The sequence below is a fragment of the Quercus suber genome, unplaced genomic scaffold, assembly GCF_002906115.3.
Source record: "Quercus suber isolate HL8 unplaced genomic scaffold, Cork oak 2.0 scaffold_210, whole genome shotgun sequence".
Classification (NCBI taxonomy): Eukaryota; Viridiplantae; Streptophyta; class Magnoliopsida; order Fagales; family Fagaceae; genus Quercus; species Quercus suber.
The window spans coordinates 1-72089 of record NW_027069668.1 but is presented as its reverse complement, the minus strand read 5'-3'; the positions used below and the strand labels follow the sequence as shown (position 1 = coordinate 72089).

General features: G+C 33.5%; 5 protein-coding genes and 1 pseudogene across 7 annotated transcripts in view; 3 read left to right on the top strand and 3 right to left on the bottom strand.

Moving 5' to 3' along the window:
• The window catches only part of LOC112003160 (UDP-galactose transporter 1), an 8456-nt gene extending 3094 nt beyond the window's left edge, over positions 1-5362 (bottom strand). Inside the window, exons 1-3 of the mRNA XM_024035340.2 lie at positions 4894-5362; positions 1525-1774; positions 1211-1418 (exon numbers count right to left, since the gene is read on the bottom strand). Coding sequence (XP_023891108.1) covers positions 1211-1418; positions 1525-1774; positions 4894-5007 — 572 coding nt within the window. The 5' untranslated portion in view covers positions 5008-5362. The remainder of the gene's footprint in view (positions 1-1210; positions 1419-1524; positions 1775-4893) is intronic.
• Positions 5363-31430: 26068 nt separating this feature from the next.
• Positions 31431-32282, bottom strand: LOC112003156 (uncharacterized). The gene has a single exon (XM_024035337.2). It carries the CDS (start codon positions 32280-32282, stop codon positions 31431-31433), a length of 852 nt encoding a protein of 283 aa, XP_023891105.1.
• A 102-nt stretch (positions 32283-32384) lies between these two features.
• LOC112003158 (uncharacterized) lies at positions 32385-33047 on the bottom strand. Its single transcript, XM_024035338.1, has one exon. The coding sequence runs from the start codon at positions 33045-33047 to the stop codon at positions 32385-32387; it is 663 nt and encodes a 220-aa protein (XP_023891106.1).
• Positions 33048-47292: 14245 nt separating this feature from the next.
• On the top strand, positions 47293-47997 carry LOC136061034 (rab escort protein 1-like; annotated as a pseudogene).
• LOC112029933 (rab escort protein 1) lies at positions 47972-52584 on the top strand. 3 transcript variants are annotated; one of them, XM_065779498.1, is made up of 9 exons: positions 47972-48086; positions 48364-48486; positions 48818-48917; positions 49858-49896; positions 50003-50249; positions 50353-50428; positions 51104-51299; positions 51791-51871; positions 52210-52584. In XM_065779498.1, exons 2-9 carry the CDS (start codon positions 48386-48388, stop codon positions 52303-52305), a joined length of 936 nt encoding a protein of 311 aa, XP_065635570.1. In that variant the 5' UTR covers positions 47972-48086; positions 48364-48385; the 3' UTR covers positions 52306-52584. The 3 variants fall into 3 exon arrangements, with proteins under 3 accessions (XP_065635570.1, XP_065635571.1, XP_065635569.1); XM_065779499.1 differs by having other exon boundaries at positions 52180-52584; XM_065779497.1 differs by having other exon boundaries at positions 52109-52584.
• A 16926-nt stretch (positions 52585-69510) lies between these two features.
• LOC136070104 (anthocyanidin 3-O-glucosyltransferase 5-like) lies at positions 69511-71633 on the top strand. The gene has a single exon (XM_065779494.1). It carries the CDS (start codon positions 69857-69859, stop codon positions 71300-71302), a length of 1446 nt encoding a protein of 481 aa, XP_065635566.1. The 5' UTR covers positions 69511-69856; the 3' UTR covers positions 71303-71633.
• The last annotated feature ends 456 nt before the right edge of the window (positions 71634-72089 follow it).

Here is a 72089-nt window from a genome sequence, read left to right as displayed (position 1 = left end):
TTTATGATAAATGTGTGACGAAAAGCTAAAAACTAGTTTTGTTAAATTTCAAAAAAAAAAAAAAAGAACTGAGACAAAAAGCTAAAAGCTATTTAGCTTTTGCCAAACAGACACTTATCATCTACCATAATTTTCTGTTTTAATAATAAATGTTGGGTCTTTGATGATGTGTATGCAAAATAATTAACTTCTGTTCTTTTATTTTGATTGTATAGTCATTCTTCAGTTTCAATTATATTATTGAACTATTTTCTTTGGTTTACATGTTAATCAATGCATCGCAAGGACATGGTTCTAATTACAATTAACACAATGAATGATGCACATGGATTGTTGTGTTATAGCATTTGAATGCACAACATTTCCATCACGGAAGAGCGAAGATTGATCAAATGACAGAAATGCTGCCATGGAGTAACACCCACTCCCCCCCACTTCCAACTCCTTAAAAAAAAAAATTGTTGGACAGTATTGAGATGCACAAGTTCCTATGCTAGAAAGAAACAAAAGGCCAGGCCATCATAATTCATAAGCAACATGAAACAAAATTCATGCAATGGTGAATCCAAAAGGCTTCATGTTCAGATAGACATGCCCATCTTCATCATCAGTCCCAGTGCATATAAGGTATTAAATAGACTGCCTAGGCAGTTAGGACACCACTGGCAAGGGAGAGTCTAGGCCACTAATCATACTTCTAGCTAAAATATCACATATTCATATAGATATACCGAAAAAGTATCAACAAAGCAAACTCTACATATTATTTTCTACAGTAATATTCAATTTTATTGCCAGGACTGCCCGAACTTCTCTAACACCTACAAGAATCTTCTTTAGGCTATTATTGCCCAACTAGGAGGCTGTCAAAAGTTGTGTACCACTACCACATGCGGCCAATGTTCTGTGTTTTGAACACAAAGACACTGAAAAGACTCCACATACTTGGCTGTGGATCCATATGGAAGCACTGACATCAATGGTATCATTCTAAAGCATACAACTTCATAGTGCAATGACATGACGAATCATACATCACATCTCATGCATATTACAGTAAAAAAATCTAAAGAAACATTGATGAAAACTTATCAAAAAGTTGACGTGTCTTGCCTAGGAACAAAGACAAAAGGCAAGAAGGAAAGAAACAAAATAATGACATGAGAATAACGACAAAAAAAAAGAAGGGAAACAAGAATACAGACACTACCTGTCAAACTTGTATCCATGCAACAGAGATTCTGCAAGGATAGTTTTTGTGGAAGTAGCAAGACAGCCAAATAAGGCAGCACAGAATCCTAACATATTAAAACTAAGCTCTGTAACCGATGTGAGAAGAATTCCTCCAACAATGGGTACCAAAGAAGCCCAAATTCGCCAGTCAAAGTATTTTCTCCAAACAAGCCACTGCAAAACAACTGTTCAAAATCCTCTTTATCAGATGCAGTTAGGATGCAATTTAAGAATCATTATAAAAAGCAAGGATGAAAATAATGATAGATGTTACACATGTTTGAAACTGACCTGTGGTAGCAGGAGTGAATGACTTTATTGTTTGCATAAACGAAACTGGGATGTAACGTAGGCTCACATTCCCCAACACGATGTTGATACAAAACACAAATGACATGGGAAATATTCTTCTCCAGCGATCTTCAGGGTCAACCGTTATAAGTGGTTTAACTTTAAACACTTTGATCATGAGGTATGCTCCAATGGCCGAGCAAATGAAATGAATACATGATACTGAGAGAGGAAACTTAAAATCCAGTTTCTGAAAGAAGAAATTAGTTTAGATTTACATCAGCTGTGGTGATCACCACAAACTCACAAATATAGCAAGGATCAAGCCAACCTTTTTCTCCAAATATTGTTGGTAGTAATGATTAGGAAAAAAATTAACTAATCAAAATATAAATGAGGAGGGAATAAGTTATAATTGATAAGTTGGCATGCAATTGTAAGAAACTACTAACAACAATGAATATAATGGTAACACCATAGAAAGCATTATAAGTTCCATCAATTGATATTACTAGATATGTGCTAGAATATATCATATTTGTAAAATAGAAAGATAGACAAATTCATATGCATGCAGGAAGTATATGGATTAGTCAATCAAAACTGAATTAACTGTCAAGTCATACAAAAATGTTTAGTCAAAACAAAAGTTTATTTGTATTGCTTCTTGTTGTGGTGCATGTCTCATTTATTGCTTTTTATTCAAATAAAGCTCTCATGGTTTGACATCATTTTGGATTTTATATAAAATATTAAAGAAAAGGAATAATAAAGTAGTCTAGATCCAGAATGAAGCAATTTGAAATAGAGAATTTATGGGTAATACACAGTAAATCTCTTCCATTGATCAGATGTTGGCCTTAATACATGCAAAGGTATGTAGTAAGATCATTAGAACATTATGGCCAATACAAAATCAATCTTTCATGTAAATTTGAAAAAGAACATTTCATTATCAGGTTTAGAGCCACAAAATAAAACAACATATGGTTAGAGAGATTTTTTATGACATGGAACTGCACCAAGCCAAAGCCCTTTAAACCCACTCCTGAAGATAAACCACGGACACATGACCCCACCCTCTAGAACCACATATCAAGTAATCCAAGAGAACTCCTAATAGGGATCAAACCCAAGATGTCTAGGTCTATAGCTCATCTAAAGCTTCCAACTACTAGGATGCACCCTAACGGGTCATATGGATAGGGAGAAAATAAGCATCCAAAATCTATAAACAATTAAAATGACTAAATCCAACGGATACCCAAGTCAAACTTGGATCTGAATATCTTATTAGGCAGCAGTAAACAAAGCCCATTAACAAACCTCATCCCCTGAAGTTTGTGATACTGAACTTGGGTTAATTAAAAATATTTAACTATGGTTTTGACCGACGTAGAAAGGAAAAGCAGGCACTGCCTGCCATTGAGAATATTCACCTGAGCTTGAGGAGCTCAAATTGGGTTATTATAACTCATACAAGGTTCTCCCCATCAACAAGTAATTCAGCACCTCTGCACAATTTATAGAGATATACTGGAAAGATAAAATTAGACAAGGTCTCAGAGGAGCCCAACAATGGAATAAAATTTGAAGCCATAAAACATTGTATAAAACCCACCATGTCCAACAATCTTAGATTAAGATTATTATAGAGTTTTTTTTTTTCCTTCCCCGTATTGGTAAGTTACACATGGTGCTGATGAGTTTTGAAACCACAGTCTCATCCTCCCCCTTGCTCTTACAAGAAGAGAAAGTGTCATTTGAGGTAAAGCTCATTGGCAGATCATTATCATGTTCTACTGCAATGGCATGAACCAACTACTGGTCTGAGCACCAAACATCTCTTTAGTATCAAGGTTTTTTAAAATCAAAATTGTAGAATTAGAAGGAGAGTCTTCTGGATTAAATCATAGGATCGGATCAAGAATCATAAGATTTCACTTTTCTTTAGAATAAAAAAAGTGAAAAATCACTAGTATTAATAATGTGTTCAAGAAGCATCAACATCACATAGGCGATAAAATTTTCTTTATAGAAAATAAGAATGATAATCTACAATAAATCAAATAAATTTTAAAGAGATAAAAATATATATCACGAACAGAAATAAGTTTTTTTAACTACAAACATTATAACAATAGCATCAACAAGGGTTTCAATTTTGAAAGCATGAGTTCAACTAAATAAAAGTTGATAAATCATTACATTATATTGCCTTCATTTCTCTTATGTGCTTTTGATATGCTAAATCGATAGAGAGGAGAGTTTTTCATCTTGGTGATTGATTCAATAGACAACGACAATTAGAGTTAATAGAAAATTCTTATGTATAAGTTATCAATAAGAGCAAAGGGTTTATCTTGGAGAAGTGATCGATTTGTTACAAAAGGTCTTAAAATTTTTTTCCCCTATTTCTAGTTGATCTCGAGTGTCCAAACAATGGCTATAAATATGTCAAAATTTATGATCCGGCGAGAACGTGGTAGGTTCACGATCCTACCAATTTCACGATTTGGATCTAGATCCTACCCCAATCCTACAAATTAAAGCTCCTAGTATGAACCGGGTGGGTCATTTAACAAACAACAATTCTATTTCTGGGACAATAGGAACTTTCTAATCTCACCATTTCATCTCATCCTTAAAAGAAAAAAGGCAAAGAGTGAATAGGCAAAGAATACATTACCCCCTCTTCCCTGGGACCAGCATAAAAGAATAGGCAGACTATGAGACTTATTCAACAAAATTTTGAAGTTTGAAGGGCCCATAATACCAACCCATCTTCACATGACATGTGAGTAATGGGAGTCAAAGTCAAGACTTGTCAAAAGTGTTAGAAATTTCAAAATATTCAATTAAGAGAGAGAAATCAAAAGTGGTAGACTGATTCCTTAACCAAGCAAATCAACTAATCTCTCTAGGACCTTGGTACATTTCAACATAATCAATAATTAATTCCACTAAATTTTACATCCGTAGATCTGATCTGTTCATATATCTTTTCTTATTCATAGATCCGATTTACACACAAATTCATAGCCTCGCCATAGCTTAGCTCGTCTTGTTCACCAAAATCAAAGAAGAAATGTCCAAAATTTCTCAATAGTAAATTGTCATTTTTCAAATTAAATTCTCCAATCAATCCAGCAAATTTAAGAAACAGTGTATTGGCAAGTGAAGTGTCTGTCTTTGAAACACTAAATCCATAACACAGAGACTATCCAAATTGAAAAATTAAAACACACACTAAGTGTAAAAATCAAACAAACACATTAAAATAAAAAATTAAAGAAAAGGCAATAGAAATTGAAAGAAAAAGCGGAATCTAAGAAACAGTAATTGGCAGGAAGAGAAATGAAGAAGGACCTGGAAGATCCACTTGTTCATGATGATAACGGTGACGTTGAAAGCCCACCATTGAAGAATAGCGAGAAGAGATCTAATCACGCTCCACTGTAACAACTTAGTTTCCTCCATCATTCTCTCTCTCTCTCTCTCTCTCTCTGGAGACACGCAGATCACCAGAGATAAATTCCCAAAATCACAAGCACTCAGACCCAGCACAGACCGAGCACACAAAGAGAGAGAGAGAGAGAGCTGTGAAGTGCTGCTAAACCTAAAAAAACAAAGCGAGAGAGAGAGAGAGAGAGAGAGAATTGGGAAAAATGTAAGGGAGGGTCGGAACGGTGGAGGAGGTACCTATTCAATTTGTAATTGGAGTGAGATTTGTTTTCTTTCTTCGTTTTGTTGAAAATTCTATTCTAAACGTTTCTTTCTCTTTTTTGTTCTCTCCTCTCACTCACGCCACGGGATTGGGAATTATGTCCGAATGTGTTGTGTACATTGTGCTTTTTGTAGCTAAAAAAAACAGTCCCTTTATTATTATTATTATTATTATTATTTTTCTCTAGTAGGAGTAGGAGTAGGAGTATTTCTTAGTTGGGGGATGTGGGACCCATTACCCACGGTTTTTAGGGGTAGCCTAGCCTGGGGGTGAGAGCCAGAAAATCGCAGCCATTCAATGGATATACTAAAGAGAAGGTTGAGATTTTGACTTTAATTTTCAACGTTTTTGATGGCTCCGCTCCAGAGAATATGGGAAAATTTCTCAAATTTTAATTTTTTTTAATTTTTGTGATTCATCAATCATCGTGTGTGGGACGCTACTACTCCTGCTACAGTGTTTCTCTCAATGGATTCTTACTGGTTCGTATTTCCGCGGTTATGGTTTATTGAATATTTATGCACAATGGAGGTTTATTAATCTCAAGGAAAGTCTCGTTAAGGAGAATTTACATTGACTGAAATGGTGATAATCATCGTTATATTATCTTTTGTTACCCATTTAATTTCGGCGTAACCTTAGGTGATTGAAATTTATGAGAAATGCACATTTCACAATATTTTTATAATAAATTTTAAATCCAAGGTTATAATTAGTTGTTATGGGTGAGTAAAAAATATAATTTAGTGTGCGTTTGGGAACCGATTAAAAATTAAAATTATTTTACCATTTAGCTTATTTTTGTTATTATTTATGAGTCTTATTGTATTATTTTAACTAACTTTTACTTTTATCTACAATACTTTCAACAATAAGTTTTCAGTTTTAGTAAAATAAGTGGTATCCAAAAACACCTTTAAAGTTATGGATTCAAATTAGAATCAATAACAACTTACTACCTATTATTTTTGCTACTTTTTATGGGTCTCACTGTTATTTTAACTAGCTTTTACTTTTATCTACAGTACTTTCAGTAATAAGTTTTCAGTTTCAGCAAAATAAGCAGTATCCAAACACAACTTTAAAGTTATGGATTCAAATTTGAATTAACAACAACTTACTACTTATAATTTGTTGTAAAAATATTGTAAACATAATACTTCTCGAAATTTATATCAAGGTAAAAAAAAAAGAGAAATTAATTTGAGAGGTGTTCGGTACATTTTTTTTTTCCTTTTTCTTGTTTTACCAAAGTGATAGATTAATAATATTTGTCTTATAATTACAAATTTTCACTTATAAGAGCACATTTGATAGACTGTAACGATAATTACATAAGAATAGGAATATGTGTTATAAGGAATAAAAAATTATGTAATGTAATATTTATTATTATTCATTTGTTTGGTGACAACACAATAATAGAACTCTGAAGACAAGGAAATGAAAGTACTTTAAATCAAACTTAAAATATATTTTAGGAAATATCTTACTTATATAATTATATTTCCTAAAAAATAATATTTTTTAAATTTGAAAGAGATATTAGTTATTTTTTATGATTTTTTTTTCATAATTGTTATGTGTATACAGAAAGTTTGTTTATATAGAAATATAGTAATTTTAGAAATTAATACGTCTATTAAGGAATAGCTATTTCCTAAAAGTGAATAGTTATTTCTCATTTTTGTTCTTTAAAAAAAAAAGTTGTTCATCGTTTTAAATAATGACTATTCTCTGTAATATAAACATAATTAAACTAATGAATAACTAAACCATATGAATAACTGTTACATTATAGCGTTTATTACAATTTACCAAACGTGCCTTAACACATTGAATTGTAAACCCCCCATCACCTTACTATTATTAATGTTTCTTTTTTTTTCCCCTTCAACTACTAGTAGTAGTTAAGACAAAATTTATTAGCTGGAAGTTAAATAAGCTAGATATTAATTATAAAAAATAATAATAAGTTATAAACATCAACTCTCCCTCAACGTAGCTGATAAAAAAACGTATAGTCACCTTCTAATATTAGGTGTACTAATTATTATGCATTCTTGACATGATGATCATTCTATAAATATAAGTTCTTGTGGAGGTAAGAAGAGGGGCCAACGGTTGGGAGTATAAAGTCTCCAAGATGGAGTTTCATACACTTATACACTTAGATTATGTTATAATAAAATTTCTATCTCGAATAATAAAAAGATTATTAATCATCTTATTATTATTATTATTATTATTATTATTTTCTATTGAAATAGGGGAATTCATTGCAATGAATTTTAATGATTAATAAATTTTAATGATTTCATATATATGGTAAATTACACCCCATTCTTTCCCAAAAAAATAAAAATAAAAATTTGAGTTCTATGCATGGAGTCTATCTTTACCTGAGATAACGCACCAGTTATATACTTATATTGAATAATAATTTCATTGTGTACATATCAATTTTATAATTTGTGTGTTCTGAGCATGAAAACTTATTGGGGTTGTGCAGCGCGCATGGGCCCTGTGCGACACCTTTTGATTTATTATTCTCTTCGTGTGCTTGGGTGCTATGTGTTTAGTCTCTAATAGCAACGGTACTTTGAGGAAAGGATAGAACAATTGACATATATAATAGTCCAATTGCCCCCCCAAAAAAAATGTTCATGTTTCGAAAACTATCAGCCATCCGAAATGAAATGGTTTAGGAAGACATTGACAAGTAATTTTGTTTTGGATGTAAGCATTTGTTCAAAAGTTAAACGGTCATATTTGGATCGTCCAGCTCCAATCTACAGTCCAAACCAAGGATAGCACAAAAAAATATGCCGAAAAGATCCTTTTGCATTAGGTCCATCTTCCGTCCTTTCCTCTAGCCACCATGTCTTCATTTCTTTCATTCCCAAATACGCTCTCATTTACATATCATGTGCATCTACCTTTTTAAGTAAAAATTTATAAGTTGTGTAATTTTAAATAATGTTACATCACTTTATATTTTTTTTTATTAGTTTAATATTTATAGTTGAATTACATGTTCTTAATATACATACTAAATGCATACCAAAATTTATATAAATTAAATGTTATTTATTATTTAATCTATAAACTAACTTTTTTGTATATAATTTTAAAATATAAAAATTTGATATTTAAATATTTTATAGATGGTATATATATATATATATATATTTTTTTTTTTAATACAAGATAGAATTTCTACTCTAGCCTAATTTAAGTATATATGTGTGTGAAACTCTATCCTGAAGACTTGAACCCTGACCCTTGCCCCTCATACTCCACAAGCATTTATACTTGGAGAGTGACTATCACACCAAGGTTGCGCAGTGGTGATATAGTTGTTAATCTATGATCATTTTGAAATTTTGCAAAAATTGGGAGATTAATTTGAAGCAAATGTAATTCAACAGTAAATTTGTTAAAATTCAAATCCACTAATAAATAACCACTTTTGTTGGTAAACTAAAAAACATTTTATGTTATTAATGGAAAAACAAACTCAATAGAACAACAAACATTTTTAGGAACATTACGGGTCTATTTGAGATCCGCTTATTTTGCTGAAACTGAAAACTTTTTGCTAAAAATATTGTAGATAAAGGTAAAAATTAGTTGAAATAGTACAGTGAGACCCATGAATAGTACCAAAAAATGTAATGGGACCCATAAATAGTACAAAAAATAAGCTAAATAGTAAAATAAATGGATTTTTAAAGTTGGAGCTGAGCACACACTATGTGCTTAATTGTCTACCACAAATACACTTCACATCACAAAAATACCCTCACAATGGAGCATCCACAGCCCAAAGTCTCATTCTATTCTACTTTACCATCCCAAAAAGCTATCTTATCAATTTATACAATATCAGTTTACAATACTCCAACATCCCAACTTTTATTTTTCAATACAACACATTAAAATAATATAAATTATACAATAAAAAAATAATATCAAATTATCTCCCTCTTTCCTTTATCCCTAATTTCGGTCACTTTTCCTCACTACCTCTCTCTCCCTCTCAGCCACACCACCATCAACAACAGGCACCACCACACCAAAACCCATTATTTAACCACCAACAACCCAGACCAGATTTTTCTCAAAAGAAAAGGAAAAAAAGGAAAAAAAGGGGGGGGGGGGGAAACCAGCTAAGAACAAAGTAGCAAATCCACCAAATCTCCCAGACCAGATTTTTCTCAAAAGAAAAGGAAAAAAAGGAAAAAAAGGGGGGGGGGGGGAAACCAGCTAAGAACAAAGTAGCAAATCCACCAAATCACCCAAAAATAATCATTGCCACTTCCATCAATCCAAACATAAACACTGCTTAGTGGGTCTGGCCATGGGTGGCTTTGGTGATGGTGTAAATGTGCATGGGTTTTGGGTTTGAAGAAAATGGGTTCTTTGAAAATGGGTTTGAAGAAAATGGGTTCTGTGTTCTACCCATGGCCTTTGCATGCTTAAAACAAACCTAAACATTTTGTGGATCTCGAAGATCTGGCCATGGAGGATGTGGAGCTCGAAGCTTTAGCCATGGAGCTTCGACTCAATGAGTTGGGCGAGATCAAAAGAGAGAGGGGAGAGTTGGGTTTTAGTTCAGAGGGAGGGATCATCATGATGAAGCTGAGAAAATTGATCCAGTTGACCCTTAGGGTGAGAAAGAGTGCTTGGCAGAGGTATGGGAGACCGACAATGCCGAACTCGAAAACCCACCACCGCCAATCTCGCCGATCTAGAAACCCACCACGCCGATCTCTAACTCAACCGTGCCACTATGTCGATCAGAGAGACAAAGAGGATGATGACTGCTTGCGTTGCGTTTCCATTGGGTTGATGAGAGTTTAGCGTAGAGTGAAGGTAATGAAATAATGAGAGAAAAGGAAGAGAGAGCAGAAAGAAAGAGAGAAAAGGAAGAGAGAGAAGAATCCGAGATAATATAATAATTTTTAATTATACAATCTTGCTACAGTACAATCCTAGAAATAGGATGGTACTATAGCAGTATTGTAAAATTTTTTACAAATGGCACATTTTGCAAGTCAGGCTGGAGTAACATTTGAAGGCTGTGATGGTAAAATATATCAATATATACAATGTACCATTTGGGCTATGGATGCTCTTAATGGTAACATCTATATCTTCAACTCTCTCTCTCTCTCTCTCTCTCTAAATTGACCATTAATCCTTATTGACTAGTTGATGACATCATTGACTCTTTTCCAAATGATCATTTTTGTTTAAAACATTCGCTTTTTCACTTAATATTTTTTTTATGTACATTTCAAATCTAGAGCATGTGTTTTCCACTTGATATTAATAGATGGCCCAAAAAATGCAAAATATTTTTATATTTAGCGATTTTTTAAATGAAATTTCTTTATTTTTTTAAATTATTTAGAAGTATAAAACAATTAATGATTGGCGTGAACCAAATTACATCAAATGTTTTTTTTTGGGGCTCGCGTTAGGTTCACAACCAAACATATGGAAAAAGAGTTATTAAATTTAAAAAAAAAAAAAAAAAAACAAAGTGCAATGACTTGAAGGGCAATTTCCTTGTCATCTCGTTCTCGTTGCCGCCGCCTTGTAGCTAGTCCCCTCCACCTCTCGATCTCATCTCTACCGCCCTCTAGATTGACCCACCCCTTGACTTGATCTCTATCTCTTTCTCGATCAACCTCTCTCTTCCCCTTAGTCTCTCACTCTTTCTTCCTCCCTCTCGTAGTTTGACTGAGTTTGAGAGTATGAATGGTTTTATTTTGTTTTTTGTTTCTTTAAGGTTTTATATTGAAATTTTCTACTATAAAATTTGTTTAGAAGCTGAGAAAATGTGAGGAACTAGTAGAAAATTAGCTTTTTTAGAATGCAACCAAACACCTGAAAATATTTTCTAATACAATTTTCAAAATGCAACCAAACACTTGAAAATATTTTCCTTTCCCAAAAATGTTTTCACCTGAAAATATTTTACACAGAAAATGCACACGTGGCAAACGGCAGAATTAAAAAATATTAAAAATATTTTATTTTAAAAAAGTTTTAGTTATCAATAATTTTAAAATAAAAATATTAAAAATTTTAGTTAAAAATATTTGTTCTTCATGTTCATGTTCTTCCTCAGAAACATAATTGCCCAGAATTTCAAGATTTTATTCTCTTTCATTTCATTTTCTTAGCATCCAAATAAGCAAAAGCATATTAAAAACCATCATCAAACCCAAATACTCTAACATAATCAACTAACAAAACCCAAAACACTTAAGCAGTCTCACCTATTATTCTCGACCCAGAGTTAGCGAAACGAGGACGTCGGTGAAGACGTTGAGACAGACATTGGTGAAGACGTTGACAGAGGACTTATCGTCGTCCTGATCGGCGGTGGTGATTCCGAGCACGTAGATCGAGTTCACGAGACAGTACACAACGCGGTACCGGTTTTCCACTCCTACGATGAGCTGGCCGCTCGAGGCGGTGAGAGGATCGTCGCCGAGAGAGGCGATGGAGTTGGCGTCAGCATTGGATCCGTTAGCAGGTTTGGGTTTGGATCCGTGTAAGGGTTTTTGATCGATTCGGATCCGTGTAGGGTTTAGGTTTGGATCTAAGTGAAAATGAGAGGAATTGGGTGGGGATTTTTGAAGGAAATGAGATTGAGATGGTTTTAGTGTTTCATTTTGATAGATGATTCTTCTATTTCCTGTTTGGTGTAGAGATATGAAATCATTTCAATTTTTTTAGTTGGGAAGAGAGGAGAGAGAGTCGGTTTTTGAGTTTGGTGGGTGGGTGATATAGAAGGAGGCTTGTGTCATTCAAATGAATTGGGCTTCTGGAATTTTTTGTGTTCATGGTTTAGTGTGAAGTGATTTGGGGGTTTATGGTGTGGATTTTGGAAGCTAATTTTTTTTTTTTGGTTGAGCAATATTGATATGCATTTGGCTGATGGCGTTGTCAGTTGTTCTTCTTTTCTTTTCTTTTCTTTTTTTTTTGGATCGTTGTTAGTTGATTGTGTTAGAGTATCTGGGTTTGATGATGGTTTTGAATATGTTTTTGTTTGCTTGGATGCTAAGAAAATGAAATAAAAGAGAAGAAAATCTTGAATTTTTGGGCAATCATGTTTCTGGGGAAGAACATGAACATGAAGAACAAATATTTTTAATTAAAATTTTTAAAATTTTTATTTTAAAATTATTGATAATTAAAATTTTATTTTATTTTAAAATAAAATAAAATATTTTAAATATTTTTTAATTCTGCCGTTTGCCACGTGTGCATTTTCCGTTTCTGATGTAACGGCAGGGACCAAAACGGAAAGCGTTTTTCAGGATAGGGATTAAAAGGGGTAAAAATAAAATTTAGAGAATAAAATAGAAATCGCCTAAAAATGTAGGGACTAAAATGTGCTTTTCGCCAATATTTTCCTTTCCCAAAAATGTTTTCACCTGAAAATATTTTACACACAGAAAATAATTTATATGTTGCCAAACACAACCTAAGTAAATTATTTTTTTGGTTGTTGTCATTATTTGCAGGTCCCACATGAGTCTTGTAATAAAGGAGCTTAAAAAAAAAAACCAAACAAATTTTAGCTTTGGTAGCTTAATTTTTACCGGTTCCACCATCATATTTTTTTGGGTCAAAATGTCAATATAATTAATTACGTTTCATTTGTTTCATTGTGAAATCTTATGTGAAGAAGGTTTTCCACATTTTCTTGTGTTTGATAGTATTAAAAAAAATTGGTCAAAGAAAAATTATCTCATGTTAAGTTAAATAAGGAAAACAATTATAACTAATGCAAAACCACCAAACATAAGAAAATGAGATAGTTTTTTAGATGAAGAAAGTTTAGCTACAAAATTAGTTGTAGCATAAGGCTACAATTTTATTCATTAAAATAAACATTATTACATATTTTGAAAATCTAACTGTTGAATTGCATATTCTTTACATTCTTAGTACACATAAAATTTTGTGTTAATTAGATATTATTTACTATATGATCTGTATGGACCTGGTTTGAACTTCTAGCCTAAAAAATACGTGCTAAGGTCCAAAAAATCAAAAACAATAAATTTGTAGAGAATGGGTTGGAAAACTGGGTTTAAATGAATTAAACGACAAATAAACAGATCTTGGAGTCGAAGAAAGGGAGATAACAAGTTTTTAATGAGAAAAAAGGTCCACGGCAGAGTCCGAGGAGACTGATTCTTATCTATTTGCCTTTGAAGCTTAATTACAAGTCTGATCCTAGACTATCATGGTGTTTCTTCCTTGATTTTCTGATCCCTTCCTCATGGAGGGTTTCTTACATTATATAGCTCCCTTTAGACCATCCTGATCCTACACTTGTTGATCATTTGAGCTAGACATGGCAAAACGGGTCAGAATTTTTTGACCCGACCCGAAAAATACCCGACCCGAACCCGATTTTTTTTGACCCGAAGCAAAAACGGGTTGACCCGTGACCCGACCCGTGTTTTTTGCGGGTCAACCCGACCCGACCCGACCCGCGACCTGACCCGAACCCGAACCATTTTTTTAAAACTTTTTTTTTTGGGTAAAAAAAATAGTAAAATTAAGACAATATTGGTTTAATTGTTTATTGTGAACTTTAAGGAAACAATTGATACATTTACATAACTATATGCAAATTAATTGAAAGATTAATGGTTGAACATTCTGTAATGAGTAAATATTTTTAGATATCAAATAGCAAAGTACATGTCAAGATAATCTGGTTACAGTAGAGTTAAAAACATAGATTTAAAATTATAGACATGTAAGAAATATTCACAAGTGTGAAAATAGTGAAGCTAAAGTATTAAATTAGCATAAATTATGAATACTTAGACCTATTTTTTAATAATTTATGTCCAAAATAAACGGCTTTTCAAAATAAATTATGATATTTCCTAGAGTATGTGTTGCTTAACAATAATATGATATTCATAAAAGAGACCACGTATAAATAAGTAAGCAATCAAATTTTAAAGTATATCTCAAATTGAAATAGAGTGTCAACTCCATCTTAATACCTGACGTCATCTGTGTGAGACGACAAGGAAGCTGACGGGAGAAAAAGGACTTTGACAAGTCCAGCGTGGCCATGCTTGGCCTCCACGAATGTGTATATAAGAAAACATCTTGCACTCCACGGTTAACCCTAATCAAGAGGATTCCTACAAGAAAAGGATCCTACAAAATACACATATTAATAAGGATCTTCCCTACAAGGAAAGACCCTCTCCACCAAGGAACGGATGTCAACTCTACACTACTATAAAAACCCCAAAGCACTCACAAATCAAGGTACGCATAATTTACCCCAGCTCTGGCACTCTAGAGTTGTGAAAGTTTTCTGACTTAACTTTCGGAGGGTATTTGGCCAGTACCACACCGGTACTCTCTGTAAGGTCTTCTACTTCTTTGTTGTGCAGGTCTTGCCTAGAGCACGTGAGGATCGTATAGTTTACTGACGATTTTCGACATCATCAATTCACAAATAACTTGCGCCTAGTTACACAAACTAGAAACCTTGACAACCTCCATTTCACATATCTCGAGCCACATAGCATAGATGTTCCTTTAGACACTAGTTTGAGAGAGAGAGAGAGAGAGAGAGAGAGAGAGAGAGAGAGAGAGAGAGAGAGAGAGAGAGAGAGAGAGAAGGGTTAAGGCTAGAGTGAGGAGGGCAAAGGAACGAAATCACCATCAAAGATGGTGGTGGTGCAAGCTTGCTAAATCAGCCATGGAGGTTTGATTAGAGGTTTGGGTTGTGCGAGTGAGAGCGCAAGAGAAAGTAAGAGAGAGGAAGCTTCAAAATGAGAGACAAAGAGAGGTTTGTTGAGAGAGCTTCATAGTGAGAAACGAAGGAAAAGACCATGGAGAGGTCAAGGTTCAGTCAAAGAGAGAGAGAGAGGAGATTTCTAGAACATGGGGATTTTATTTTGGTAGGGATTTTCAGATTTGTGTATATTTGGTTGTAGCTAAGAAAGTGCAAGAATACACAAGAAATTAAAGAAATTGAGGATTTAAAAAAATCGTTTTCTTTATTTTTTTTTAATTAATTTTTCTAGATTTGTTTTTTGGTCTGACATTGCTTTTTTTGTTGTTATTGAAATGCTTATGTGGCCTTTTGAATGTTAATTATTTGATTTTTTTTTTTTTTTTTTGCCACATGTATGCCAACAAAGCACACTGTTAGCCATGTAGGCATCTTCCATTAGTAATTTAACGGTAGGAACCAAATTGACTCTAAGATGAAAATAACAGGGACCAAATTAATTGCTATGAAAATGTAGGGACCAAATTGACCATAATCCCAAAATGTAGGGACTAAAATGGTGGTTTCGCCATGATTAATTTTCCCCAACACCTTGAGGTTTTTATTTTTGTAAACTAATATTCTATATGGTAATTTGTTAACATTAATTAACTATCTAATCTCTCACGTGACCACACACCAAACAATTTCAATCTCACCCTTAATATTAAAATCAAAATTGAAATTAAGATTACAACATTACTTGACAATGGATGCCTTATTCAACATAAAGTAAACCTCCCTTTAAAAAAAATCATTTCTTTTTATTAAATTATATACTTGAACTATATATTTGATTCTCTACGTAAAATTACACTTAGTTTGGTCACTATTAATTCATTAAGATTTGTATTTAATTCATCAAAATAACATTGGTTTGATTAATATTAAATAAAATTATTTAATTCATAATACTCATCTCCCTCCCTAGGAATTTTTGCAGATGAATTAATCTATTTCTGAAGATAATGCAATGGGATTTCCCTTGAATTAGAATTCAGAAATAACATCTTTTTTAAGAATGCGTACTACTTTTTGGATCACCAAACAGTTTAAAGTTCAAACCCACTACACTTTGCCCCAATTTCGGTTAACTTCACCACTCATTCACAATTTGCGTCCAGTTGCCTGAATGAAACGCTTCTTTAGCTTTACGGATTGCGTACATAAACAGATCGCATGTTTTCGATGGTATTGCATCTCAAGAATTGACTTTTAAGTTTGTCATGTCGATGCCTTTTGATTCACATCTGGTGGTCATTTGGCTGCAAAATTACAAGAATCCCATGTGATCTTTTGCTTGGTAAAATATGAAACTCCTTTTCTCTGCTACCTTTCATGAGCTTGAAACCCTAAAAGAACTAACGGCCAAAAATAATTTCCTCCATTTGCTTATGAAAAAAAGAATAGAGTTGGATAGGCAATAAGCAAAAAGCACTTGGTATTTTTTAAATATATAAAATAAAATAAAAACCATAAAGTGGGTTTCATTTTTCAAAAATGACAAAATTTAACTACAAAATTAGTTGTAATTTAAGCCTAAGGCTACAACCTCACTCAATATCTTTTTATTGAAGGTGAATTTTGACAAATCTATCATTGGATTACATCTTTTTCTTATATTCTCCATGTTTGCAAAATTTCTAGAAAATTAAAAATTAGCTATGTCATCAATAAATTATTTAAATTGCAAATTTTTGTAGTTTAAAATTATGCATAAAATATAAACTTATAGATCATGTAGGGATAAGAGCCCAAAATCATATATTAGGCCTTGAGCTTTGTCCAAGAACGTTAACAGGTCAAAGGAGGGATAACTAGTTATGAAGAAGTCCAGTTTAGAATCTCATAAATAAGAAATGAGTGGAAGGCGGTTTGAGAAGGAATTCCTCCTTGGGTATGATAAATATAGCTCAAATATGTGTTCCACGANAAAGAAATTGAGGATTTAAAAAAATCGTTTTCTTTATTTTTTTTAATTAATTTTTCTAGATTTGTTTTTTGGTCTGACATTGCTTTTTTTGTTGTTATTGAAATGCTTATGTGGCCTTTTGAATGTTAATTATTTGATTTTTTTTTTTTTTTTTTGCCACATGTATGCCAACAAAGCACACTGTTAGCCATGTAGGCATCTTCCATTAGTAATTTAACGGTAGGAACCAAATTGACTCTAAGATGAAAATAACAGGGACCAAATTAATTGCTATGAAAATGTAGGGACCAAATTGACCATAATCCCAAAATGTAGGGACTAAAATGGTGGTTTCGCCATGATTAATTTTCCCCAACACCTTGAGGTTTTTATTTTTGTAAACTAATATTCTATATGGTAATTTGTTAACATTAATTAACTATCTAATCTCTCACGTGACCACACACCAAACAATTTCAATCTCACCCTTAATATTAAAATCAAAATTGAAATTAAGATTACAACATTACTTGACAATGGATGCCTTATTCAACATAAAGTAAACCTCCCTTTAAAAAAAATCATTTCTTTTTATTAAATTATATACTTGAACTATATATTTGATTCTCTACGTAAAATTACACTTAGTTTGGTCACTATTAATTCATTAAGATTTGTATTTAATTCATCAAAATAACATTGGTTTGATTAATATTAAATAAAATTATTTAATTCATAATACTCATCTCCCTCCCTAGGAATTTTTGCAGATGAATTAATCTATTTCTGAAGATAATGCAATGGGATTTCCCTTGAATTAGAATTCAGAAATAACATCTTTTTTAAGAATGCGTACTACTTTTTGGATCACCAAACAGTTTAAAGTTCAAACCACTACACTTTGCCCCAATTTCGGTTAACTTCACCACTCATTCACAATTTGCGTCCAGTTGCCTGAATGAAACGCTTCTTTAGCTTTACGGATTGCGTACATAAACAGATCGCATGTTTTCGATGGTATTGCATCTCAAGAATTGACTTTTAAGTTTGTCATGTCGATGCCTTTTGATTCACATCTGGTGGTCATTTGGCTGCAAAATTACAAGAATCCCATGTGATCTTTTGCTTGGTAAAATATGAAACTCCTTTTCTCTGCTACCTTTCATGAGCTTGAAACCCTAAAAGAACTAACGGCCAAAAATAATTTCCTCCATTTGCTTATGAAAAAAAGAATAGAGTTGGATAGGCAATAAGCAAAAAGCACTTGGTATTTTTTAAATATATAAAATAAAATAAAAACCATAAAGTGGGTTTCATTTTTCAAAAATGACAAAATTTAACTACAAAATTAGTTGTAATTTAAGCCTAAGGCTACAACCTCACTCAATATCTTTTTATTGAAGGTGAATTTTGACAAATCTATCATTGGATTACATCTTTTTCTTATATTCTCCATGTTTGCAAAATTTCTAGAAAATTAAAAATTAGCTATGTCATCAATAAATTATTTAAATTGCAAATTTTTGTAGTTTAAAATTATGCATAAAATATAAACTTATAGATCATGTAGGGATAAGAGCCCAAAATCATATATTAGGCCTTGAGCTTTGTCCAAGAACGTTAACAGGTCAAAGGAGGGATAACTAGTTATGAAGAAGTCCAGTTTAGAATCTCATAAATAAGAAATGAGTGGAAGGCGGTTTGAGAAGGAATTCCTCCTTGGGTATGATAAATATAGCTCAAATATGTGTTCCAACGATGAAAGTGACCTTCATAGAAGCTCCAATGATAGGGACATGCCTCATGAACATACGAGAAGGAAGGGAACTCAAAAATATCTAAGGAAAAGCTGCTACCACCATATTAAATGCACTGTAGCTACTTTTCTGACCGCATTTATGTAGAAAAGACCCCAGAACAGTGCTGCCTTGGCTACTACAACTCACAGAAAGCCAAAGAGAAGTCTGATGGGACAGGCGCTTAAGTAATGACTCAAATTAGACATGGCAAAACGGGCGGGTCGGGTCGGGTTCGGGTCGGGTCAATCGGGTCACGGGTCAAACGGGTCACGGGTCAAAAACGGGTCATTTTAAGCGGGTCAAAATCGGGTTCAGGTCAATCGGGTTGCGGGTCGGGTCGGGTCGGGTCGGGTTGACCCGTATTTTTCGCATGAATTTTTTTATTTTTTATTTTTTATTTTTATATAGAAAACAATATGTATCTGTCATTTGAAAAGTTATGCAATAAATTACTTAATGTAAAATGCATTATTTTGAATTCACCACATATATCAAGAATGAACTCAGTTAAACTTATTAATACTTATTCAACAATTTTAAAATTATACAAATCCTAACATTACAATCTAAAACAAAATAACATAAAGATAAGTAAAACAAATACACAAATTTTATTTTATACAATATCAACATTCTAAATATAAAACAAAATTACAAATGACTTATTGGATAACTCATTTGATAAAGAAAAAATATATAAGAAATTTACAATCTTGAAATTTAATTTTATAATCTATTATCAGTTATGGTCGTCAGCTTGTGATATCGTTGTTTTCGTTTCTCTAAATGCACAACAGAAGTTGACGGGTTCATTGGGACCGTTGGCTACCTCATACATGGACGAGTTTATCATTCTTCCAAAATTACCCTTGTCATGAATAAAGGAATTTATTGTATGGGTTGTGAATCTGTGATGTGTGTGTTTGATTTGTGAGAACTTGTTCTTGATTAGGGGTTTGATCAGTTCTTTTTGTGTGTTTGGTCTTGTAAGGGGTTGGTTGGGATTTTGTAAATAATTTATTGTATGGTTTGCTAATCTGTAATGTTTTTAAGGGATTTTATTTTGGTTGCGATTTTCAGATTGGTGTATTATTGGCTGTGTTTGGTAGTTAGGAAAGTGCAAGAATACACAAGAAAATTAAAGAAATTGAGGATTTTTTTAAAATCGTTTTCTTTATTTTTTTAAATTAATTTTTCCATATTAGTTTTTGGTCTGACATGGCTTTTTCTGTTGTTATTGAAATGCTTATATGACCTTTTAAATGTTAAATATTTGATTTTATATATATTTTTTGCCACGTGTATGCAAACAAAGCATGCCGTTAGCCATGTAGTCATTTTCCGTTAGTGAGTTAACAGTAGGGACCAAATTGATTCTAAGTTAAAAATGAAAATGACCAAATTGACCGCTACAAAAATAATTGATGATTGATCACATTTATAATTTTTTTTTTTTTTTTTGCCAAATAATTTTTAGTTTCAATTAGATTGGGTATCCATTGATCTAATATTTGAAAGCCTTATTGGAGGTAAGAAAGATAGTGCACAACCCCTTCATTGTTTTTTTTATTTTTATTTTTTTTTTATTTTATAAATATTCAAACGAATTACTATCATCAAAATTTTGGGTATTTTTCTAATGAGGGCCTTAGACCTAGACATAGAGTTGACCCTGCTTCGTATTGTACCACATATGAAATTGTAAAACTAGAAGTTTTATGCGTAAATGGTATTGTCTATTTCTTCTTATGAGAACAAAGTTGAATTCGTATCTCCCTCTTCTATCCTCTTGTTGTAAAAAGAAAAAAAAGTTGTAAATGTATACATTTAAATGAGTGATATAAGAGATATTATTATAAATTTGATTAAATAAGCACTATAAACAGGTAATTATTGAGTACTCCCATAGTATTATAAATGCATATTTTTCCCCTTTCAATAATTGTAGATTCCACTAATTAAATTTATGGTGAGACCCACAATTCATGTGAGAGGGGAGAGTACGCATTTATGGTATCTTCGGAGTATTCAATAATTTTCCACTATAAACTTATGTGTCATTAATCACAAAAATAGAATTCAAATACAATTTATTATGTTGTTGAAGTGACGTTGCATTATTTACATTCTTATTATTATTATTATTTTTTTTTGAGAATCATTTACATTCTTATTATCACAATGGGTTGTACGTTTTTCTGAAAAAGTTCTACAATTCGTTGTTTATACTTTACAAATTTGAAGCTTTAAAAACACTATTAACTTTAATTTTCCAAATGCTCAAAAACTTAATAATAATAATAATAATAATAATAATAATAATAATAATAATAAAAAAATAAAATTAAAAAAGAAGAAGAAGAAGAAGAAGAAAGAAATTCGAATAAAAGTTTATATCGCAGAAACTCTATTATTAACTCTACAGTTTAAACTTTAAACCTCAGCTTCTGAAATGCCAAACGTATATTCTGGAGTATGGACTAATCTATAATATGGAGTACTAAAAGTCTCGTTGACATAAAACTTGAGGAGCAGGTTGTGGCTCACCTTTTTTGATGAATGAAGTTAACCCCAGTACTTTATTAATAATTAATATAGCCTGAGCAGATATATATCTTGGACAGTAAGCTTAGGGCTTAGGCCGGCCACATTACATATCTCTTTCACATGGTTTGATAGTAGCATATGAAATCATAGATATTCATGCATAAGTTTGAAGATTCCTTGAATAATATATATATATATATATAAGGAGAGTGTTGATCATCGTTCATCAAAGTGGAAGATGGTCAAACATCACAATCTAATGGAATGGCATCTTGAATTTATCGCCTGAAAATTGTATATGAAAGCAACTTGTTCTTGGGATCTTTAAGGGCCATTTGGTACATGTGTTTAAACTTTAAACACATGTTTTCAATTTTTAAACAATATTACACACATTTTTTCACTTACACGTATTTTCAAAAAATACAAACAACGTTACTATAATAACATTACCAAATGACCCTTAATCTTTTGTTTTATTCAAAACTATATCGGTTTGAAAGTTAGGCTGATCTCATCTCCATGCAACTTGTAGGTGAGTTCTAATTTTAAAATGAAAAATTGTATGTTATGTTTCTGCCATAAAGGCTTTGTTTGGTGGGGCGTTTTCTAAATGAAAACTAGCGTTTTTTTTTTTTAATAATAAATAACGCTCGAAGTTATGCGTTTGGCATTACATTTTATTAAAAATTACGTTTTTGAAAACTTTGAAAATTAACGTTTGCGAAACACAATGGTGGATAGCTTATTAAAAAACCAGGAAAAAAACACAACTATCATAGTCAGTTGAAGCTTGAAATTCCTAAAATAACCTCACAAATACTAAAGTCTTGCCTGCTACCTTGCTATCATCTATCACCTCTAGCCTTGCCACTCTAATTCTGCTCGGCTTTGATGAAATTTCTTCTCTCTAGCCTTTTTCATTAATTGAATATTCTGGGCATGCAAAAATTACTTTGGTATGGGATGAGGTTGTGGGTGACGCAAAGAAGATTTTTTTTTTGGTAAACAGGATAGAATTCATTGACTAAAGAAAACAAACATTAGAGCGAACACACTCATACAAAGTTCCAGTAGTATCGAGGCTGATCAATAGCTCAACATCTGCTGGAGGTGAAGTAAAAACAGGAAAATCTTGATACATAAGATCGCCTCTCCTAGCAAGTGCATCAGCGCACTTGTTGGCCTCCCTAAAACAATGCTGAATTTTAACTCTAGGAATTCTTTTAAGCCATTCCTTACAATTTGGTAAAATAACATCATTCCCAGTAGAGTTTCCCACATCCTTTTGCAAGAGCTCCACAACAAGCTTGGCATCTAATTCTATTTCCACAGAAGCAAGTCTCATTTCAATGCACAAGTTAATTCCATCACGCAGCGCCCACAACCAGTGGCGGAGCCACACACAAGGGTGGCCCCCCCAAAATTTAAAAAAAAAAAATTTATAGTATTTATATTATTTACATTTTAAAAGATGTAGCATGTAAAAATTGAAGTTGCCCCCCCCTCTCCCCCATTTTGAGTCATTTTAATGGTGCTCTTCAAAGAAAGCGAAATTATATTAAATCATATAATTTAAGAGGTTTAACAAATTAAACTATGTAAAAATGATAAATTTTTGTACATGTTTAATAGAAGAAATACATGACTTTTGTATACTCATTAAAATTTAGAAGATGATAAATTCTCTTAGTAAATTAATTTATGTGTATGTGTGCGTGTAGAGGTTTTTCTTAACTAATATATTAACATCACAACTTGGTCCCCTCAAATCAAAATTTCTAGCTCCGCCCTTGCCTACAACTCAGCTGCCACGCTAGTCATGTACCCAACAAATCTGGCAAACCCGCAGACCCAATCACCATGGGAGTTCCTAATGATGCCTCCTCCACCAGCATCTAGAGAAACTTGGATGCAATTGAATGAATTTTTTTAGAAATTACTATTTACTAAGGTTAGGTGCAGACCATGTGATTGGCAGTAGAGGATTTTTATCCAGCTACCCAGCAAGTGAAGGAGAAGCTTGAGGTAGTATGAGATAGACATTGGGAAAGATAAAAATTAGGTGTCCCTCTTGTGTAATTTTGTTATTATTATAATAACAAAAATAAATTACACTATTAAATGGAACCATATTATTATTATTATTACTTTCTTTATTAAATTTTTTATGGGACGTTTTCTTATTATTAAATTATTAAATAAAAATATATATTATTACTCATATTATTATCTTTACAGTATAGCCTGTCATGTTCTTTTTTGTAATTTTCTCAAAACAACAATTTTAGAACAACATGTTTTACCGAACGCTCAAATATAGCTTTAAAAACTGAGTTTTCAAAATGCTCGTTTTAAAAACGCTATTTTTTGAAAATGCACTTTAAAACAGCTTATCCAAACAAACCCAAAGGCTATGAAAGAAATAATAAATAATAATAACAAAAATTCCTAGCATTACTATAAGGCTATGAAACCTTGGAGCATAAAGTTGCTGGAGAATTCTATATAGCAAAAAATCAGAATTCCCCTCCATGGAAATTTTTTTTTCTTTTGCCGTGTGGAATATTTGGAAGAATCGGAACAATTTTGTTTTTAAAGGGCAATCTCTAAATCCCAGGTTAGCTAAATTCATCATCAATCATGCTTTGGAATTTTTCTTTTGTGCTGGATCATCCAATACTCTTCGGACTAGGGTGTTAAATCTAGTAAAATGGGATAGGCCTGAGATTGGGTGGATGAAATTGAATACTGATGGGTCATCTTTGGGGAACCCAGGAAGTGCGGGTGGAGGTGGTGTTATTCGTGACTGGTCTAGGAGATGGGTGGCTGGATTTGCTAGGAAGATTGGCATAGCGACGAGCTTATTGGCTGAACTTTGGGCCATTCATGATGGATTGATGCTGTGTATTGATTGAAATTTGGTTATGGTCGAAGTGGAGTTGGATGCTAAGGCAGTAGTGGATATGTTAGCTAACCCCCTGTACTCAAACAATGCTATTTACCCTTTGATAGAGGACTACAAGTACCTAGTTTCCCAAATTCCTCATGTTAGAATCAAACACTGTTATCGCGAGGCCAATAGGTGTGCGGACAAACTTGCCAGAATGGGGGCCAACCAGAATCAAAAGCTTATTTTTTATGAAGATCCGCCTGGTGAATTAGGTGAAATTGTGGAGGCTGACCTTAATGGGGAGAGTATTGCCAGGCAGTGTCCTAGAAATTTTGTAATGCCTTAGCTTTTCTTTTCTATTGTATCCAGATAACCAAAAATAAATAAATAAATAAAGTTGCTAGAGATATATTAGCTCTTACCTGGGCATGACATAATGGCCCCTTGGGAATTATTGTTCAGCCCTACGTACCAGTGTCTCAATTGCTTGATTGTGTATCATAAAAATGGGCAAAGGTTGTGCACTAGATCTATTGAAATATAGACACGTGATAATTATTTGGCACATATTAGATTATTTTAAATTAAAAAACACAAACTGATTAAAAGAACAATTTACTATTTTTTAAAAGATTTTTAAGTTTTATACCTTTTCCTTTCTCTTCTCAATTTTGAATTACCACCTTTTATTTTAAATTCAAAATTTTAAACTTTTATCAACTCTTAGGTGGAGAAAGATCCTAAAAATTAGGATGTTATCTCTATCTTATTTTTAAATATTATTTCATGTTACCTTAGATTTTTCTTAAAACAAAAAATACACACGGTTATATATATATATATATATATATATCTCTATATATATATATTAGAAAGGTTACTTCTCCCATTGAATTCCAATGCCTCTACATGAGAGCTGGAAACAAAAAATCAAGAATTTCAGTTCCAAATAGTTTCTTCCATTCACATGCCACTAACTCATGTACAAATAAATAAATAAATAAGTGAAAACCTCGCATAGAGAAAGATCCTAAAAATTAGGACAACATCTCTATCTCACTTTTAAACATTATGACATTAAAAAAAAAATTTTTAAAAAAAACCTTATTGCATAAAAAAAATGCTTGTGATGAGACTAGTTACTTTTAAAAGCCATTTACCTTTAACCAATCCTTAAAAGTTTGAGTGACCCATAAAATAAAATGGACGGTTAATCCATAGTTGTGGCTCCCTACCAAAAAAAAGGTGTATTAACAAATCCTTAAAAGTTTGTTCAATTTTTTTTTTTTTTTTTTAAATCTTACAAGTTTAATATCAAAATGAACAACCACTTTTAATTCATAAGTGGTGTAGTTGCTTGTTAAGGGTCTTATAGTTGAATTGATATTTCTTCATACACAAAGTGCTTAAAATTTATGGGGAAAATGGTTCGAATTGCGGGATTTGTAGTATATTGTAACTATGGGAGGTCCGAGGACCAAAGAGAATTAGAACACAAAAACATCTTGTACAATCCCACCCGTAGAAAGGTATCTGCCCCGAAGGCTTAACCGACCCAAGGGTGTGAGGGGTATAGAATAGTGTTTCACGAGAACTAGTGGAGAAGAGGAAGGACCATAAGGGGGGCAAAGACGGTGGGAGGAAGCTTCCTAGGAAGGCATACCTTCCCTTTCCGCATTGAATACCCCTGCAACAACCTTATCAGCTACATTAATGAGGAAATAACACCTATACAGTGACTTCACAGCTAGCAATCTCTTCTACCATCTTCAGTAGAACTTTGATGGGACAAGTATCCTAAGAAAAGCCTTGAAGCATACAGATGGGAGGCTAGGATGCAAGGAGAACCTCCCAATTAAAGGGTTGAACATTTCTTATTGAAGAAGAGAGAGAAAGGAGATAGTGTAAGATATAGTGCAAAACCTGGAATATTTGTGTATAAGTAACCAATCCTCGGACAAACCCGAGGAGCGAACTATTTGTAACAATTACTTGAATTAAACCTCAATAATACTTTGAGTTCTTCAGCCACAGACTAAAACTTAATTTTGAACAGCAATTGAACTGTTTTCCCACTCTTTATAGAAATTCTATTGTTTGGGCTTGGTTTGAAGGACAAGGCATAACTGTTCTTAGTGAGCTTGGGCCGTCAATTTTTGAGTAGCCTTGAAGCATACAGATGGGAGGCTAGGATGCAAGGAGAACCTCCCAATTAAAGGGTTGAACATTTCTTATTGAAGAAGAGAGAGAAAAGGAGATAGTGTAAGATATAGTGCAAAACCTGGAATATTTGTGTATAAGTAACCAATCCTTGGACAAACCCGAGGAGAGAACTATTTGTAACAATTACTTGAATTAAACCTCAATAATACTTTGAGTTCTTCAGCCACATACTAAAACTTAATTTTGAACAGCAATTGAACTGTTTTCCCACTCTTTATAGAAATTCTATTGTTTGGGCTTGGTTTGAAGGACAAGGCATCACTGTTCTTAGTGAGCTTGGGCCGTCAATTTTTGAGTACTTACAGTAGCTATCTTAAAAAAAAAGAAAAGAAAAAAAAGAAAGCAGTGTAGCTGCTGCTTCTTGTTGCCATTCAGTGCATTCACTGCAACTCATCCTTTGTGGACAACGACCACCAATCACCAATTTTGATGTCCTTAAGTGGTGCTATCAAGGGGAAAAACCACCACAGAGGCTAATGTGTTTGAGTTTTTTGTCTTTTTTTTTTTTGAATTAAAATTTTTTAATGTGGCCATACTATTTTAATTGGTATATTATGAGAAATCCAACTACAGAGAAAAGAAATGCAAATAATTAAGAAGCCAATGCTGATAATGTAGTTTTCTGGCCTCTAAAATTGATAACTCAATTAAAAAAAATCCTTATACAAAATATATGCAAATTGAAATTAATGAAATTGATTTTAACTTGATGAAGATTAATCTTGAATTTCATCTACAAGTACGAGAGAACACCCTGACAATATTCTATTGTAGTCGTTGAACAAATATAAGAGAACACCCCGACAAACCTTTTACTTTCTTTGCTTTGAAAGTATTAAAATTATGAAATAATTCAATTGTTGATGAACAAAGGCAATCTAGAAAATGGAGGGAACACCTTGACAAATAAGAGGACGGATTACTCTTCTTCTTTTTTTCTTATTAATTTTTCACCTATGAGATTTAACAATAAGAACCAATTCAATATAAGTCAACTTTATTTTCAAAAGTTTTGGCATTCAAGTAACTCAGACAAAACTTCAAAGCAACTAGAAAAATAAGTGAACTATTTTTTTTGGTAAGGAAAATAAGTGAACTAAATAGTAAATACACGTAGTTTCTTCACTGTCATACTTGTATCAGGATTATGTTACCCAATTGCAGATTTCTATTGATAGTTTGATACAACTGGTTTTGTTCTTCCATAACAAAAAAATGGTTTTGTTCTTGTCAGCAAAAACTGAAGAGCATGTAGACTACATCCCTGGAATTTCCTCCACACGACTAGTGAATCTTCCCTTTCATGAGAAAAACCAACAAATGACGCAATGGATCCCCAAAGCTTTTTCAACGAAATTTTGAAGAATTTGAAGAGCCCATAATACCAACCCATCTTCACATGACATGTGAGTAATGGGACTCAAAGTCAAGACTTGTCAAAAGTGTTAGAAATTTCAAAATATTCAATTAAGAGAGAGAAATCAAAAGTGGTAGACTGAGGGTCTGTTTGGGATCCGCTTATTTTACTAAAATTGAAAACTTTTTATTGAAAGTAATATAGATAAAGGTAAATGTTAGTTGAAATAATACAGTAAGACCTATGAATAGTACTAACCCCATGCTAGCTAAAGAGGTAGTGCAAAGAACAATGAAATTTTTCTTTTGTGTTTACTCCCTAAAAACCCCTACCCACCTAGCTATGAAGCAGATTCGATGGGAAAAACTGGCCCATGGATGGGTTAAGTTGAATACGGATGGATCATCACTTGGTAACCTAGGGCCAACAGGAGGAGGAGGAGTTATTCGTGATATCAAAGGTGCTTGGATCATGGGGTTTGTGAGGAATATAGGCATTGCTTCTAGGTATATAGCTGAATTATGGGCTCTACGGGATGGGCTCTTACTTTGCATAAATAGAAATTTTAATGCTATTGAAGTTGAGTTAGATGCTAAATCGATTATTGATGTTTTGTCTACTTCAAATTGCTCTAATAGTTTGGCTTCCCCTATGGTGGATGACTGTAGGCTACTAGCTACCCAAATTAACCAAATTCGGTTTAACACATTGCTTTTGAGAAGCGAATAGGACTGTTGACAAGCTGGCTAGGATAGGAGCTGCCTAAGAAAATCAGTTTAATCTTTTTAGTTGTCTGCCTGTGGATGTTGTCGACATTTTCTTAGCTGAGTTTAATGGTCTATATTTAAACGGGAAGTGTCCTAAGACTGTGTTTGTTCCTTAGTTTTCTTAATGCAACCCTCTTTTACCAAAAAATGAAAAAGAAAAAAAAAAAAGAAAGCTGAATTTTTCATGTCAATGTGTTGGGGTTCTTTTTGCTCTCTTGCCATGCACATAAGTTGAAATTATCATGTCATGTGAATTTATTGAGCTTTCTTGATGATTCATACAAAGTTCAAGAGTCAAACCCACTACTCGCCCACATAAGTAATGGGAAAGGCTAGTGACGCATCTTTCAATGCATATTGAAAAAATCTTAAGAATTTTCAAGCATGTTCTCATTGAAATCCTTAGGTAGTCTTCTCTTTGGCATTAATATGAGTTAGAAACACCTATTGAGCCTAAGGGTGGCTGGAGTTTTCAACTTGAGAGAGAGAGAGAGAGATATATATATATATATTCAATAATGCCCACTTGAAACTTTAAGAACCAAATGCGCTTTGAAACTTTAGGAACCAAATGGGTTTAAGGCAAACTTTAGGGAGCAACAATGAATTTTTGCCTGCGTATTAAAATTACCAAACCACTATTTTATACAAGAATTTTTTTTAAAAGGTCTAGATATTATACCGTTATTTATTTAATTGATATGCCATTTTTTAAAATTATTTATACTAATATAAATATTAATTTTGTTACCTCAAACGTGAGGCAACTTTGATTCTTATCGAATTATCTTAGGTTACTCTCCATCATCTTTCAATGAAGCCCTAATAAGTGAAAATAAGGGGGCGTTTGGTAATGTTGTTCTAGTAACGTTGTTTGTATTTTTTAAAAATATGTGTGGGTGAAAAAGTGAGTAGAAATACGTGTAATGTTGTTTAAACACTGAAAACCGTTGTTTAAAATACCTTGCCAAACACCTCCAAGTTGTTGGAAACATCCTGAGTGGGGAAGGGAAAGGGGTTGGTAGTGGAAGTTTGAGGAAGGTTGAGATTTGACTTTAATTTTCTACGTTTTTTATGGCTCTGCTCCAGAGAATATGGGAAAATTTCTCAATTTTTTTATTTATTTTTATTTTTTTGTAATTCATCCATCATCGTGTGGGGACACTATAATGTTTCTCTTTGTTGATTCTGATTGGTTGTATTTCCGCGGTTATGGTTTATTTATGCATAGTGGAGGTTTATTAATGTTAAGGAAAGACTCATTAAGGAGAATTTATATTGACTGAAACAGTGATAATCATCATTATATTGACTTTTTTTACCCATTTAATTTCGGCATAACCTTAGGTTATTGAAATTTATGAGAAATGTACATTTTACAACATTTTTACAACAAATTTTAAATGACAGGTTATTGTTTGTTGTTACAGGTGAGTAAAAAAATAATTTAAAGTTGTGAAATTGAACCAAATTAGACCAATAACCTTACCACCTATAATTTATTGTGAAAGTATTGTAAAAATGTTGTAGACATAACACTTCTCGAAATTTATATTAAGGTAAAAGAAAAAAAGGAAAATTTGTATGAGCGGTGTTTGGTACGATTATTTTTTTTTCCTTTTTCTCATTTTACCAAGGTAATAGATTAATAAATTCTCAAAAAAAAAAAAGTAATAGATTAATAATTTTTGTCTATAATTACAAATTTTCACCTATAAGGGCACGTTTGGTAGAGTATAACGGTAATTATATAAGAATAGGAATAAGTATTATAAGAAATAAAAAATGACATAATGTAATACTTATTATTATTTATTTGTTTTTATTTCTCAAAAAAAATTATTCAAGTGCTAAAAACGGGTGAACAGTAATTTGTAGTAATAAAAAATATTTTGCTGTAATGTTTTTAGTAATAAGTTTTCAATTTTTAGCAAAATAAATGGTATCCAAACGCACATAATATGTTTAGTCTCTAAGAGCACTCACAAAAGCTAAAATGGTTATCACCAAAACACAAAAAATGCTCTACATTAATGTATGTAAAGCCAAAACTTTTAGCTTCAAGCTTCTGTACGAAGCTACTTTTTGCTTTAGCTTCGCTAAAAGTTTAAAATACTTTTTTTTTTTTATTCTTTTTCTTTTCTCTTTCTGCCCGTTGCTCTCATTCTCTCACTCTCTCCTCTGATTAGCTCTCAAGACTCTAAAGCTCAGACACTCTCAAACCCTCGAACTCTCTCAAACTCACTCTCGAACTAATAGCAACAGTAGCATTGACATCATTGTATTCTCTCTCTCTCTCTCTCTCTCTCTCTCTCTCTCTCTCTCTCTCTCTCCTTTCAAAGAAAAAAAAAAAAAAAAAAAAAAACACAACCAAAAGCTTGTCTATCTCTCGCAATCTCTCTGTTTTTGGATATGGAGAATTTGGAAGTGAGGAGTTCACAATGCATCCGAGTCGTGATCAGTATCAGGCCTCTGATTACGTCCGAGCTTGGCTGTACGGATTGCATTTCAGTGCTTCATGGTGAACCTCTTCCTCAGGTACTTGATTTTTTTTTTTTAAATTAGTTTTAATTGAATTCGATGATATGTATATGATTGAGGTGCTAGAATTTTGAAATTTGGTGTTCAAAATTAGGTGCAAATTGGTTCACATTCCTTCACCTTCGATTATGTTTATGGTAGTACTGGCTTGCCTTGTTTTGCTTTGTATGATGATTGTGTTTCTCCTCTTGTTGATGCACTATTCCATGGAAATACCTACCTACATCTGGCAATATTCTTACTTTCACCATCTACTCGGCACATCCGGCTCCCTTTTCTGCTTGAGAATTCTGTAATTGCTATAAAGGGATCCGCGGTGACGGGTCCATTTGCTCGGCTTTCTCCTTCTGGTCAGTTCTCTCTTCCTTCCAATCTACTAAGGCAACTAAGCATTGTCTAGCCGTCCACTGGCTACCCCGTACCATAGCAATGCCCTGCTTTGTAGGAAATTTGACTTTTACGTGCAGGGTAAACAGAACAGCCTCCATTGCGTGAATCCATGGTCTTCCTAGTATCACCATGTATGGGGAGAATGAAGCAATTACTATAAACGTTACCACCACTTCCTTGCCTTCCATATTCATGAGTAGAGAGATTTTCCCCTCAGGAACCACTACTTTGCCGTTGAACTTGACCAAGGGTGTACTGTACCTCGAGAGGTCTTCGTTCTTCAGTACTAACCCCCTAAATAAGTCCGAATACATCACGTCGGTCCTGCTCCCCTGGTATTTCATTACCCTCTTTACTAAGAAATCACTTATCCTGGCTGTGACTACTAACGCATCGTCGTGTGGTTGTACCGTTCCTTCTAAATCATTATCATCAAAGGCGATGGTCTCCCGTGCAAGTTTTATATTCTTCCCGAACGGCTGCATATCCGAGCTACCATGCACTGATTCTACAGCCATTACTTCTTTCCCTTTCGTTGCGGTGAGGCCCTTTGGGGCAGCATGGATAACCTCGATTATGCCTAGAGGAGGCGGGAGGGAGTTCCCCCTGTTTAGAGCGCCTTGCCTCGTTCCTCGGTCTCCTGCGTTAACAAGCTGCCCGAGATGATCCCTCAACACTCGGCATTGCTCGGTAGTGTGGCCCTTGTCTTTGTGGTAAGTGCAATACAAGTTCTGATTCCTTCTAGATGGGTCACCACCCATCCTGTTTGATCACCTAAAGAACGGCTTATGCTTAATCTTGTCTACAATCTTGTGCATTGGTTCCTTAAATGTTACATTTACCTCCCCTACTTGCGTTTCGGGCTACTGAATCCTCAAATTCCCTTGGGTCCTAGCTAAAAAGCCATTCTGCCGAGGACGATTTATTATTGGCGCTTTACATTTGCTTTGTAGCTGATCATCTTCTAGCTGTTTATACTCTTCGATGCGCCTCATCAGCTGCCTCATGTCCTCGGGAGGCTTCTTACTCAGTGATTCCCTTAACCCAAAATCTTCAGGCAATCTCGTCCTAAAAGTACTCGCAACAATTTTTTCGTTCCCTTCATTGATCTCGTTGTAAAGCTCCCAGTACAAGCTAGCGTAACTTCGAAGGGTTTCCCCTACCTTCATTTTCATGGATAGCAATGCATTTACCAGTTGTGGTACCCGGCTACAAGTAACAAACCAGATTCTGAACTCCTGTATCAGCTCGACGAAGTTGTTGATGGAACCCTTCCGTAACCTATTAAACCATCTCAAAGCGATGGGGCCTAGGCTTGAGGGAAATACCTTGCACATTAGTGCGTCGTTACAAATATGCAAAGACATCATTTGAATATAGTGGTTGACGTACTCTACCGGGTTCGTCTTCCCATTGTAAGAATTGAACGGAGGGCATGTAAATCTGTCCAGCATAGGGGCACGCTCGATGTCAGCCAAAAACGGCAACCGAGTAGCTCTGCGTAGTGCATGGCTCATTGCATCCATGGCCGTATTGTGGGGCCGTCGTTCTTCCGAGGAGTTCGAACCTCGATCCACATATTCCAGCAAACGTGAATTTCTCGTTGTCGGCGGGATTCCCTTGAATGCGAACGGTCTCGGTGTTGGTGGGATCCAGACTGATTGGACCCCGTCCCATGTTGTTCTTCCCTGGTACGAGATCTTCTTTCTCAGTTGTCTCAGTCCATTCTGTGGTGCCTGTTCTCTGCTTCCAACTCCAAATCTCTCACCAGCTTGCGTAGCCGTTCAAGCTCTTCATCCCTTTTGTCAAATTGCCTGGGCCCTGAAGTGCTGGATATCGTTCATTGTGTTTGATATGACCCCTCTTCGAAGCCAAACCGTTCTTCCTCTCGCTCGTGATCCCTATCTTCGCGCCTCTTCTGCCTTCGTTCTCACTAGGAGGATCCCCGAGAAGATCCCATCGAGCCACTTTCAGCGTCACTTGCAGAACGTCTTCTAGACATCTTCTCGTGTGTGAGTCTCAGTTGAACCACTGCCTTGTAGGAGATCCCCACAGACGGCGCCAATTATGCACACCGAAAATGAGGCTAATGGGCTGGGTCTCGTTCAGCTTCACAACTTATTTGTATGGTGGGTTTAGATTTTCTACTTTGGGTCATTCTCGGCACAAAGACTTAATGAGATCACTTTTCTCTCTCTACGTTGCTTCCCTCTTTCTCCACTCTCCTCCTTTCTCTAGAATCTCCCTTCTCCCTTGACTCTCTGTTTCTCTTTCTTTCTTTCCTAAAAAACCTTCCAACCCCTTTTCTTCCCCCAACCTCTCATATTTATAGCTTTAAGTTACTGGAGAGGGTATGATTACCTCCCTGGTTAGTGCAATGGGAGGTCCAATACTATCAGCCATAAGTGGGTGGTTAGGTGGGAGTGGGATGAGGCGAGAGTGGCCTTGAAACTTGGTTCCCACTCCAGTAGGCATGCCCGGCTGCGATGCTCCTGGGTACTGCCAGGTACACTAATGATGATATGTTCAGGCGTTATTCTTTCTTTATTGTTCGGTAATGGTCCTCCGAGCAAGGATCAAGTGATGACACCTAGGCTTGCAATTCGCGTGGGCTTAGACTAGGATCTTGGGTAGAAAAAGGTTGGGGCCATGCGTCACACTGTTGTGTCAGAACTTAAGGCCTAAATGGGCCTGGGCACCACGGGGCCGTACAGTTATAATGCCATTGTTCTTGCATATGGCCAAGTATAACTTTTATTTTATTTGTGGGTTGTTTTTTGTTGTAATAATAACTTAAATTTATTACATCAATTAAGATTGTTGCAAGAATTACCTTGTTACATCTAATTGTGTTATTGTAATAACTAAACCTTATTTTATTTTGAAATATGTTGTTGTAATAAGAAACCACTTATTTCGCATCAAAATATATTGTTGTAATAGTTGAAAAAAGACTTGTTGCATGTGTTTGATCGTAAAATCAACATGTTATGTATATATTTGTATTTTTGGATATATTAATTTGATGGAATACTATGACTTTTGCATTTTTTAATTTGTATCTTTAATTTGTTATTGTAGTTCCTCAATATAACATTTATATTGCCTTATAATATGTATATTGCAAGACGGGGTAATAGACAAATTAACAATAATAATAAAAAACTCAACCTATTGCAATAAGGTTGTTTGTTGTAATAAATTATGACATTTTTCACATATTTCAACAAAACTTTTGAAGTAATAAACTATTACCACAAAGTTATTTATTATAATAAAGAAGTTATTGGATCAACCTGTTTGTTGCAATATGTTGAATTTATTGCAACGAGATCTTTGTGTTGCGTTAAACTATTTGCCTCGAAATTTATTACAACGGCGTGTAACAACTTTTTTTACATTGCAATAACACCTTATTGCAACAATTTTGTAGTTATTACAACAATTTTGTAGTCATTGCAACGATTTTTCCCATTGTCTTACACACATTATAAGACAATATAAACATTATATTGAGGAACTACAATAACAAATTAAAGATACAAATTAAAAAATGCAAAAGTCAAAGTACTCCATCAAAATAATATGTCCAAAAACACAAATATATACATAACATGTTGAGTTTACGATCAAACACATGTAACAAATCTTTTTTCACCTATTACAACAATATATTTCAAAATAAAATAAGGTTTAGTTATTACAACAATACATTTAGATGTAACAAGGTAATTTTTGCAACAATCTTAATTGATGTAATAAATTTAAGTTACTATTACAACAAAAAACAACCCACAGATGCAATAGTATATATATTACTCCAATTATTTTTGTTATTGCAATATTACTTGTTGTAACAGTTTTTTTTTTCTTGTAGTTTTCTTAAGCTGGCAACTGACAAAAATGAAATAAAGAAACTATCTCTCAAATTGATGCATTTTAGAATTCAAAACAAAACAATGTCATATAATGAGTTTCTTAAGATGCTGTAGCGATTTATGTACTTTACTAATTTTTTATGACAGCCAAATATAAGGCTCTCTCTCTTTGGCTAAAAGGTTTGTGTGTGTATGAAACTAATTTTTAAGCTAGATTATCATTTATGTATAGTTTTTTAAAACCTTACTTTTTTTAAATATAAGTGTACTTTAGTAGACTGTTAGTAAAAAGTTTTCAGTAATAAGATGTTCTAAAACGGACATGAAACTTTTATTTGTCACTAGTTTATGTAGGAGGAACAAGTTTAGGCTCCCAACAAAAGTGAAATGGCTTGAAGCCTTCAAGAGTTGTCAACTAACATCTATGATGTATGTAATCCATTTCAGCACCCCCCGCAATCCTCGGTCAAACATTTCCGTTTCATGTCACAAGTCCTATTATTACCACCGAATATCCACGTTACCAACATGAACAAGTCATGACATGTCAAATGAAAATCTCTGAAGTTTCAAGGAAGAAGCACAAAGATGATCACTCACCAAACTCTCTCTCTCTCTCTCTCTCTCTCTCTCTCATGTGATAGCTAAACTCTTTGTATTTGTAAGAAGTGTGAAGAGTTAGAAGTTTAAGTTAAGCTGTATGGTTCTTCCAACAGGGAGAACTTAAGTTCGAATCTACCACCTCCATTTGTAAAACTTTAATGGCTTGTTTGGAAGTTTAGAGAGGGAGGAGAGTAGAGGGGAGTAGAGGGGAGGGGAGTAGTGGAGAGGAGAGTAGAGAAAAATGATTTCCCTCCACCTTGTTTGGATGTTTTTAAAATTAGTAAGGGGGAAGGGAGTAATTAGCCCTTCCCCTTGTGTAATTTTGTTAATATAATAAGGGTAAATTATGTAATTTACTTGGTTAATAGTTTATGTACTCTACTCTCTCTCCAAATCTCTCCAATTTTGGGGAATTAAAAATGGGGGGCTAGAGGGAGTTGAAACCCCTCCAAACCCCTCCCTCTCATTCCTTAAAAAACTTCCAAACAAGGTAATTAGATTACTCTCTCTCCCTCTTCTCTACTCCCCCTATTTTTTTAAACATCCAAACAGGCCATAAGCTATAGAACTTTTACAATAAAGAGTGTTTATTTTAAACACTGGGCAAATTACAAAGTAAATTGCTTGAAAGTTGCTAGACCTGTTTGTTAATTTAATTGATAAAGAGCTTTTAGACGTGAAAAATGAGATAAGGGGATATAATAAAGTGTCTTATATTTCTATACTTGAATCCAATTAATTCAATTATTTGAAAAATACACATGGATTTTTTTTTTTTCAGTCCATTATTTTTATTAAAAATTGGGGTAGTACACTAAAGAGTTTTTAACACTAAAACTTAGATTTTTTTTTTTTTTTTTTGAGTCGGAACAATGAGCTACGTGATAGAAACACATTATACATCATATAATACTTGTATGCATTGAATTACCTCACCATAAATACAACAGGTAAAATCTACTAATCTTTTGAGATACATATGCGTGCATCTTATAAACTGTAACGCTTCATTTTATGAAAACATATGCATGCATCTTAGTGCCACCAAGCCCAAAAACATATGCATACATCTTTGGGAATTAGTAATTCAGGTGATGGGATATCAAGCCTTGTAACTTAACTGAAATCTGATAATATTTTCAATGAAAATATTCAAGGTTCAAATTTTTTATTTCCCAATTATCTAATTAATTTTTTTATAAAAAAAATTCAGGTAGCAGGGATTATAGTTTGTGATTTACTCAATTTATAAAGTGAGCTCATAAGATAATTAGTCCAGATACATGTGAAGAATGTATCAAAGCAAATAAGACTCTTCTACTATATATTCTCAAATCTTAACTCGATGGAAGTGGCATGCTCTAAGTATTATAGAATTGTTTTACTCTTTTACTTTTATTTTCCTTTTTCCATTTTGCGAAGAAAAAAAAAAAGAGGTGAGAAGGACGACTCTCACTTTCGTGATTAGCCTTTCCTTCATAATTCATATATGGTCAATGCATGTGGCCCGATTACGGCCTAATTCTTGTCAAAAGTCATTGTTCAGTAACATTTCCTGATATTCTGACAGATGAAAACTTAAATTCAAATTCCATTTCACTTTGTTGTAAGGGGAATTTAAAAAAAATCTCTGTTTGGTTACAAAGATATCAATGCAATTTTTTCTGGCGAGATTGAGGGGAGTCCAATAGTGGCAAAAAGCCAAAAACTCGAGAAGAGCCGTGGCTTTCTTCCTAGTTCTTATTCACCTTTGAAAAGTGAGACCCTAATTAACTGAGGCATGGAAGCTGTATTGAACAGTTTAGAGGCTGTTTGGATGGGTAAATCTCATGACTCAATTCTCAGTTTTCATAACTCAATTCTAAAAAATGGTGGGACCCATAGCAAAATACTCGTTTGCTTGCTCCAATACTTTATTTCCATAACTCTGTTTCCAATACTCAATTCTCTACTTTTTGAGTTATGAGTTATGGAAACTGAAAAAAACTTTTGACTGTTTTCAGTTTTCAATTCTCATAACTCAATGGCATTTTTGTAAACAACACTATATGAGGGACCCACTGTCATACTTTTAGTCACAACTTTTGACCATCTTTTTTTTTTCTTCTTTCTTTACTGGGGTTCACCGTCTCTCTTTTTTTTTTCTTCACCTGGTTCACGTCTCCTTCCTTTTTTTTTTTTTTTCCTTCTTCACCTAGGTTCATGTCTCTCCTGTTCTTCCAAAAAAAAAAAAAAAAGGGTTCGGGTTTGTGGGTACTCTGAAAAAAAAAAAAATGGAAGGCTGCGGTGGTGACAGAAATGAGGCCCACAAATAGTGTAAAAAATATTGAATGATAGAAAATGAGTGATGTGCCAAACGAGTATTAATTTTAGAGTGATTGGTGATGAGTGATGAATATTGAGTTATGAGTGATGAGTGACGGAAATTGAGTGACGAAAATTAAATGATAAAAAAAAGGTGGCCAAACAGCCTCTTAGTGACTGGTTTTTTGGATGAGATAATTTCAATTTGAGGGTGCATGCCTAGTGGCTACAGTTCGGAATCCCGCCTCATCCACTCCCGCTATTTATCTATTAAAAAAAATAATGGTAACTAGCTAGAAAGTTAGTTTATATGAGTTTTGTAATTGAGTGAATATACGTTCATGGTTAACTATTAAGTGAATATATGGTTGTTGAGAAAGGGTGAGGTTTAGTGCACTGGACCCGTTAAGATGGTAATATATGTTCAAAAATAGACATATGTTATAATCTCAACAGATCCAATGTCTAGCTGCACTGAACCCAAACCTCACATGTTGAGAAAAATGAGTAAGAAACAGAGATTAGAAAAGGATGATGCAACTTTGAGTTAAGTATTACTAACTTTAAGATTTTTATGTGGGGCAATCTTAAAACACAGCCTATGTGCTTCCTTCCATAACGGCAATCTATACAATATTCTTAACAACAGAAGCCAAACATACATGGGATTGGATTGCAAAATTGACGTCAAAATCTTGAAGCTGGTGGTGAAAGCAACCTGTATATGTTCACCTTGTCTTATTTCACACCCATACCATTGTCTCATAGAGTCAACCAAACCACTCACTTGAAATATTGAAACCTGAAAAGTCCAAAGTATGAAGCCAATAATGGTTTTCGAGTGATATTTCGCCCACCGCATTATTATAATAACGGAAAAAGTTAACAAATACGGTTTTAGGAATTATTTTAAGAAACTTATTATGAGAAGAGAAAAAGATAATCAATTTTTTGACAATTTTTTATATATATTTTTTATAATAGTAGTATCAAGACTTCTCTAAAATAATCATTTAACAAATACTTTAAAAACACCCGGTAACCAAACATTTATTATAAATAATATAAACTCAGATTGAAAACTCTTTATTTTATATACTCTAGCTTCTTCTCATGAAACCAAGCTCTCTCCCTAATCTGACTTCAATTCCGCCAATAAAAATTCAATTAAAAAAAAATTAAACCACTGAAGAACAACACCAAGAAACCATTCGCAAATCTGGAATTAATATGTGAATTTTGTGCCTATCAACAATGAACTGCCGACTTTGTACAAACCCTACTTATGTCATCAAACAAAATTTTAAAACAATAGCTGTTACGTTCCTCTGACTCTCACGAATCAGTACAATATACGTTGACCAAGCTGTACTGCTAATCATAGCATTAAACTATTTTATTTCTTTAAAAAAATTCCATAGCATTAAACTAATAAACTCACTACCTGGTACCATTCCCATCTGGGGAGGGAGCTGGTAATTTTAAAATCATGTTTGTTCTGGCCCACTAAATCAGTATAGAGTTCGGCCTAGTAGCAGTGCTAATTATTAATTAATCATATCATTAAATTAATGACCAGGCAATCCCTGCCTCCCCTAATGACATTTTATAAAAAAAAAATTATAAGCATAAATGTATATATTTTTTTACGAGAAAATGAGCATAAATAGTTTAAGGTTGCATCTCTTGTGTACACTCTAATTCTCTGAATTTGTTACTAATTTGGTTCCAAGCTGGCCAAGTTTTTTAGTTACTGCATTTATGCCTCAATATTTTATGATTTAAATTTAATATTGCCAAATGCAAGCTGAAAAGTGAGTGGCATAAACGAATTTCAATAAACATTGGCCATTCTTTGTTAATTAGAAAAGTGAGTTCTTTAACGAGAGGGAGAGAGAGAGAGTTTATGAAAATTCTAGTAATAAAATAAAAAAACTTCAAAAGCCGTACTTCCTAAAATACTGATAATCTGATTAGCTTGTTTGGGCAGACTTTGGTTGATAAATCAACGTTTGAAAGTTCACAGGTTGATAAAGTTCAAACAAATTAGGTTCCCATTTAAGAGAGAAATAGCTCTCAACTAACATACGTATGATCAATGATGTATCCACTACAGCACCCCCGCAATCCTCGCTATCACTGTGCCCATCCACCTGTTTCACGTTACGTCTTACAACTTACAAGTCAAATCCTTACCACAGGAGAAGAAGACCCACGATACCAAACATGAACGTCAAATGAAACTCTAGCATGAAGACGGTCACTCATCATTTTTTTTTTTTTTTTTTTTTTTAAGAGAAGTGTTACGTTTATGACATTTCACAACAAATCATAAGTGGTAATTAGTAAGTTGTTATTAGTTCGAATTTGAATCTATAACTTAACTTATATTTTTGTCCATCCATAACAACTAATAACAACTTATCATTTAAAATTTATTATGAAAGAGTTGTAGATAAAATAAATTTTTTTTTTTAAAGTATAATTGAAATCTTTTTTTGTGATGGTACCAGTTCAATATAGTTTAGGATCTAAGGCTATCAATTTTAAGCAATACTTTTTATATTTAAATATTAATTAAATAATTTTATTTAATATTAATCAAACCAGTGTTATTTTGATGAATTAAATACAAATCTTAATGAATTAATAGTGACCAAACTAAGTGTAATTTTATGTAGAGAATCAAATATATAGTTCAAGTATATAATTTAATAAAAAGAAATGATTTTTTTTAAAGGGAGGTTTACTTTATGTTGAATAAGGCATCCATTTTCAAGTAACGTTGTAATCTTAATTTCAATTTTGATTTTAATATTAGGGTAATTCTACTGTACCCTCCTCAAAAAAAGGGAGTACGGTACCCACTAGTAAGTAACCTACTATACTAGGTTACATTTTTCTCATATTTAATGGTTTCATTTTCACATTGTGTAGTTTTAACATCACATGTGACAGTTTTTTTGTCACATTTGGTGGTTCACATACTTTTTTTATTACATTTGATAGTTTCATCCTCATATTGTGCAGTTTCAGTGTCACTTGTGACAGTTTTTTTGTCACATTTGGCGATTTCCTTACTTTTTCCTCACATTTGACGGTTTTATCCTTACATTGTGCAGTTTCAACGTCACATGTGACAGTTTTTCTGTCACATTCGGTGGTTCCCTTATTTTTTTCTCATATTTGATGGTTCCATCTTCACCTTGTGTAGTTCCAACATCACATGTGATAGTTCTTTTGTCATATTCGGTGGTTCACCTTACTTTTTTCTCACATTTGATAGTTTTATCCTCATATTGTGCAGTTCTAACATCATATGTGACAGTTTTTTTGTCACATTTGGTGGTTCCCTTACTTTTTTCTCATATTTGACGGTTTTATTCTCACATTGTGCAGTTCCAACATCATATGTGACAATTCTTTTGTCACATTTGGTGGTTTTCTTTCTTTTTTCTCACATTTGGCTGTTTCTTTCTCACATTTGGCTGTTTCATTCTCACATTGTGCAATTTCAACATCACATGTGACAGTTCTTTTGTCATATTCTATGGTTCCTTTATTTTTTTTTCTCACATTTGACAGTTCCATCCTCGCATTATGCAGTTACAACATCACATGTGATAGTTCTCTTGTCATATTCGATGGTTCCTTTTTTTTTTTTTTTCTCACATTTGATGGTTTTATCCTCACATTGTACAATACCCACATCACTTCTAACCATACTTTTGTCACATTCGGTGGTACCCTAATTTTTTTTCTCATATTTGATAGTTCTATCGTCACATTGGGCAGTACCAATATCACACATGACCATACTTTTGTCATATTCAATAGTTTTTTTTTTTTTTTTAACCCACATTTAACAATTTCATCGTTACATTAAACCGTACTAACATTATCTATGGGCGTTGCCAACCCAACCCAACCCAACCCCACCAAATTACCTAATAATCAACAAATATATATATAACAAAAATACTCTTAAAGTTTTTAAAATTCCGAAATACCCTTAAATATACTAAAATTACCAAAATGCATTCTAACAATTGAAAATTACCAAAATAACCTCGAAACTCTAAAAAATTATTGGGATATCTTAAAACCTAAAAAATGACCGAAATGACTCTAAAATCTAGAAAATGACTGAAATACCCTTTAAACCTAAAAAATAATCGAAATACCCTTAGATACTAAAAAAAAAAATAAAATAAAAATAAAACCTAAATGACAATGAAATCTAAAAAATGACTAAAATGACCTTGTAACTTAGAAAGTGACAATAATGCCCTTAGAACCTAAAAAACGACTGTAATGCAGCTTAAACCTAAAAAATTACCGAAATACCCATAGAACCTTGAAAATTACCGAAATGACCTTGAAATTTTTTGAAATACCATTGAAACTTATAAAATGACAAAAATACCTCATTAAACTTGTAAATGACCAAAATACCCCCGAAACCCTCAACAATTACCAGAATACTCTTAGAACCTAAAAAATGATCAAAATACCTTTTAGAACCCAAAAAATGATTGAATGACCCTAAAACCTAAAAAAAAAAAAAATCTAAAATTACCCTAAAACATAAAAAATGATCGAAATAACCAAAAAACCTAAAACAATGACCAAAAATACCCCATAACACTTGAAAATAACCAAAATACCTTTGAAACCCTTAAAAACTACCAGAAGACCCTTTAAACCTAAAAAATAACTTAATGACATTGAAACCTAAAAAATTACTGAAATGACCCTGTAACCTAAAAAATTACTTAAATATGTTTAGAACCTAAAAAAATGACCGTACTTTTATCACATTTGGTGGTACTCTAAAAATCACATTTAGTGGGAATTCATTCTTCGGAGTTGCACCCCGCCCCATGTATGCGTGATGTGTGTCGTGTGTGTGGCATTGATTTTTGAGTTTAAGATTACTAATCACATTTTTTTTTATTGATTGTGGATAGATTTGACTGAGGCGAACAGTAAAAATTAAGTTTGGAAAGCTTTGTGTTTGGGGTATTAGTCTAAACTTTCTTTTTCCTTTTTCTTTCTTTTTATGCTTTAATCTTTCTTTTTGCTTTAATTTTTTGTTATTATATGTTTTAATATGTCTATGCAATTTAGGTTTATGTAGTTTTATGTTTTAAAAGCATGTTAGGACGTTAGATTTATCGTTTTGAAGCCTTGCTCTATTTACTGTGTTGCTAGGGTTTTTGGGGAGGATTCCATGTGCTCATAATCCTGCCTGCACACGCAGGCTTGTTCATGTGTGCGCATGATCCTGCCTAGAAACCCTAACCCTAGTTTATTTGATTCTATCTCTTGTTTCCTTGCATAAAGATGCTTCTGTTTTAGATCCTTATATATATATATATATATATATTTGTGATTTTGACTCTATGTTTCACATGTTTGTTGTTTATTTTCCTTTCACATGTTTAACTTAGGACTTGTTTTTCATTTTCTCGCTTTAATGTCATGAACATGCATTTCATATGTTCATCCATTGATGCCATAGGTGCTGAGTTGCTGCAAGGTAAGTGAGATAAGCCATGCATTCACACAAACATGCATCTTTAAATATGATCTTGTTTAATGATAGACTTAAACATGTTAGTTTGGATGAATTATTCTTAATCACATATTATTTAGATCTTCCCATGCTTGTGTTTTTGTCTTGATTTACTGTTTATGCCTTGGATATGATATGATGACATGGTATTAGATGAATGTTAGGTGGATGACATGTATGATAGTAACATGCTAGGGTTTATATTATACCATGATAGATGAATGATTATGTCTTTTTGGGATGATTAATGTCATGTTGTATACTTAGATGTATGCTAGTGTGTGTGTGAGTTAGAATGCAATATTGAGTGTGCATTTAATAGGGTTAAGACATACAACACAATGAGAGGAAGCCAACCCTAGGGTTAAGCGGTTTTAAGTGTCTTGCACCTTCCCAAAGCCGTATCTAAACTCCGAACCCATATTTCTAGTAGTAAGATAAAAAAAAGGTCATTCCTCGAGAGGATGTTATATATATGGTTCCTAAACCATTGCAAAATCTAGGTGGTGACTCTCCCGTTGTGTCCACATTGGGTTGGCCTCAAAGAGATTTAACCATAGTAGGAAACTCATTGCCCATTCAAAACAAATTAATTGGGAGCCCAACCTCAAAGGACCTAGAGTCATTTGGGCCAGGCTCGCACAACAATGTATACAAAAGTAACAAAACATCCTTCTTCTTCTTCTTCTTCTTCTTTTTTTAAGTAACAAAACATGATTTTCTCTATTTTAAAAAAAAAAATCTAAATATGAAATTTGATAATTATGATAATTATTAATAAACATCTATAATGATTGTGTTTGTTTATGGAACTAAATCTAGTATATTATATAAAGAAAATATGATGTGTTCAAGATTAGAAGGTTGTTCTCAATCAAATTACATGAGAGTAAACTTTTATCATGTGAAACAACTTGATATGAGATGACTTTAGGAGAGTTTTTTAAGTAGGGGGTTTCTTAAAATTAGTGAGGGAGGAAATTGTAAACCAAATTAAACCATGATGATAGTATAAAAAAAAAAAAAATCTAAAATTACCCTAAAACATAAAAAATGATCGAAATAACCAAAAAACCTAAAACAATGACCAAAAATACCCCATAACACTTGAAAATAACCAAAATACCTTTGAAACCCTTAAAAACTACCAGAAGACCCTTTAAACCTAAAAAATAACTTAATGACATTGAAACCTAAAAAATTACTGAAATGACCCTGTAACCTAAAAAATTACTTAAATATGTTTAGAACCTAAAAAAATGACCGTACTTTTATCACATTTGGTGGTACTCTAAAAATCACATTTAGTGGGAATTCATTCTTCGGAGTTGCACCCCGCCCCATGTATGCGTGATGTGTGTCGTGTGTGTGGCATTGATTTTTGAGTTTAAGATTACTAATCACATTTTTTTTTATTGATTGTGGATAGATTTGACTGAGGCGAACAGTAAAAATTAAGTTTGGAAAGCTTTGTGTTTGGGGTATTAGTCTAAACTTTCTTTTTCCTTTTTCTTTCTTTTTATGCTTTAATCTTTCTTTTTGCTTTAATTTTTTGTTATTATATGTTTTAATATGTCTATGCAATTTAGGTTTATGTAGTTTTATGTTTTAAAAGCATGTTAGGACGTTAGATTTATCGTTTTGAAGCCTTGCTCTATTTACTGTGTTGCTAGGGTTTTTGGGGAGGATTCCATGTGCTCATAATCCTGCCTGCACACGCAGGCTTGTTCATGTGTGCGCATGATCCTGCCTAGAAACCCTAACCCTAGTTTATTTGATTCTATCTCTTGTTTCCTTGCATAAAGATGCTTCTGTTTTAGATCCTTATATATATATATATATATATATTTGTGATTTTGACTCTATGTTTCACATGTTTGTTGTTTATTTTCCTTTCACATGTTTAACTTAGGACTTGTTTTTCATTTTCTCGCTTTAATGTCATGAACATGCATTTCATATGTTCATCCATTGATGCCATAGGTGCTGAGTTGCTGCAAGGTAAGTGAGATAAGCCATGCATTCACACAAACATGCATCTTTAAATATGATCTTGTTTAATGATAGACTTAAACATGTTAGTTTGGATGAATTATTCTTAATCACATATTATTTAGATCTTCCCATGCTTGTGTTTTTGTCTTGATTTACTGTTTATGCCTTGGATATGATATGATGACATGGTATTAGATGAATGTTAGGTGGATGACATGTATGATAGTAACATGCTAGGGTTTATATTATACCATGATAGATGAATGATTATGTCTTTTTGGGATGATTAATGTCATGTTGTATACTTAGATGTATGCTAGTGTGTGTGTGAGTTAGAATGCAATATTGAGTGTGCATTTAATAGGGTTAAGACATACAACACAATGAGAGGAAGCCAACCCTAGGGTTAAGCGGTTTTAAGTGTCTTGCACCTTCCCAAAGCCGTATCTAAACTCCGAACCCATATTTCTAGTAGTAAGATAAAAAAAAGGTCATTCCTCGAGAGGATGTTATATATATGGTTCCTAAACCATTGCAAAATCTAGGTGGTGACTCTCCCGTTGTGTCCACATTGGGTTGGCCTCAAAGAGATTTAACCATAGTAGGAAACTCATTGCCCATTCAAAACAAATTAATTGGGAGCCCAACCTCAAAGGACCTAGAGTCATTTGGGCCAGGCTCGCACAACAATGTATACAAAAGTAACAAAACATCCTTCTTCTTCTTCTTCTTCTTCTTTTTTTAAGTAACAAAACATGATTTTCTCTATTTTAAAAAAAAAAATCTAAATATGAAATTTGATAATTATGATAATTATTAATAAACATCTATAATGATTGTGTTTGTTTATGGAACTAAATCTAGTATATTATATAAAGAAAATATGATGTGTTCAAGATTAGAAGGTTGTTCTCAATCAAATTACATGAGAGTAAACTTTTATCATGTGAAACAACTTGATATGAGATGACTTTAGGAGAGTTTTTTAAGTAGGGGGTTTCTTAAAATTAGTGAGGGAGGAAATTGTAAACCAAATTAAACCATGATGATAGTATCATAGTACCACAAGACTTAACCTATTTTGGGCCTTTTGCTTGTTCTCTCTTGGGACAGAAAGTTAGGCCTAACAAAAGGGTCAGTAAGCCGAATGTTTTGTTGGTATAAGGCCTTCTTTATCGCATTGTACACAACTTCATCAACACTAAAGCTATCTTTTCCTTCTCTTTCGTTCCCAGGGATCTAAATGGGTTAGCCCACTCTCTAACCCAATGGGCTATTTTTTGTAATTGTGGGCCCATTGACTTTTTTAGTGAAAACTCAAAAGTTGTTTACTCCATAATTTGAAGTTTTCCCTCCCTCTTTCTCCGCATTTTCCAACCCAACCGAGCGAGCGAGTCAACTACACGCGCCACCATGGGCGAAGACGCTTCATCATACCCTCCCATCGAACCAATCAAATTCGACCTGATCGTCGTCGGCACAGGTCTACCGAAATCCGTAATCGCCGCCACAGCCTCCGCAAATGGAAAAACCGTCCTCCACCTTGACCCGAACTCTTCCTACGGGTCGCACTACGCGTCTCTCTTTCTCCACGACCTCTCAAATTTCCTCAATTCCCATCCTGCCCCTCCTCCCTCCACCTCATCCAACGGCCACGATTTCACCCCCGTACCTCTCGCCCCTCGCCCCCTCTACTCCCACGTCGCAACTTCCTCTTTTGTCCCTGAGATCCTCGACGATGAACATTCCAGAAAATTCAACATCGACTTGTGTGGACCTAGGGTTTTGTTCTGCGCCGATAAGTCCATCGATCTGATCCTAAAATCTGGGGCGAACTAGTACATTGACTTCAAGAGCATCGATTCGAGCTTCGTGTGCGATGCGAGTGGGAGATTAACGAACGTGCCGGACTCTCGGGCCGCGATATTCAAGGATAAGAGCTTGGGGTTGACGGAGAAGAACCAGTTGATGAGGTTCTTCAAGCTTGTTCAGCAACACTTGGGTGGTGGTGAGAATGAGAATGAGAGGATTTCGGAGCAAGATTTGGAGAGCCCATTCGTCGAGATCTTGACGAAATTGCGGTTGCCTCTAAAGATTAAATCGTACACTATCATTTGAAAAATTCAATGAAATTTTATATTCGGTTAACTTATTAGGAGATTTCAACGGAAACACCACAAGGTGCCAGTTGAGCTCTACTGTTGCTGGTAAAAAAACTTACACATCATGAAACTCAAAATGTGTTTTTATCTGATATGGTAGTTTGTTTCCAATCTATGTGATTGAAGTCTGGGTAGGTGATAGCTTCTAAAATGGTGCAATGTGGTGTTTGGACTTGATGTCTTTTAGGGTGATCGATCACATTAATAGTTGTTTTCTTAAAACCCCCCACCTTATTTATTTATTTATATATTTCCGTTGCTTTGCGTAATAGTAATAGTTTGTGGTTCAGTACTGAGAATGTGTATCTTTGCTTCCTTTCAGGATTATTCTGTATGCTATAGCCATGGCCGATTATGATCAGGACAATGTGGAGCTATGTGAAAATGTACTTAAGACAAAAGATGGTATAGATCGTTTGGCTCTCTACAACTCATCGGTTGGCAGGTAATTTTTATATTCTCTGTTTCGTACTTAATCTGTTTTTAAGTGTTTGTTTTATTTATGTGGTGCATTTTTCTTGGTGCTTCCTGCTATGGGTGTAATATTGATACCACGACTGGTAACTCTGTTTCTTGTCTGGATTATGGCTAGGTCCATAGGGAGAATGTAATGTTTGTCTGGATAATGGATGGTTTTGGGGATTTTTTCGTCTTGCATGTGTTACTAGAACATTGTGTTTTCTTTCTTGCATCCTTGAACCAAGAATGTTCAGTTGGTTTTTATTTTGAGAAGCAAGGTGCCACAAGTATGTGCTTTTACAGTTCTTGTCCCTCAGGTTTCCAAATGCACTTGGGGCTTTTCTTTATCCAATTTATGGTCATGGGGAACTACCGCAAGCTTTTTGCCGCCGTGCTGCTGTCAAAGGTTGCATTCATGTAAGTTCTAGTCAAGAAATACATGATTTAGCTTCTTGGAGCAACATCATTTGTTACTTCCTTTCCATTTTTACATCCTGCTGAGTGCTGAACACTTGTTAATGACTTGTGAACTTTGATTATGAGAACATTGTCTTGTAAATAGGCACATGCATGTTCATATTTGTCTAACCTTATTTCAAGTGTACTTTTTATTTTAATGTTTTTATTTATTTATTTAGTTTGAAGTGTTTGTATTATGCGTTTTATAAGAAAGAACTTGATCTTGCTTGCTGCCTTTGGAAATGAGTTGTCAACTGTTTGCTTTGCTCTGAATTGAAGTTGTGAGGCAAGTAGTTGAAAAACCTGGAAGTAGATATCATAGGAAGGGATGAAACCTGAGGATAGTTAGAAAGGCAAACTTTGGTTTTGTATTTGTTAAACTTTGAAAAATATTTTTATTTGATATATAATTTTTTGGATAAGTAATACTCCCTCCATCCCAAATTGTTGGTCCTGTTTCAAAAACCCAACTTCTCAAGGGAACACTATTTATTGCCTTGTCTCTTGGTTAGAAAAGTATAAGTTTTCAAAATTACCTTTAAATAAATTTATCAAAAAATTGGAATACTATATCTGGAATTACAGGCACAAAAAATATGCTCTATACCAAAACTGGTGCCTAGCATTTTGGAATACTTTGAGGAGTAAAACACAAATTGTAACTTATCCTCTTAGTCAAATTTGAAAAACCTACTTCTTCCACAATACAAAAGCTATTGGCTCCAAGCGTTTTGGATTACTTTCTGATTATTGGACTTGCACCTTTTTGTTCTTGTTAATATTGAATTTTAGTCCAACATCTAGAGGGTTGCTTATGTTTCCCACACAAACACACGCATTTCTGTTTTTACTTTATCATGCTGTGATACTCATCTGCATATGAACTTCTAATATGAAGGTTCTGCGAATGCCAATGATTGCCCTACTTATGGACAAGGTGCATAATTTTTTTTTTTTCCTTTTTATGTGTCCATTAGAAAAAAATTATTTGACCTTAGTATGTCTATCTTTTTTAAATTCATATTCTCCCTGGAAATTTTAAGTGTACTGGGCATTATAAAGGAGTTAGATTATCTTCGGGTCAAGACTTATTCAGCCACCAGTTAATCCTGGATCCATTCTCTGTAGTTCCGTTGCCATTAATTTCATCTCCAACAGATTCTCCAAGAGAAAATCGTCAAATTTTAGGTCTGGAAGATGAAAAATGGAAAGTTGCTCGTGGAATATGCATTACAAGGAGTTCCTTAAGGCCAGATACATCAAATTTTCTGGTGGTATATCCTCCAAGATGTAAGATCAAGTTTCTAGTGCTATTACTGTTTTTTGTTGAATGAATGAGGGCATAAGAAATCAAGAGGGAAAGAGAGACTGACTTTTTCCCCCCTCCCTCTAGCTTTGTACCCTGAACAGGTTACATCAATCCAAGCTCTCCACATAGGTAGCGATTTAGCTGTTTGTCCATCAGGCATGTAAGTTTATGAGTTTTTGAAGATAACTACTAGTTCTTAATGTTGTCATTTGTTGCTTAAAAGAATTTGATTCTGTTGCACATATGTAAGATAGACAATCAGTTTGCTAGTTAAATTAATTTTTGATGGGATCCTGATTTTGCAAGTGAGCATTGAATGAAGGTTTATTTTATTTTTGGATAGGTAAAAATAATAATATTGAAATGAGACTACTTTATGAAAATAAGCACGAAGCAGCCTAAAAAATTACAATGGGAGAAATATCTACACATGAATTGATTCTATGAGGGGCTGAATAAAGTTAGAAATATCTACACAGCCAACATCCTGCTTCCTGCCCCTGGGGGGGGGGGGGTGTCTTTTTTTTCCCAAAAGAAAAGAAAAGAACAACATGTTCTTCTTTTTCAAGATGTTGATGGTTGTGTGAAATTGATATGTAGGTAGAAAGAATGTCAATTTTTACATTGTTTTAATTTTAAAAAGGTTGGTATTTGGTGTGATGTTAGATTCTTGGTGCTAATTGTAGAGACCTGTGTGCTATAAAGTGGCTATATTATTGATGGTGGTTACTGACTCCTTTTTTACCATGTCATGTGACTAGCATTTTATGTGGATTCCCTTAGTCCCCATTACCTTCCTGAAATGCGTTTGGCATTATTCCCTTCTCTCTTTCAGGTTTGTATTATACTTTTGTACTTTGTGTCATGATGCCAACCAAGGGATAAAGTCACTGAATGCTGCCATGGATTCTCTTCTCACACTACCCAAGTCCTCACATTCTGAAAGTAGTACAACTGTTCACAGTGAAAAATCAGCAGAAGTAAAGCCCGCTGTACTCTGGAAAGCATTGTATATTCAGGAGCTTACCATGGTGATCTTCTCATCAGGACTTTTCCATTTTGAGACTCTATTTTGTACTATTATGATGTTATAGTTGTACACTGAAAGTGCTCTTCTTTTGCCCCCCTCCACAACCCAAAAAAAATCCCAAACCCCAAATTAGTTTGAAACTCTCTTTTTGATTACCCTTTGGGAGGACACGGCATAAACATGTGGATAGGAATAGGATAGCCAATGAGCCCTAGCTTGAATGGCACTTATTCCCCTCACAAGTATGAGATGGAGTGTGAGATTGAGGGTGCAAGAATCAGTGCTTGTGTAATTTTCCCAATATAACATAAAATTAAACATGTGGATAGGTAACCTATTGGATAAGATATAACCCTTGTTGGTCTGAGTACCCTTCAGAGTTCTTATATGTGGAGATTCTTTGTGATACCCAGCAAGTGGATGTGATTTTTTTGTGTGTAGCATTATGGTGACACGTGTTAGTATCTGATAAGAAGTTTATGTTGATTCCAGGATCAATTTGAATCTATCAACTCCACTGCGATGCCAGATGGAAATTTCAATTACAATAATATTTTGGATGCAGCTTTGAAGGTATTTCAATTTTTGTTGGACCTTCATAAAGTTCAATGTTTCGTTTCACTGTGTATGAATTGTGGTACTTCTCCACATCACTACATCTTACTTCATGGCATAAACTACTCGGTTTTGGGTCATCTCCCATGCAACAATTGTTCGGGAGGAAATATGAAACAGAATGATTGAATAACCAGATCACTATTTCTTTCATAGATTATTTTTTAATGATCGATCTCTATTTTTCTCTGTCAGTTGTCAAGTCATAGGTCTAATCTATTGAGGTATTGGTTATGCTTATTTTCACGTGTTGACTTACCGACTAGAATTTGGTGGTGGTTCTGGTACTTCGGTAGCTATTTCAGAAGATGTATCCTGATGAAGAACTCTTTCCAGAAACAGTCTCACCTGAGAATCCTGAGGATGATAATGAGTTTAGTGTAGAGAGTTAACGTGCTTTACTGGACTAGATGGTGTTATCCATCTTAGCAATCTACTGCCTCGTATGTTTTCACAAATTTTTGTAGCATTATATTAAAAAAGGCAGATACTGCCCTTTCATTTTCAGAAGTTGTTGTACCATTATTCAACTCTACCTTAACCGTGCAACAGTGGCCGCCGTGGCACTGTTGTACATACAAATTCTAGTAGGATGTCTGTGGCACTGTTGCACATACAAATTCTAGTAGGATGTCATGGTTCTTACACGTTTGGTAAAAATATTTCATCTATCTTGCAATCTCTTCCCACCCCCCCCCCCGAAACGAAACAGAGAAAGAGAAATTCAATGATGTTAATGTTACTGTTGCTATTAGTTTGAGAGTGAGTTTGAGCTCCAAAGACTTAAGAGCTGATTTGAGGAGAGAGCGAGAGAAGGAAAAGGAGAGCAACGAGCAGAAAGCGAAAAGAAAAAGAATACAAAAATAGAAAGAAAGTATTATTTTAATATGGGAAGGAATTAAAAAATTATTTTAAACTTTTAGTGAAGCTGAGGCCAAAAAGAGCTTCGTACGGAAGCTTGAAACTATGGCTCATTTGGTAAAAGAGTTTGACTAATGTTGTTTGGGTGTTTTTGATATACGTGTTGGTGAAAATGTGTGTGAAAATGTGTGTAATGTTGTTTAAAAATTTTTGGCTTTACATGTATTAATGTAGAGATTTTTTGTGTTTTGATGAAGCTAAAATATATCGTGTATGTTTAGATACCGTTTATTTTACTAAAAATTAAAAACTTATTACTAAAAATACTGTAGCAAAATATTTTTTATTACTATAAATTACCGCTCACCCATTTTTAGCACTTGAATTTTTTTTTTTTTGAGAAATAAAAACAAATAAATAATAAGTATTACATTATGTCATTTTTTATTTCTTATAATACTTATTCCTATTATTATATAATTACCATTACAATCTACCAAATGTGCCCTTATAGGTGAAAATTTGTAATTATAAGACACATATTATTAATCTATCACTTTTTTTTTAAAGAATTTATTAATCTATTACCTTGGTAAAATGAGAAAAAGAAAAAAAGAAAAAAAAAAACGTACCAAACACTTCTCATATAAATTTTCTTTTTTTCTTTTACCTTAATATAAATTTCAAGAAGTGTTATGTCTACAACATTTTTACAATACTTTCACAACAAATTATAGGTGATAAGTTGTTATTGATTCTAATTTAAATTCACAACTTTAAATTATTTGTTTACTCACCTGTTACAACAAACAATAACCTGTCATTTAAAATTTGTTATAAAAATGTTGTAAAATGTACATTTCTCATAAATTTCAATCACCTAAGGTTATGCCAAAATTAAATGGGTAACAAAAGTTAATATAATGATGATTATCACCATTTCAGTCAATATAAATTCTCCTTTAATGAGTCTTTCCTTTTTTTTTTTTGAGAAGGATAATGAGTCTTTCCTTAAGATTAATAAACCTCCACTATGCATAAATAAACCATAACCGCGGAAATACAACCAATCAGAATGAACAAAGAGAAACATTGTAGTGTCCCCCACACGATGATGGATGAATTACAAAAAAATAAAAATAAAAAAAATTTAAAAAATTGAGAAATTTTCCCATATTCTCTGGAGAGGAGCCATCAAAAACGTTGAATATTAAAGTCAAATCTCAACCTTCCTCAAACTTCCACTGCCAACCCCTTTCCCTTTCCTAATCAGGATGTTTCCGACAACTTAGGAGGTGTTTGGTAAAGTATTTTAAACAACAGTTTTCAGTATTTAAACAATATTACACATATTTCTACTGACTTTTTCACGCACACATATTTTTTTTAAAATAAAAACAACGTTACTAGAATAACATTACCAAACACCCCATTATTTTCACTTATTAAGGCTTTATTGAAAGATGATGGAGAGTGACCTAAGATAATTCGATAAGAATCACAGTTGCCTCACGTTTGAGGTAACAAAATTAATATTAGTATAAATAATTAAAAAAATGATATATCAATTAAATAAATAACAGTATAATATCTAGACCTTTAAAAAAATTCTTGTATAAAAGAGTGGTTTGCCACAACACGGCCTGACTAGGTATAATACTTATTTTTATACAACTTTTATAACAATTATGTCCTTAAAATTACACCCATCATAATCATAATCATAAAAAAGTATTTCATTGCCACAATTGTACTACTTGTTATGCAAATTATGGGAAAATTGTTTAACATGGTTGCTTTTATTAGTGGCTACTGTAGGTTAAGTGGGAGCCATATGCGTATGAATTGAGCTGCCTTCCTTCTAGTTTTCACATCGATGGAAGTAATATGTGGAGGTCAAAAATTCCACTTATATGTTTTTGGCTTGTAGAATTCCACCTACCTATTCATGTCCTCCGAAAATTTGGGCTAAAGTAGGAACAACCCGAACATGTTAATACCGATTGCAAATTGCATAAAATAGATGCGAGGGGCAAGGTAGAAAAAAAATTGGAGGGTGGAACATGCAATCCATATTCAGAAATGGAATGATCGTTCCTAGTACGTTTGTCACGTAGATAGGATAGAGGAGTTGATGTCACATCATCGTCCATATCTGGTGTGGTATCATAGAAGTCATCTCTCCCAATCATCTCTTCAGACTCATCTTTACCATGTTCAACATCGTCTTTGTCTTCCCCCCCTCCCCTAAGAGATTGAATACAATCCTGTTGATAATTAGATCCACAAACCTCCATTGGAGTTGGTGTCTCATGACGTGGTAGTTTATAATCCCAATTGTGGTGCATGGATTAAGAGCTGGATGACATTTAGCATTTAATTATTGTAATTCTTCCCATCCACCACCCTCCAAAGTTGTTTGTTGTACATCTTCACCGTCGACTTCTGTACAAGGCTCCACACGTATATACAATTCAGCAACATTTAATTGGGGCATAGAGTTTATCCTGTCAAACATAATCTTAACATGCTTCTCACCTTTTAAGCATGAAGACAATACGATCACTAAAAATTGCATGCGGAGTGCGATATATAATTCTTATGTCATGGAATCGACGATCCAAATCCAGCTCTTTCATAATTTTCTTTTTCAACTTCTTCAAATTGATTTCCTGCCATTTTTTTAGCTAAATAATCTTTAACCTTTTACCAAACCCTTCATACGTCACTCCATGAATCACATCACTATGGGGCTCCCCACCATAATATAGATATAAATCAATTGAACTCATTACAAGCCTATTCAAAGTCAAATGAGTTTACTAAAAAAGTTAGTGACAAGTATAACACTTTTTTCTGATATGAACTATAAAATATTGTCTCCAAGCAAATATAAACATTAAAGATAACATTGTATGGTCCACCAAGCACTTATAAACAATTTAATTTTTATTATCTCCAAGAAAATATAAAATATAACATTTATTATCTCCAAGCAAAAAAATTTATTAACCAAGCAAATATAAAATATTGTCTCCAAGCAAATATAAACATTTGAATTTTTATATGGTCACTAACTTTTAAAAATTAAAATTGGTTACACCTTACAAATAACAACACACTATAAATAACAACACACTGCAAAGAATAACTACATATTACCCATACACATTACAAATAACAAACCATCACAAAGAAAAACCCATTATACATTGCAAAGAACAAATAACAACCCATTATAAATACAAAAACCAAAACATTACAAATAACAAATAACACATTACCCATAAACACTATAAAAGTAGTATGTATATATATCTACCAAATGAAAGCTTATATTAATGAGGTTTAACCACAAAAAAAAAAAAAAAAAANATATTAAAGTCAAATCTCAACCTTCCTCAAACTTCCACTGCCAACCCCTTTCCCTTTCCTAATCAGGATGTTTCCGACAACTTAGGAGGTGTTTGGTAAAGTATTTTAAACAACAGTTTTCAGTATTTAAACAATATTACACATATTTCTACTGACTTTTTCACGCACACATATTTTTTTTAAAATAAAAACAACGTTACTAGAATAACATTACCAAACACCCCATTATTTTCACTTATTAAGGCTTTATTGAAAGATGATGGAGAGTGACCTAAGATAATTCGATAAGAATCACAGTTGCCTCACGTTTGAGGTAACAAAATTAATATTAGTATAAATAATTAAAAAAAATGATATATCAATTAAATAAATAATAGTATAATATCTAGACCTTTAAAAAAAATTCTTGTATAAAAGAGTGGTTTGCCACAACACGGCCTGACTAGGTATAATACTTATTTTTATACAACTTTTATAACAATTATGTCCTTAAAATTACACCCATCATAATCATAATCATAAAAAAGTATTTCATTGCCACAATTGTACTACTTGTTATGCAAATTATGGGAAAATTGTTTAACATGGTTGCTTTTATTAGTGGCTACTGTAGGTTAAGTGGGAGCCATATGCGTATGAATTGAGCTGCCTTCCTTCTAGTTTTCACATCGATGGAAGTAATATGTGGAGGTCAAAAATTCCACTTATATGTTTTTGGCTTGTAGAATTCCACCTACCTATTCATGTCCTCCGAAAATTTGGGCTAAAGTAGGAACAACCCGAACATGTTAATACCGATTGCAAATTGCATAAAATAGATGCGAGGGGCAAGGTAGAAAAAAAATTGGAGGGTGGAACATGCAATCCATATTCAGAAATGGAATGATCGTTCCTAGTACGTTTGTCACGTAGATAGGATAGAGGAGTTGATGTCACATCATCGTCCATATCTGGTGTGGTATCATAGAAGTCATCTCTCCCAATCATCTCTTCAGACTCATCTTTACCATGTTCAACATCGTCTTTGTCTTCCCCCCCTCCCCTAAGAGATTGAATACAATCCTGTTGATAATTAGATCCACAAACCTCCATTGGAGTTGGTGTCTCATGACGTGGTAGTTTATAATCCCCAATTGTGGTGCATGGATTAAGAGCTGGATGACCATTAGCATTTAATTATTGTAATTCTTCCCATCCACCACCCTCCAAAGTTGTTTGTTGTACATCTTCACCGTCGACTTCTGTACAAGGCTCCACACGTATATACAATTCAGCAACATTTAATTGGGGCATAGAGTTTATCCTGTCAAACATAATCTTAACATGCTTCTCACCTTTTAAGCATGAAGACAATACGATCACTAAAAATTGCATGCGGAGTGCGATATATAATTCTTATGTCATGGAATCGACGATCCAAATCCAGCTCTTTCATAATTTTCTTTTTCAACTTCTTCAAATTGATTTCCTGCCATTTTTTTAGCTAAATAATCTTTAACCTTTTACCAAACCCTTCATACGTCACTCCATGAATCACATCACTATGGGGCTCCCCACCATAATATAGATATAAATCAATTGAACTCATTACAAGCCTATTCAAAGTCAAATGAGTTTACTAAAAAAGTTAGTGACAAGTATAACACTTTTTTCTGATATGAACTATAAAATATTGTCTCCAAGCAAATATAAACATTAAAGATAACATTGTATGGTCCACCAAGCACTTATAAACAATTTAATTTTTATTATCTCCAAGAAAATATAAAATATAACATTTATTATCTCCAAGCAAAAAAATTTATTAACCAAGCAAATATAAAATATTGTCTCCAAGCAAATATAAACATTTGAATTTTTATATGGTCACTAACTTTTAAAAATTAAAATTGGTTACACCTTACAAATAACAACACACTATAAATAACAACACACTGCAAAGAATAACTACATATTACCCATACACATTACAAATAACAAACCATCACAAAGAAAAACCCATTATACATTGCAAAGAACAAATAACAACCCATTATAAATACAAAAACCAAAACATTACAAATAACAAATAACACATTACCCATAAACACTATAAAAGTAGTATGTATATATATCTACCAAATGAAAGCTTATATTAATGAGGTTTAACCACAAAAAAAAAAAAAAAAAAATTAAGGTTTAGATATTTAACTACAAATTGAAGAAGGAAGCTTTTAATTTAAATTTTGTAAAATGATCCATGCAAGTTGCGGGATGTGAAGACAGAGAGTTTGGGCGATGTCTGTGAGTTATATATAACACTGAATGAGTTATATAATTAAGAGTGTTGGTGGGGCAGGTGTTGTAATTAATTGGAACTCAAGTTCCATTTAAAAAGAATTTACCCGATTGGAACTCAAGTTTCGTTTGGGTAAATTTTTTAACAACCTAGAACTCAAGTTTTGCAAACTTGAGTTCCATGTTTATTATTATTATATTTTTTTTAAATCCATGTCAAACGACTAAACCAATTGGAACTCGAGTTTACTAAACTTGATTTTGGGTTGGAACTCGAGTTTAGCAAACTCGAATTTCGGAAACAGTTTACTTAACTAATTAACTTCAGTCACATGCTATTCATCCAAATTTTTTCTAAAGAGGTACTATTAAGCAAATTTTTGCCTCAAATAGGCCCTAACTTGCTAAATTATGGATGTCAACTGTCTACCCTCTCTACTTTGCATGTCAACATCAGCTCTATTTTCGCAATAAAATGGCAAAGCTTTTGGGTATTCGATCAAAGCTTAAGAAAATGGCTAACCCTCTCCACTTTCATGTTAAGTTGCCAACCCTCCAGCATCACCATAACATTGGAGTCCTATTCAGTTTGGTTTGCATAAGCTCTACTATTAAAACATAAAAGTGAATTGCATATATGAAATCCAATCAAATCACACTAGCAGATCCATCATGGGTCCTCAGTATTTATAATAATAAAAAAAATAAAAATCACAACTTAATGAGATTGCAAGATTTCCGCGGCCAAAAAAAAAAAAAAAAAAAAAACCCAAAAGCCTGTCAATCTCTCTAGTTTTGGAGATGGAGAATTCGGAAGCAAGGAGTTCACAACGTGTCCGAGTCGTAGTTAGTATCAGGCCTCTGATTACGTCGGAGCTTGGCTGTACGGATTGCATTTCAGTGGTTCATGGTGAACCTCTGCCTCAGGTACTTGATTTTTTTTAAATTACTTTTAATCGAATTTGATGATATATGTATGATTGAGCTTGAAATTTGGTGTTCAAAATTAGGTGCAAATTGGTTCGGAGTTCTTCATCTTCGATTATGTTTGTGGTAGTACTGGCTCACCTTGCTCTACATTATACGATGATTGTATTTCTCCTCTTGTGGATGCACTATTCCGTGGTCATAATGCCACTGTTCTTGCATATGGCTAGGTATAACTATTTATTTTATCTTATAGAATTAGAACACTCGAAAATATGTTTTGATACATTGCCAAAAATATGTTTTGATACATTGCCGAGTTTACGCTATTTGTGTTTTTTAAGATGGGTTCGGGGAAGACATACACCATGGGGACTAACTGTTTAAGGGAGGGAAGTAATGTAGGAGTCATACCTAAAGTAATGGAACAAATATTCTAGAGAGTCGAAGTGATGAAAGATTTAAGAGAATTTGTTATTAGAGTCTCATTTATTGAGGTAAAAGAAATACTTCTAGTTAGCTTGTTTCGTTTTGTTTCCTTCGCCTCACTACTTGAGTTTATTTGCTTGATGTGGTATGATGTAATGACAGGTACTCATGGATGAAGTGTATGATTTGCTAGATCCAAATTTGCATGCAAGGGTTTCCATATAAATTAGAGAAACGGATGATGGAGAAATAACACTTGTTGGAGTCACTGAGGCAGAAGTTAGGACAAAAGAAGAGATGGCAAAATATCTATCTCGCGGTTCCCACTTTCTTGCCAGTAGGAGTACTAATATGAATAGCCAATCAAGGTGAAAATTTCATAATGATATATATTTTTGAAAAGTGTTGCCAATGAAAATCTCTAGCTTTGTAGTTTTGAATGAACATTTCATAATTTGAACAGTTGCGAATGAGCTCTATGTCAACTGGCACCTTCTTTGCAAGTGCTAGGTTTAGGGTGAAGTCTTGGGTTAAGGGTATGTCTACTTAGAAGAATGGCAGGAAGTGCATTAAGTTTCTTGAATTGCAACATGTGACCTTACATTTTACCACCATACATAAACTTTTTTTAAAAAAAACCATGCTTCTATCTAATATTATGCAACATAAATTCTACAATTAATTTATTTTTTGCAAAGTACCTCTTTCTAGTTGAGATTTATATAAAAATATGGTTTGTGGCATGTGGCTTGTTAGCTTAATGCCACATCTAATCTTGGGGATTTATCTAGATATTGTTGAATGGTTGTTAGAATGTTAAAAACTTTAGTTTTTGGGAACTTTCTTTATTGGAAAATCTTCTTGCTCTAAAGCCTCAATTCATTGATTTGATAGCCATTCCCTCTTAGAACCTCATCCCCATCATGGGGAATACTTATTAACTTGCAATTAGTAGGTGTTTAAAACACAACAGGTCTATTATAGAGGGAATTACACACTAACTATGGCGTGGATACAAAATTGGACCTATTAATGCTAGGTGATTTTATTGGACCTGATTGATTGTGATTGATGTTAATTGATGCTATTAAAAGGTTTTGATTTGGTTTTGGTTTCCATATCTTATGTAGTCTCATTTTGAGTTTATTTTCTTTTTATGTTGGATGAAATTTGGAGAGCCTATTAAAAGTCCTTTGGATTGACTATTGTAGATAATTGATCATGGATGAATGAAATTTGAGTTGGAAATTTTCTTCTAGTGATTTGTACTGATTCCAAGAAAGTCTATATGTTAATTAATGGGTTCCTGTCATTCTCCTATGGTTGGTACCTGGTAATAATTCCAAGCAACCCTAATTGCTAATTCTTAGGTTTATTTCTTCTTTTCTATTCTAATTATTTTTTCCAATTTTGCAAACACTAAGTGTTGATTCATGGGTTTTATCCATTTTTTTACAATCACAAGTCTCGTTTTACATCAATTAAGATTGTTGCAAGAATTACCTTGTTACATCTAAATGTATTATTGTAATAACTAAACCTTATTTTATTTTGAAATATGTTGTTGTAATAAGAAACCACTTATTTCACATCAAAATATATTGTTGTAATAGGTGAAAAAAGACTTGTTGCATGTGTTTGATCATAAAATCAACATGTTATGTATATATTTGTACTTTTGGACATATTAATTTGATGGAATACTTTGACTTTTACATTTTTTTTAATTTGTATATTTAATTTGTTATTGTAGTTCCTCAATATAACGTTTATATTGTCTTATAATATGTATATTGCAAGACGGGGTAATAGACAAATTTACAATAATAAAAAAAAAAAACTCAACCTATTGTAATAGGGTTGTTTGTTGTAATAAGTTATGACATTTTTCACATATTACAACAAAACCTTTGAAGTAATAAATTATTGCCACAAAGTTATTTATTATAATAAAGAAGTTATTGTATCAACCTGTTTGTTGCAATATGTTGAATTTATTGTAACGAGATCTTTGTGTTGCGTAAACCTATTTGCCTCAAAGTTTATTACAACGGCTCACAACAACTTTTTTTACATTGCAATAACACCTTATTGCAACAACTTTGTAGTTATTACAATGATTTTGGTAGAATGTAACTATACATACATTTATCAATCTATGTATGTGCCTGTTTGACTAGGAAGTGTGCCAACAGAAGAACTGTTTTGAAGGACTTGGGAGGCTCACCGGAGTTCCAAATTCATGAGTTCCTTCCACCAGATTAATATACCTTTATGACATGTACTGCCATGATTCCATGATTCCATAGTATGCGTGTTTTAGGAAGTGAATGGTAAGTTTGTGATTCATGTTTGAGTTGGAAATTTTCTTCTAGTGATTCGTACTGATTCCAAGAAAGTATATATGTTAATTAATGGGTTCCTATCATTCTCCTATGGTTGGTACTTGATACTAATTCCAAGCAACTCTAGTTGCTAATTCTTAGGTTTATTCATTCTTTTCTATTCTAATTATTTTTTCCAATTTTGCAAACACTAAGTGTTGATTTATAGGTTTTATCCATTTTTTTACAATCACAAGTCTCGTTTTACATCAATTAAGATTGTTGCAAGAATTACTTTGTTAAATCTAAATGTGTTATTGTAATAATTAAACCTTATTTTCTTTTGAAATATGTTGTTGTAATAGGTGAAAAAAGACTTGTTGCATGTGTTTGATCATAAAATCAACATGTTATGTATATATTTGTATTTTTGGACATATTAATTTGATAAAATACTTTGATTTTTACATTTTATTGTAGTTCCTCAATATAACGTTTATATTGTCTTATAATATGTATATTGCAAGACGAGGTAATAGACAAATTTACAATAATAAAAAAAAAAACTCAACCTATTGCAATAAGGTTGTTTGTTGTAATAAGTTATGACATTTTTCACATATTTCAACAAAATATTTAAAGCAATAAACTATTGTCACAAAGTTATTTATTATAATAAAGAAGTTATTGCATCAACCTGTTTGTTGCAATGAGATCTTTGTGTTTCGTAAACCTATTTGCCTTAAAGTTTATTACAATGGCTCGCAACAACTTTTTTTACATTGTAATAACACCTTATTGCAACGACTTTGTCGTTATTATAATGATTTTGGTAGAGTGTAACTATACATACATATATCAATCTATATATGTATACATAGATTGATAACTATACATATATATTCTTTCCTAGAAAGAGATTTTTCTCCATTATTAATTTGTTTTCCAAGAACTCTTTTGGTAACCACATTGTCGTTGAGTGCTTAAAAAATCAAAACAATATAAATTGAAGATATTAAATATAATAAAAAAGTAGATATTTGTGTAACAAAGTTGCCTGTGTATAGTTGGCTGTCGTTTTTATCATCATTGTGTGTTACCTTTAATGTGCTTACGTGTAGAGCTTTCACTGTTATTTCATACTTTTTTTTTTTAATTACATGCCAAGTTTTGCAACGAAAAACAGAAAAAGCTTCTATGTCTACAAAAAGTTGCATTGACTATAGAGAAAAGGACTTAGAAATAAGAGATTTGAAGGAAAAGGTTGTGAAGTTGGAGATGGAAAAAGCAGAACTTATACATTCAACGGTAAGTGCATGGCTCAGTATAATCCATGCCTTTTATGGTTCCTCTAATCTGGCCATAAGTAATATATCTTGGGAAAGGGAAAAAACAAATAGTGATACAATCTACATATATACATAACATCTACTGGATTTGGGTGGGCCATCTATTTCGTTAAATTGGATTTGGATCTATAAAGCTATACTTATTAAGTGACATCATACGTTGTTAAATTGTCGTTTTGACTTTCTTGGACATGGTTGTCTGTTATTATTCTTATCATTTTTTTTCCCCATTTTACTTGCAATAGAATGCCTCAAAGAAAATGAGAATGGCAATGGATGGGGACCTAAACAATGAAGGGCATAAGAATGACTTGCGCAACCAGATAGGTGCACCATTCTCTTCTTTTTGACAATTAGCCAAAAATAGTTTTTTTTTTTTTTTTTGTTGAATTATGCTATACATGATTTTCAGTCATATATTATTGGTTAATTGTTTCTATTGCTATTCTTTTTTTCTTTTCTTTTTTCCCATTAGCCAAAAACTGTTTGTTTTTTTTTTTTTTTGGTATTTTACTGGTTGAATTATTCTATACATGATTTTAGGGCTACAGGAGCTCCTCTAAATTGGAAGACATGGATACATCTAAATCAGAATATTTGGATGATTTTGATGATGATGATTGGGTGCTAGAGTCAGAAGAAAAAGAAAAACCTGTTAAGAAAAGGATTTGTAGAACAAGCATAGCATCCAATCCGTTAGATACGAATTGCTGCTCTTACAATAAAAACTCTTCTTGCAAAACGATGATATGCCCATGCTGAGCTTCTGGAGGTAGTTGTCAAACTTCATGTGCTTGTTTGACTAGGAAGTGTGCCAACAGAAGAACTGTTTTGAAGGACTTGGGTGGCCCATCGGAGTTCCAAATTCATGAGTTCCTTCCACTAGATTAATATACCTTTATGACATGTACTGTTATCATGATTCCATAGTATGCGTGTTTTAGGGAGTGAATGGTAAGTTTGTGATTCGTGTTTGAATTGGAAATTTTCTTCCAATGATTCGTACTAATTCCAAAAAAGTCTATATGTTAATTAATGAGTTCCTGTCATTCTCCCATGGTTGGTACTTGGTACTTGGTACTAATTCCAAACAACCCTAACTGCTAATTCTTAGGTTTATTCATTCTTTTTTATTCTATTATTTTTTCCAATTTTGCAAACACTAAGTGTTGATTCATAGGTTTTATCCATTTTTTTACAATCACAAGTCTCGTTTTACATCAATTAAGATTATTGCAAAAATTACCTTGTTACATCTAAATGTGTTATTGTAATAACTAAACCTTATTTTATTTTGAAATATGTTGTTGCAATAAGAAACCACTTATTTCACATCAAAATATATTGTTGTAATATGTGAAAAAAGATTTGTTGCATGTGTTTGATGGTAAAATGAACATGTTATGTATATATTTGTATTTTTGGACATATTAATTTGATGGAATACTTTGACTTTGCATTTTTTTAATTTGTATCTTTAATTTGTTATTGTAGTTTCTCAATATAACGTTTATATTGTCTTATAATATGTATATTGCAAGACGGGGTAATAGACAAATTAACAATAATAATAAAAAAACTCAACCTAGTGCAATAAGGTTTTTTGTTGTAATAAGTTATGACATTTTTCACATATTACAACAAAACCTTTGAAGTAATAAACTACTGCCACAAAGTTATTTATTATAATAAAGAAGTTATTGCATCAACCTGTTTGTTGCAATATGTTGAATTTATTGCAACAAAATCTTTGTGTTGCGTAAACCTATTTGCCTCGAAGTTTAATACAACGACTTGCAACAACTTTTTTTATATTGCAATAATAACTTATTGCAACGACTTTGTAGTTATTACAACAATTTCGTAGTCATTGCAACGATTTTTCCCATTGTCTTATACACATTATAAGACAATATAAACATTATATTGAGGAACTACAATAACAAATTAAAGATACAAATTAAAAAATGCAAAAGTCAAAGTACTCCATCAAATTAATATGTCCAAAAACACAAATATATACATAACATGTTGAGTTTACAATCAAACACATGTAACAAATCTTTTTCAAATATTACAACAACATATTTTGATGTGAAATAAGTGGTTACTTATTGCAACAACCCATAAATGCAATAGTATATATATTACTCCAATTATTTTTGTTATTGCAATATTACTTGTTGTAACATGTCTTTTTTCTTGTAGTGTTCTTAAGCTGACAACTGACAAAAATGAAATAAAGAAACTATCTCTCAAATTGATGCATTTTATAATTCAAAACAAAACAATGTCATATAATGAGTTTCTTAAGATGCTATAGCGATTTATGTACTTTATAAATTTCTAATGAAAGCCAGATATAAGGCTCTCTCTTTGGCTAAAAGGTTTGTGCGTGTTTGAAACTAATTTTTAAGCTAGATTATCATTTATGTATAGTTTTTTAAAACCTTACTTTTTTAAAATATAAGTGTACTTTAGTAGACTGTTAGTAACAAATATTTGGTTACTAACAGGCATGCTGTCAGCCACTGCTCTCTCTCTATGCTGTTTTTTTTTTTAGATAGTTTAAGTCAGGGAAGAAGAAGAGAGGAGGAGAAGAAAAGAGCACATAGCGAGAAAGAGAGAGAGAGAGAGAGAGATGAAAAAGAAAGAAGAGAGAAATAATATTATTTTTTAAGAAAAGAATAGAGAGAATGATTTTTTTTTTAGGCGTAAATGCTTTTTTATTCCTTACATTTTGGGGTCATTTCTATTTTGGTCTGTACATTTTCATTTTACCACTTTTAGTTCCTAAACCAATTTACACGTGACATTTAAGTCCTTACCGTCAGCCAACTAACAAAAAAAGCTAATGTGGCTAACGGCACATTAAAATAATAATGAAAAAAATCTATTTTGGCATTAAAAAAATGCCACGTCAGCATCTAATTTAATTTTAATTAAATAAAAAAAATTAAAAACAAAAAAATTACAGATCTAAAAACATAACAACTTGTTCTTCAATGTTCCTCTTAAATCAAGAAATAAACCCAACAACGACATCAAACCCAGAATCAAAGAGCATGAACATCGAAGAACATGAACATCAAACCTACAGGGAAAAAAAAACATGAACATCACCAAATCAAAGAGCATGAATAAGAGCAAACACAGGAAAACCCACACAAAACCACACCCAAACCAAACCATCCAAAGAATAGAAACCCAACAAAGCACCCAACTCATCCACTCCCAAACCAAACCATAATCAAAGAAATTTCGAATACCACCACTTAATAACTTAAAAAACAAAAAGAAATTTCAAAATGCGAAATTTCCAACAAACACCAAAACCAAATCTCCAGCAAACCCCAAACCCCAAATGCCTAAAACGATCACCGATCAGACCAACAACAACAACAACAAACCCTGCAATCCCAACCAACGAACCTAGTCAAACTCAGCACCCACCAACAAGCTCCCTTCCACCGAGATAGAACCGGACCGAGAAAACCGAGTGGTGTCGGAAAAGCTACGCCGCTCTGGCCAAATTCCGGTATTGAGAAGACCGATAATAACATCAGAGCCATAATCGGAATCGGACCAAAGACCGTGCTGGTTCCTGAGGTCAAGAAATTAAGGAGACCGAGTGGTGTGAAGCTTGCGACGACGGTCCTTGAACACGGCGAGGACTGAGGGGTTTTTGCCGATCGTATCGGCTTTGCTTTGCGTGAGAAAGGCGGAGAAGCCATCTCTTTCTCCAAACCCAGATCCAAAGAGAAAGCCGAAAGAGAGATAGAGATAGAGATTTTGATCTAAGAGACAGAGAGAGCTTTAGATGAAAGAGAGCTTCATTTTAGATGAGAGAGAGCTTTAGTAAGTTGAATCTAGTGGATGAGCAATGACCAAAATGTTTTTTTTTTTTGGGATTTCAAATGAAGGAAAATGTTGGGTTTGCTCTTTGATTCTGGGTTTGATGTCGTTGCTGGTTTTATTTTTTTTATTTAAGAAGAACAAGTTCTTATGTTCTTAGATCTGTAATTTTTTGTTTTTAATTTTTTCATTTAATTAAAATTAATTTAGATGCTGACGTGGCATTTTTTAATGCCAGAATAAATTTTTTAATTATTATTTTATTGTGCCGTGGCACTTTAAATGTCACGCCTTAATTGGTTTAGGGACTAAAAGTGGTAAAATGAAAATGTAAGAACCAAAATAGAAATGACTCCAAAATGTAAGGACTAAAATGGCATTTACGCCTTTTTTTATAACTTTGGAGCAATGGTAAGCTGTTATTTTTGGCAGTTTATTGTAGTTTTGATGCTAAAAGTTTTAGCTTTAGCACCATCAATGGAGCTTGCATTTTGTTGTTTGTGGTGCTAAAAATAACTTGTTAAGCATCATTGTGAATGCTATAAGAGCATTATTATTGGTAGTTTTAAAAAGCCATATTGCTATTTTTAGCACCACCAACTACAAAATTAAGGTTGCGTTGATATGCACAGCCAAAAGATGGTTGTGCACTGTAGCTTAAAGGTATATATATATATATAATCTCATGTTGCGTTCACACTAGTCAAAATATTTTAATATTTTCTTTTCTTTTCTTTTTTCTTCATTCTGTGCCCTCTGTGTCTCTCAATCTTCCTCTGCTGTCTCATTTTTCCTCTTCTCTCTTCTTCTCAATTTTTTTTTTCTTTTTCTTCTCAATTTTTTCTCTCTCTTTCTTCTCAAATTTTTCTCTACTGTGTGAGGGTCTCTTCTTTTGCAGTGTGGGTATGGGTGTGGGTGTTGTGGGTCATCAGCTTCGTGGTCATGCCATGGGTGTGGTGGGTCGACTTTGTGGGGCATGTCGTGGGGGTGGGTGATCGGGTTTGTGGGTGTGGTGGGTGGGTCATGCCATGGGGTTTGTGGTTTTTGGCTAATTTAGGGTTGCTAGGTTTGGTGTTGCCGGGTTTGTGTCTTTGTGTTTGTGTTTGTGTTTGTATTGGTGGTGGTGGTGGTGGTGTTGCCGTGAGTGCTTGAAGATAGTGAAGAACAGAGAAAAAAAAAATATATGAATTTTTTATTATAGTAGATATAATATTTATTGTGATATATATGTTATTTTATTGCGTTAAAAGTTAAAATAAAACCACTGATATTGGATGTTTTGTAAAGTGATAATATAAATTAGATAAAATAATTTTTGGTGGAGCCAGATAGCTAAAGTTATAGCTCTACTAATGTGAATGTTCTAAGTAGGTCTTATATTGATGCACCCAAAAGGTATGAAATTGTGAAAATTTATGAGATTATATAGGATTATAAATATTATTATTTTAAATTATATACATATATATATATATATGTATGTATGTATGTATGTAACTTTTATAAACAAATATTAGTATAAAATTACACTTAAATATTTATTCATAAGTGTCATGCCTATCGAGAGGCCAACCAATGCGCTGATGCATTGGCAAAAATGGGAGCTACGTCGCTAACTTCTTTTGTTGTTTTTTTGAATCCACCGGCTGTGGTGGACAACATTCTAGCTCATGATAGAGCTAATGTATTTTGTAACAGAATAGTTAATCTCTAATCTAATGAAAGTTCAGGTTTTACCGAAAAAAAGTAAGGAACGGCACAAACAAATTTTAGTATAAAGACAGATCAGAACACAGTGAATGAAAAATGGGTTGCTAAAATAGAAAGTCACTTCAAAGCCATCTTTTTGGCCAGGAATGTGTCCTTCAATGTCACGTCTTTTGTGAAGTAAATAGCATACCAAATGAACTAGTAAAGAGAGGATGGGAGCACCAATACAGAGTCAAAGGATATATTAAATATCCAAATTTTTTATTTATGTAAAATATTTGTGGATATTTTGACTAGAAACTTCTCACAAGTGGCCAATAGACAATACTCATAACAATGCTCCTTTGGTAATAAATAAAATCCTCTGTTTTATCAACCAAAAAAAAAAAAAACAAAGAGATTGTACAAGAACTCTTTCTGCCGCCTAATAAGCAAAATCAAATCTATATCATATCATATTAATAGATAATAATACAGCTTGCGTACCATGTGGTGTACAGTTTTATTAACGAATCTTTGCACGAGGCAGAGCAAGATTGCGAAATGGAGAAACCAAAAAAAAAACAAAATTTACAACCACCAATGGTAGTGGGACAACACTAAGCACTCTATTCTTATATCGATAACCCTATGAAAGAAAGGGCACTTTTTTGCCCTATAAATGTAGAGATATTGTATAGCACGACAAATCCATATTGTGCATACATAGAGAAACATGTCGTTGTAAATCGCGTCCCTGACCCAGACCCAACTCTCACTTAGCTACTACAATATTATACATATAGCCAAGTAGCCAACCACATCTCGCAATGCACAAATTCAAAGTAACATGGTGAATGGTGATAGCTGAATCTGAAACCATGAAACCCCAGTCCCACGTTGCAGTTCTCGCAAGTCCAGGCATGGGCCACATTATACCGCTATTCGAGCTAGCTAAACGCCTTGTCGTCCACCATGGTATCCATGTAAGCTTCCTCAACATCACCACCGAAGCTTCTGCAGCACAAAACCAACTACTCCACTCACCAACTCTCCCTCCAAACCTCAAAGTTATTGACCTCCCACTTGCTGATATTTCAGCTCTAGTCACTGGGGACACTCTGGTGGTTACTAGACTTTGTATCAATGTACAAGAGAGCCTCAAGCCCTTAAAGTCAATCCTCATAGATCTTGGCAAGCCACAAGCTCTTATCGTTGATTTGTTCAGTACCCAAGCTTTTGACATCTGCAATGAGCTATCTATTCCTACCTACACTTTCTTCACTGCCTCAACTGCTTTCCTTGCTTTCTCTTTGTATCTTCCTACACTGGACTGTGAAGTGGAGTGCGAGTTCGTTGACCTTCCTGAACCGGTTCAGGTCCCGGGTTGCACTCCGATACGAACGGAGGACTTGCTAGACCAGGTCCGGAATAGGAAGATTGACGAGTACAACTGGGTCCTATACCATTTCAGCCGTTTGACAATGGTGACAGGGATTTTCTTGAACTCGTGGGAGGATTTTGAACCAGCTTCGCTTAGAGCAATAAGAGAGCACCCTCTCTATAAGCAAATAAGCACACCACCGGTTCACCCAGTTGGGCCGCTTATCAAAGAGGACGAGCCATTGACTGAGTCGGGTGCAGAGTGTGTAGCATGGCTAGATAAACAACCAATGGATTCGGTTCTTTTCGTTGCACTTGGTAGTGGAGGGACTTTAACAACTGCGCAGCTTACAGAGTTGGCATGGGGTTTGGAACTCAGTCAACAACGATTTATCTTAGTGGCACGTAAGCCAACCGATGGGAATACCTCAGGTACATTTTTCAACGTGGGTGGTGATGTTAATGATCCAAAGGCATATTTGCCTGAAGGGTTTTTAGAGAGAACCAAAGGGGTGGGGCGGGTGGTTCAGTCTTGGGCACCACAAGTGGCGGTTCTCCGCCACCAATCAACCGGTGCATTTTTGTCTCACTGTGGGTGGAACTCTACACTAGAGAGCATCACACATGGTGTGCCGATGATAGCTTGGCCACTTTATGCAGAGCAGAGAATGAATGCAACAATGCTCATGGAAGAAGTTGGTGTTGCTGTTAAGCCAATGATGGGAAAGGTAAAAGATGTGGTCGAAAGAGTGGAAATAGAGAGAGTGGTGAGGATGATCATGGAGGGTGAGGAAGGGAAGGCAATGAGGTGTAAAGCCAGAGAGCTAAAACACAGTGCAGTTAAAGGTTTGAACTTTGGTGGATCATCTAATGAATCACTTTCTCGTGTGGTCAAAGAATGGAAGTGTGATAAAATCTAAGTGGGATAATTTAGGCTTCACCTTTGATTTCCAACATGTGTGTGTTTGTTTTTAAGTACCTTTATAATTCTGATTCTCCCAACGTGTACTGTACAATCTCCCCATTCCATACACCATATCAGAAACAATCCTTTGAGTGATCTCAAAGTATTAGATTGTTGGCCCTAGGAAGATTCATTTGCGGATTTGCCAATGGGTGTCATTTGAATTGAATTCCATTTATCAATTTGCACCACTTAGAAAGTTGTGAAAGCATGTGTGATGTAAAAAAATTGTATTTTATTCACTTTAAGTTTGATTTCTTTAATATAAAAATAAGTTGAATATAGTACAAAAATATTTAAATTATATTCTACTTTTATTGGTTGAGATAGTTGAAACTTATGACATCCCTTTTTTATGATATCTATTTATCATCAGACTAAAATATTAATCAATTTTTGGTGTAAGTAGGAATTGAATTTCAAATCTCTTATTCAACTATCAGAAACTTTATTAGTTAAACTAACTGAAACTCACTATATTCTAATTATCACAAATATGCTAGTCAATTGACAAAAGATATTAGTGCATTGGAAGTTTGGAATGTGACTTTTCGCTAAAACTTTATTTGTTTATTTACTGGAAATTGGTTAAAGTATAATTTTATTTTAAAAAATAATTGAAATTTGAAAAAATTGGATATAAACAAATAAGTTATATATATATATATATATAGACACACACACGGGAGCAATGTGTTTGTAACAAATAAAATGGCCAATGTTAAAACACACATGTATGGTTA

What these genes read in the sequence shown, in the direction of transcription:
- LOC112003156 (XM_024035337.2), bottom strand. Translation starts at nt 32,282, where the DNA reads ATGGGTGGTGACCCATCTAGAAGGAATCAGAACTTGTATTGCACTTAC.
- LOC112003158 (XM_024035338.1), bottom strand. Translation starts at nt 33,047, where the DNA reads ATGGATGCAATGAGCCATGCACTACGCAGAGCTACTCGGTTGCCGTTT.
- LOC112029933 (XM_065779497.1), top strand. Translation starts at nt 48,386, where the DNA reads ATGGCCGATTATGATCAGGACAATGTGGAGCTATGTGAAAATGTACTT. An exon ending in GGTGGTATATCCTCCAAGAT is followed by an intron (nt 50,250 to 50,352) that starts GTAAGATCAAGT and finishes CCCTCCCTCTAG; the next exon opens with CTTTGTACCCTGAACAGGTT. An exon ending in GCTGTTTGTCCATCAGGCAT is followed by an intron (nt 50,429 to 51,103) that starts GTAAGTTTATGA and finishes TCTCTCTTTCAG; the next exon opens with GTTTGTATTATACTTTTGTA.
- LOC136070104 (XM_065779494.1), top strand. Translation starts at nt 69,857, where the DNA reads ATGGTGATAGCTGAATCTGAAACCATGAAACCCCAGTCCCACGTTGCA.